The sequence below is a fragment of the Artemia sp. Qi Xiang Cuo genome, chromosome 10 (assembly GCF_049724085.1).
Source record: "Artemia sp. Qi Xiang Cuo chromosome 10, ASM4972408v1, whole genome shotgun sequence".
Lineage (NCBI taxonomy): Eukaryota > Metazoa > Arthropoda > Branchiopoda > Anostraca > Artemiidae > Artemia > Artemia sp. Qi Xiang Cuo.
Genome location: NC_142803.1, coordinates 10,905,776 through 10,977,864, shown reverse-complemented (window position 1 = coordinate 10,977,864; position 72,089 = coordinate 10,905,776). Strand labels below are relative to the sequence as shown.

The 72,089-nt window shown below is 33.3% G+C and overlaps 2 protein-coding genes across 2 annotated transcripts in view; both read right to left on the bottom strand.

The window, feature by feature from the left end:
• Nucleotides 1-12,127, bottom strand: part of LOC148947460 (putative 26S proteasome non-ATPase regulatory subunit 3) — a 21,384-nt gene extending 9,257 nt beyond the window's left edge. Inside the window, exon 1 of the mRNA XM_089095891.1 lies at nucleotides 12,089-12,127. Within this exon, the coding sequence (XP_088952017.1) occupies nucleotides 12,089-12,127 (39 nt within the window). The remainder of the gene's footprint in view (nucleotides 1-12,088) is intronic.
• An 8,625-nt stretch (nucleotides 12,128-20,752) lies between these two features.
• LOC148947459 (26S proteasome non-ATPase regulatory subunit 3-like) lies at nucleotides 20,753-71,085 on the bottom strand. Its single transcript, XM_089095271.1, has 9 exons — nucleotides 70,900-71,085; nucleotides 57,834-58,024; nucleotides 49,626-49,776; nucleotides 48,930-49,050; nucleotides 45,466-45,577; nucleotides 37,101-37,398; nucleotides 29,449-29,672; nucleotides 26,494-26,700; nucleotides 20,753-20,899 (listed from the first exon to the last, which is right to left on the bottom strand). Exons 1-9 carry the CDS (start codon nucleotides 70,997-70,999, stop codon nucleotides 20,822-20,824), a joined length of 1,482 nt encoding a protein of 493 aa, XP_088951397.1. The 5' UTR covers nucleotides 71,000-71,085; the 3' UTR covers nucleotides 20,753-20,821.
• Nucleotides 71,086-72,089: the final 1,004 nt, after the last annotated feature.

Below are 72,089 nucleotides of genomic sequence, written 5' to 3'. Positions count from 1 at the left end.
AAAATGCAAAATTCGAATCATTTCAGTAGTGTTTTGTCTTGGTTTACCATGTCACAGTTACATTCTCTTGATTTTCAAAGTTCATTGTGGATTTCTTTCATTGAAGTGCTAGGGTTGGAATATTTCAGTAGTGTTTTGTTGTGGTTTACCTTGTCACAGTTACAGTTTCTTGATTTTTCAAAGTTCATTTTGATTTTCTTTCGTGAGATGCAAGAGTTTAAATATTTCAGTAGTGTTTTGTCATGGCTTACCTTGTCACAGTTACATTCTCTTAATTTTTCAAAGTTCATTTTGAATTTATATCGTTGAAATGCAAGAGCTGGTTTATTTCAGTAGCGCTTTTTTGTGGCTTACCTTTTCACAGTTACATTTTCTTGATTTTTCAAATTTAATTTTGAACTTCTTTCGTTGAAAAGCAGGATTTGTAATATTACAGTAGTGTTTTTTCATAGGTTGCCTTGTTTTTGTCATATTCTCTTGATTTTTCAAAGTTCCTTTTGTTTTTCTTTCATTGAAATGCAAGAGTTGGAATATTTCAGTAGTGTTGTATCATGGTTTATCATGACACAATTACATTCTCTTGTTTTTTCAAAGTTCCTTTTGAATTTCTTTCGTTGAAATGAAAGAGTTGGAATATTTCAGTAGTGTCTTGTCATGGTTTATCTTGTCACAGTTATATTCACTCTATTTATCAAAGTTCATTTTGAATTTCTTTCGTTGAAATGCAAAATTTGGAATATTTCAGTAGTGTTTTTTCGTGGTTTTCCTTGTCACACTTAGATTCTCTTGATTTTTCAAAGTTCATTTTCGATTTCTATCGTGAAATGCAAGAGTTGGCATATATCAGTAGTGTTTTGTCATGGTTTACTTTGTCACAGTTACATTCTATTGTTTTTTCAAAGTTCATTTTGAATTTCTTTCGTTGAAATGCAAGAGTTGGAATATTTCGGTATTGTCTTGTCATGGTTTACCTTGTCACACTTGTATTCACTTGATTTTTCAAAGTTCAATTTGAATTTCTTTCGTCAGATGCAAGAGTTTGAATATTTCAGTAGTGTTTTGTCATGACTTACCTTGTCACAGTTACAGTCTCTTAATTTTTCAAAGTTTATTTTGAATTTCTATCGTTGAAATGCAAGAGCTGGAATATTTTAGTAGTGTTTTGTTGTGGTTTACCTTGCCACAGTTATATTTTCTTGATTTTCCAAAGTTCATTTTGAATTTCTTTCATTGAAATGCAAGAGGTGGATTATTTCACTAGTGTTTTGTCATGGCTTACCTGTTCACAGTTACATTCTATTAATTTTTCAAAGTTCCTTTTGAATTTTTTTCGTAGACATTCAAGACATGGAATGTTTAAGTAGTTTTTTGTCACGATTTACCTTGTCACACTTACATTATCTTAATTTTTAGAAGATCATTTTGATTTTCTTTCGTTGAAATGAAAGAGTTGGATTATTTCAGTAGTGTTTTATCGTGGTTTACCCTGTCACACTTTCATTCTCTTGATTTTTCAAAGTTCATTTGAATTTCTTTCATTGAAATGCAAGAGTTGGAATATTTCAGTAGTGTTTTGTTGTGGTTTACCATGTCACAGTTACAATCTCTTGATTTTCAAAGTTCATTGTGGATTTCTTTCATTGAAATGCAAGAGTTTGAATATTTCACTAGTGTTATGTCGTAGCTTACCTTGTCACAGTTACATTCTCCTGATTTTTAAGAGTTTATTTTGAATTTCTTTCGTGAGATGCAAGAGTTTGAATATTTCAGTAGTGTTTTTTTATGAATTACCTTGTCACAGTTACATTCTCTTAATTTTTTAAAAGTTCATTTTGAATTTCTATCGTTGAAATGCAAGAGATTGTTTATTTCAGTAGGGTTTTTTGTTGTGGTTTACCTTGTCACAGTTACATTTTCTTGATTTTTGAAAGTTCATTTTGAATTTCTTTCATTGAAATGCAGGAGTTGGATTATTTCAGTAGTGTTTTGTCATGGCTTACATTGTTACAGTTATATTCTCTTGATTTTTCAAAGTTAATTTTGGATTTCTTTCATTGAAATGCAAGAGTTGGAATATTTCAGTTGTGTTGTATCATGGTTTACCATGTCACAATTACAGTCTCTTGATTTTTCAAATTTAATTTTGAATTTCTTTCGTGGAAATGAAAGAGTTGGAATATTTAAGTAGTGTCTTGTCGTGGTTTATCTTGTCACAGTTATATTCACTTGATTTTTCAAAGTTCATTTTGAATTTATTTCGGTGAAATGCAAAAGTTTGAATATTTCAGTAGTGTTTTTTCGTAGTTTACATTGTCACACTTAGATACTCTTGATTTTTAAAAGTTCATTTTGGATTTCTTTATTGAAATGCAAGAGTTGGAATATTTCAGTAGTGTTTTGTCATGGTTTACCATGTCACAGTTACATTCTCTTGTTTTTTCAAAGTTCCTTTTGAATTTCTTTCGTTGAAATGCAAAAGTTGGAATATTTCAGTAGTGTTTTGTCATGGTTTACCATGTCACAGTTACATTCTCTTGATTTTAAAACTTTAGTGTGCATTTCTATCATTGAATTGCAATAGTTGTAATATTTCAGTAGTGTTATTTCTTTGTTTACTATGTCACAGTTATAGTTTTTTGAATTTAAAAGTCTAGTTTTGAATTTATTTTGTTAGATGCAAGAGTTTGAAAATTTCAGTATTGTTATTTCAAGACTTACATTGTTATATTTACGTTCTGTTAATTTTTTAAAAGTTCATTCTGAATTTCTTTAACTGAAATGCAAGGGTTTGAATAGTTCAGTAGGGTTTTGTGGTGGTTTACCTTGTACAGTTACATTTTCTAGATTTTTCAAAGTTTATTTTGAATTTCTTTCATTGAAATGCAAGAGTTGGGTTTCAGTAGTGTTTTGTCATGGCTTACCTATTTTCAGTTACATTCTCTTAGTTTTTCAAAGTTCATTTTGAATTTATATCGTTGAAGTGCAAGAGCTGGTTTATTTCAGTAGTGTTTTGTTGTGGCTTACCTTTTCACAGTTACAGTTTCTTGATTTTTCTAAGTTTATTTTGAACTTCTTTAATTTAAATGTAGGATGTGTAATACTTCAGTAGTGTTTTTTCATAGGTTGCCTTGGTTCTGTTATGTTCTCTTGATTTTTCAAAGCTCCTTTTGGTTTTCCTTCATTGAAATGAAAGAGCTGAAATATTTCAGTAGTGTTGTATCATGGTTTATCATGTCACAATTAAATTCTCTTGATTTTTCAAAGTTCCTTTTGAATTTCTTTCGTTGAAATTAAAGAGTTGGAATATTTAAGTAGTGTATTGTCATGGTTTACCTTGTCACAGTCATATTCACTTGATTTTTCAAAGTTCATTTTGAATTTTTTTCATTGAAATGCAAGAGTTGGAATATTTCAGTAGTGTTTTGTCATGGTTTACCTTGTCACAGTTACGGTTTCTTGAATTTTCAAAGCTAATTTTGAATTTATTTCGTGATATGCAAGAGTTTGAAAATTTTAACAGTGTTTTTTCATGACTTAACTTGTCACAGTTACATTCTGTTAATTTTTCAAAGTTCATTTTGAATTTCTATCGTTGAATACAAGAGCTGGAATATTTCAGTAGTGTTTTGTTGTGGCTTACCTTGTCACAGTTACATTTTCTTGATTTTTTTAAGTTTATTTTGAATTTTTTTCATTGAAATGCAAGAGTTGGAATATTTCAGTAGTGTTTTGTCATGACTTACCTTGTCGCAGTTACATTCTATTGATTTTTCAAAGTTCATTTTGGATTTCTTTCGTGAAAAGCAAGATTTGGAATGTTTCAGTATTGTTTTATTGTGTTTTACCTTGTCACAGTTACAATCTCATTTTTTTTAAAATTTCCTTTTGGAATTTATTGCAGTGAAATGCAAGAACTGGAATATTTCAGTAGTTTTTTGTCGTGGTTTACCATTTCACAGTTATATTCTCTTGATTTTCAATGTTCATTTTGGATTTCATTCATTGAGATACAAGAGTTGGAATATTTCAGTAGTTTTTTATCATGACTTACTTTGTTACAGTTACATTCTGTTAATTTTTCAAAGTTCATTTCGAATATCCATCTTTGAAATGCAAGAGATAGATTATTTCAGTAGTGTTTAGTTGTGGTTTATCATTTAGGAGTTACATTTTCTTGATTTTTCAAAGTTTATTTTGAATTTCTATTATTGAAATGCACGAGTTTGACTATTTCAGTTGTGTTTTGTAATGGATTACCTTGTCTCAGTTACATTCTCTTTATTTTTCAAATTTCATTTTGGATTTCTATCGTTGAGATACAAGAGTTTGAATATTTCAGTAATGTTTTGTCATGGTTTACCATGTCACAGTTCTAGTCTATTGTTTTGTCAAAGTTCATTGTGCCTTTCATTCGTTGAAATGAAGGAGTTGGAATATTTCAGTAGTATCTTGACATAGTTTACCTTGTCACAGTTATATTCACTTGATTTTTCAAAGTTCATTTTGAATTTCTTTCGTTGAAATGCAAAAGTTAGAATATTTCAGTAGTGTTTTGTCGTGGTTTACCTTGTCACACTTACATTCTCTTGATTTTTCAAAGTTCATTTTGGATTTCTTTCGTGAAATGCAAGAGTTGGCATATATCAGTAGTGTTTTGTCATGGTTTACCATGTAACAGTTACATTCTCTTGTTTTTTCAAAGTTCATTGTGAATTTCTATCGTGAAATGCAATAGCTTGAATATATCAGTTGTGTCTTGTCGTCGTTTACATAGTCACAGTTATACTATCTTGATTTTTCAAAGGTAATTTTTAATTTCTTTAGTGATATTAAATAGCTGTAATATCAAAACCTACCTTGTCCCCCTAAAATTATCTTGATATTTCAATTTTAATTTTGGATTTCTATCGTTGAAATAACGGAGCTTGATTATTTCAGTAGTGTTTTGTTATGGCTTACCTTGTCACAGTTTCATTTTCTTGATTTTTCAAAGTTCCTTTTGAATTTTTTTCATTGAAATGCAAGAGTTGGAATATTTCAGTAGTGTTTTGTCTTGGATTACCTTGTCTCCGTTACATTCTAATGATTTTTCAAAGTTAATTTTGAATAACCCTCGTTTAAATGAAAGAGTTGGTTAATTTCAATAGTGTTTTGTCGTTGTTTACCTTGTCACATGTACATTTTACTTATTTGTCAAAGTTCATTTTTTAGTTTACTTAATTTAAATGTGAGTGTAGTATTATTTCACTAGTGTTTTGTATTGATTTAAATTGTCACAGTTACAGTTTCTTGATCTTAAAACTTAATTTTGCATTTTTTTAGCTGAATTGCAAGAGTTGGAATATTTCAGTAGTGTTTTGTTGTGGTTTACCTTGTCACAGTTACATTTTCCTGATTTTTTAAAGTTCATTGTGAATTTCTTTCGTGAGATACAAGAGTTTGAATATTTCAGTAGTGTTTTGTTATGACCTACCTTTTTACAGTTACATTCTCTTAATTTTTCAATGTTCATTTTGAATTTCTATCGTTGAAATACAAGAGCTTGAATATTTCAGTAGTGTTTTGTTGTGGCTTACCTTGTCACAGTTACATTTTCTTTTTTTTTTTAAATTTATTTTGAATTTCTTTCATTGAAATGCAAGAGTTTGATTATTTCTGTAGTGTATTTTCATGACTTACATTGTCTCAGTTACATTCTATTGATTTTTCAAAGTTTATTTTGTATTTCTTTCGTTGAAATGCAAGAGTGGGAATAATTCAGTAGCGTTTTGTTATGTTTTACCCTGTCAAACTTTCAGTCTCTTTATTTTTCAAAGTTCATTTGAATTTCTTTCGTTAGATGCAAGTGTTAGAATATTTCAATAGTGTTTCGTCATGACTTTATTTGTCACAGCAATATTCTGTTTGTTTTTCAAAGTTATTTTTGTATTTCTATTTTTTAAATGCAAGAGTTGGATTATCTCACTAGCGTTTATTTTGTTATTACCGTTTCACATATTCATTTTCTTGATTTTTCAAAGTTCATTTTGAGTTTCTTTCTTGAGATGCAAGAGTTAGAATATTTAAGCAGTGTTTTTTCATGACTTAAATTGTCACAGTTACATTCTCTTTATTTTTCAAAGTTCATTTTGAATTTTTATCGTTGAAATGCAAGAGCTGGAATATTTCAGTAGTGTTTTGTTGTGGTTTACCTTGTCACAGTTTCATTTTCATGATTTTTCAAAGTTCATTTTGGATTTATTTCATTGAAATGCAAGAAGTAGATTATTTCACTAGTGTTTTGTCATGGCTTACCTGTTCGCAGTTACATTCTCTTGATTTTTCAAAGTTCATTTTGGATTTCTTTCATGGAAATGCAAGAGTTGGAATATTTCAGTAGTGTTTTGTCATGGTTTACCTTGTCACAGTTACATTCTCTTGATTTTTCGAAGTTCATTTTGGATTTCTTTCGTGAAAAGAAAGAGTTGGATTATTTCAGTAGTGTTTTATCGTGGTTTACCTTGTCACAACTACATTTTCTTGATTTTTCAAAGTTCATTTTGGATTTCTTTCGTTGAAATGCAAGGGTTGGAATATTTCAGTAGTGTTTTGTCGTGGTTTACCCTGTCACACTTTCATTCTGTTGATTTTTCAAAGTTCATTTGAATTTCTTTCATTGAAATGCAAGAGTTGGATTATTTCAGTAGTGTTATGTCGTGGTTTATCTTGTCACAGTTACATTATATTGATTTTTCAAAGTTTATTTTTAATTTCTTTCATTGAAATGCAAGAGTTGGATTATTTCAGTAGTATTTTGTTATGGTTTACCATGTCAGAGTTAAAGTCTCTTGATTTTCAAAGTTAATTGTGCATTTCTTTCATTGAAATGCAAGAGTTGGAATATTTCAGTAGTGTTTTGTTGTGGTTTACTTTGTCACAGTTACATTTTCTTAATTTTTCAAAGTTAATTTTGAATTTATTTCTTGATATGCAAGAGTTAGAATACTTCAGCAGTGTTTCTTCCTGACTTTCCTTGTCGCAGCAACATTTTCTTAATTTTTTAAAGTTCTTTTTGAATTTCTATCTTTGAAATGCAAGAGCTGGAATGCCTCAGTAGTGTTTTGTTGGTGTTTACCTTGTCACAGTTTCATTGTCTTGATTTTTCAAAGTTCATTTTGAATTTCTTTCGTGAGATGCAAGAGTTTGAATATTTCAGCAGTGTTTTGTCATGACTTACCTTGTCACAGTTACATTCTCTTAATTTTTCAAAGTTCATTTTGAATTTCTATCGTTGAAATGCAAGAGCTGGAATATTTCAGTAGTGTTTTGTTGTTGTTTAACTTGTCACAGTTTCATTTTCTTGATTTTTCAAAGTTCATTTTGAATTTCTTTCATTGAAATGCAAGAAGTAGATTATTTCACTAGTGTTTTGTCATGGCTTACCTGTTCGCAGTTACATTCTCTTGATGTTTCAAAGTTCATTTTGAATTTATTTCATGGACATGCAAGAGTTGGAATATTTCAGTAGTGTTTTGTCATGGTTTACCTTGTCACAGTTACATTATCTTGATTTTTAAAAGTTCATTTTGGATTTCTTTCGTGAAAAGAAAGAGTTGGATTATTTCAGTAGTGTTTTATCGTGGTTTACCTTGTCACAACTACATTCTCTTGATTTTTCAAAGTTCATTTTGGATTTCTTTCTTTGAAATGTAAGGGTTGGAATAATTCAGTAGTGTTTTGTCGTGGTTTACCCTGTCACGCTTTCATTCTCTTCATTTTTCAAAGTTCATTTGAATTTCTTTCATTGAAATGCAAGAGTTGGATTATTTCAGTACTGTTTTTTCGTGGTTTACCTTGTCACAGTTACATTTTCTTGATTTTTCTATGTTTATTTTGATTTTCTTTCACTGAAATGCAAGAGTTGGATTATTTCAGTAGTATTTTGTTATGGTTTACCATGTCAGAGTTACATTCTCTTGATTTTAAAAGTTCATTGTGCAATTCTTTAATTGAAATGCAAGAGTTGGATTATTTCAGTAGTGTTTTATCGTGGTTTACCTTGTCACAGTTACATTTTCTTGATTTTTCAAAGTTTATTTTGAATTTCTTTCGTGAGATGCAAGAGTTTGAATATTTCAGTAGTGTTTTGTCAAGACTTACCTTGTCACAGTTACATTCTGTTAATTTTTCAAAGTTCATTTTGAATTTCTATTGTTGAAATGCAAGAGCTGGAATATTTCAGTAGTGTTTTGTTGTGGTTTACCTTGTCACAGTTACATTTTCTTGATTTTTCAAAGTTTATTTTGAATTTTTTTCATTGAAATGCAAGAGTTGAATTATTTATTTCAGTAGTGTTTTGTCATGGCTTACCTTGTCACAGTTATATTCACTTGATTTTTCAAAGTTCATTTTGGATTCTTTTCGTGAAATAAGAGAGTCTAAACGTTTAAGTGGGGTTTTGTCGTGATTGACATTGTCTCAGCTACATTTACTGGATTTTTAAAAGTCCATTGTGGAATTTCTTGCGTTGAAATGTAAGGTCGGGAATATTTGTATACTGTTATGTCGTAGTTTACCTTGTCACAGTTATATTCTCTTGATTTTTCAAAGTTACTTTTGAATTTCTTTCATTGAAATGCAAGAGTTGGAATATTTCAGTAGTGTTTTGTCGTGATTTACCATGTCACAGTTACATTCTCTTGATTGTTCAAAGTTCATTGTGGATTTCTTTCATTGAAATGCAAGAGTTGGAATATTTCAGTAGTGTTATGTTTTGGTTTACCTTGTCACAGTTAAATTTTCTTGATCTTTCAAAGTTCATTTTGAATTTCTTTCATGAGTTGCAAGAGTTTGAATATTTCAGTAGTGTTTTTTTCATGACTTACCTTGTCACAGTTACATTCTCTTAATTTTTCAAAGTTCATTTTGAATTTCTTTCGTTGAAATGCAAGAGCTGGAATATTTCAGTAGTGTCTTGTCGTGGTTTTACCTTGTCACAGTTACATTTTCTTGATTTTTCAAATTTCATTTTGAATTTCTTTCATTGAAATGCAGGAGTTGTATTATTTCAGTAGTGTTTTTTCATGGCTTACCTTGTCACAGTTATATTCACTTGATTTTTCAAAGTTCATTTTGAATTTCTTTCGTTGAAATGCAAAAGTTAGAATATTTCAGTAGTGTTTTGTCGTGGTTTACCTTGTAACAGTTACATTCTCTTTTTTATTCAAAGTTAATTTTTAATTTATTTCGTTGAAATGAAAGAGTTGGAATGTTTTAGTTATGTTTTGTTAAACTTTACCGTGTCACTGCAACATTCTCTTTATTTTTTAAAATTAATTTTGAATTTCTTTCGTTGACATGCAATTTTTGGAAGATTTCATCAGTCTTTTATTGTACTTTACAATGTCATACTTACATTCTTTTGATTTTTCAAAGTTCTTTTTTGATTTATTTCATTGAAATGCAATAGTTTGATTATTTCAGTATTGTTTTGTTGTAGTTTACCTTGTCACACTTACATTTTCCTTATTTGTCGAAGTTCATTTTGAATTTCTATCATTGAGATGCAAGAGCTTAAACATTTCACTAGTATTTTGTCGGTGCTTCCTTTATCACAGTCGCATTCTCTTAATTTTCATTGTTATTTGTGCATTTTATTCATTTCAATTATATATCTGGATTATGTCAGTAGTGTCATTTCGTTACTTACTATGTCACAGTTATGTTAGCTTGAATTTTCAAAGCAAATTTTGAATTTATTTTCTGAGATGCAAGGGTTTGAAAGCTTCATTATTGTTATGTCAAGACTTAAATTTTTATAGTTACGTTCTGTTAATTTTTTAAAAGTTTATTCTGAATATATTTCATTGAAATGCAGGGGTTAGATTATTTAAGTAGTGTTCTGTCTTGATTTACCATGTAGAGGTACATTTTATTGATTTTTCAAAGTTCATTTATAATTTCTTTCATTAAAATGCAAGAGGTGAATTATTTATTTCAGTAGTATTTTGTCGTGGTTTACCTTATCACAGTTACACGCCCTTGAATTTTCAAAATTTGTCTTGGATTTATTTAATTGAAATGCAAGAGTTGGAATTTTTCAGTAGTGTTTTATCGTGGTTTACCATGTAACAGTTAAATTCCATTAATTTTTGTAAGCTAATTTTGTGTATCTTTCGTTGAAATGCAAGAGTTTGATTTTTTCAGTAGTGTTCCATTGTTGTTTACCCTGCTACAGTTATATTCTCTTGATTTTTCAAAGTACTTTTTGAATTTATTTCGTTGAAATGAATGAGTTTGATTATTTAGCAAGTATTTTTTCGTAGTTTAACTAGTTAAAGTTAAATTATCTTGATGCTGTGAACTTCATTTTGAATTTCTTTCATGAAATGCAAGAGTTGGAAAATTTCAGTAGTGTTTTGTTATGGTTTACCATCTAACAGTTACATTCTCATTATTTTTAAAAGTTTATTTTGAATTTCTTTCGTTGAAACGCAAGAGTTGTTATATTTCAGTGGTGTTTTGTCGTGGTTTACCATGTCACAGTTATATTCTCTTGATTTTTCAAAGTTCATTTTGAATTTCTTTCATTGAGATGCAAGAGTTGGATTATTTCAGTAGTGTTTTGTCATGACTTACCTTGTCACAGTTACATTCTCTTGATTTTTCAAATTTCATTTTGGATCTTTTCGTTTTAATGCAGGAGCTGGAATATTTCAGTAGTGTTTTGTTATGGTTTACCATATCACAGTCAGTAGTGTTTTTGTGTGCTTTATCTTGTCACAGTTACATTCTCTTGATTTTTCAAATTTCATTTTGAATTTCTTTCATTGAAATACGGGAGTTGGAATATTTCTGTAGTGTTTTGTCATGCATTATCTTGTCGCCGGTACATTCTCTCGATTTTTTAAAGTTCATTTTGAATTTCTTTCATTGAAATGCAAGAGTTAGAATATTTTAGTAGTGTCTTGTAATGATTTATGATGTCAAAATTACAGGCTCTCGATTTTTCTAAGCTAGTTTTGGATTTCTATCGTTGAAATGCTAGAGTTGGAATATTTCAGTAGTGTTAGATCTTTGTTTACCTTCTCACACTTTCAGTTTCTTTATTTTTCAAGGTACATTTGAATTTATTTCGTGATGTGCAAGGGTTAGAATACTTCAAGGGTGTTTTTTCCTGACTTAAATTGTCGTAGCTAGAGTTCCTTTAATTTACAAAGATCTTTTTGAATTTTAATTTTTGAAATGAACGAGCTGGATTACCTTAGTACCGTTTTTTTGTGGTTTAAATTGTCACAGTTACATTTTCTTGAATTTTTCAAAGTTCATTTTGAATTTCTTTCATTGAAATGCAAGAAGTAGATTATTTCACTAGTGTTTTGTCATGGCTTACCTGTTCGCAGTTACATTCTCTTGATTTTTCAAAGTTCATTTTGATTTCTTTAATGGACATGCAAGAGTTGGAATATTTCAGTAGTGTTTTGTCATGGTTTACCTTGTCACAGTTACATTCTCTTCATTTTTCAAAGTTCATTTTTTATTTCTTTCGTGAAAAGAAAGAGTTGCATTATTTCAGTAGTGTTTTATCGTGGTTTAACTTGTCTCAACTACCTTTTCTTTATTATTCAAAGTTCATTTTGGATTTCTTTCGTTGAAAAACAAGGGTTGGAATAATTCAGTAGTGTTTTGTCGTGGTTTACCCTGTCACACTTTCATTCTCTTGATTTTTCAAATTTCATTTGAATTTCTTTCATTGAAATGCAAGAGTTGGATTATTTCAGTAGTGTTTTGTCGTGGTTTACCTTGTCACAGTTACATTTTCTTGATTTTTCAAAGTTTATTTTGAATTTCTTTCATTGAAATGCAAGAGTTGGAATATTTCAGTAGTATTTTGTTGTGGTTTACCTTGTCACAGTTACATTTTCTTGATTTTTCAAAGTTCATTGTACATTTCTTTCATTGAAATGCAAGAGTTGGAATATTTCAGTAGTGTTTTGTCGTAGTTTATCTTGTCGAAGGTATAATCTTCTAATTTTTCAGTGCTCATTGTTAATTTATGTAGATAGATACAAGATTGTAATAACTTAATTATATATTTGTTATGACTTACCTTTATACAGTGCCGTTCTCCTTGTGTTTCAAAGATCATTTTTTATTTCTTTTGCTGAATAAATTGACCGTAAAATACACTGAGTGTTTTGTTGTGTTTTACCGAGTCACAGTACAGTGTCTTGATATTTCTGTATTTGTTTTTAGATTATTTAATTGAAATGAAAGAGTTGAATTATTTATTTAAGTAGTGTTTTGTCATGGCTTACCTTGTCACAATTATATTCATTTAATTTTTCAAAGTTCATTTTGGATTTCTTTCGTGAAAAGCAAGAGTTGGATTATTTCAGTAGTGTTTTATCGTGGTTTACCTTGTCTCAACGACATTCACTTGATTTTTCCAAGTTCATTTTGGATTTCTTTCGTTGAAATGCAAGAGTTGGAATAATTGAGTAGTGTTTTGTCATGGTTTACCCTGTCACACTTATATTCTCTTGATTTTTCAAAGTTACTTTTGGATTTATTTCATTGAAATTAAAGAGTTGGAATATATCAGTAGTGTTTAGTCGTGATTTACCATGTCACAGTTACATTCTCTTGATTTTCAAAGTTCATTGTGGATTTCTTTCATTGAAATGCAAGAGTTGGAATATTTCAGTAGTGTTCTGTTGTGGTTTAACTTATCACAGTTAAATTTTCTTGATTTTTCAAAGTTCATTTTGAATTTCTTTCGTGAGATGCAAGAGTTTGAATATTTCAGTAGTGTTTTTTTCATGACTTACCTTGTCACAGTTACATTCTCTTAATTTTTCAAAGTTTATTTTGAATTTCTATCGTTGAAATGCAAGAGCTGGAATATTTCAGTAGTGTTTTGTTGTGGTTTTACCTTGTCACAGTTACATTTTCTTGATTTTTCAAAGTTCATTTTGAATTTCTTTCATTGAAATGCAGGAGTTGGATTATTTCAGTAGTCTTTTGTCATGGGTTACCTTGTTACAGTTACATTCTCTTGATTTTTCAAAGTTAATTTTGGATATCTTTCGTTGAAATGCAAGAGTTGGAATATTTCAGTAGTGTTTTGTCATGGTTTACCATGTCACAGTTACATTCTCTTGTTTTTTCAAAGTTCCTTTTGGATTTCAGTCGTTTAAATGCAAGAGTGGGAATATTTCAAAAGTATCTTGACGTAACTTATATTGACACTCTTACAGTCTATTGAGTTGTCAAAGATTCTTTTGAATTTAGTACGTTGTGATGAAAAATCTAAAATTTTTTAGTTGCCATTTGTCTTGGTACTCCATTTCAAACTTACTTTCTCTTGAATATTCACAGATCATTTATGAATTCTTTCGTTGATATGCAAGACCTAGCCTATTTCGATCGTGTTTTGTAATGGTTTACCATGTAACAGTTATATTCTCTTACTTTTTCAAAGTTCATTTTGAATTTCTTTCGTTGAAATGCAAGAGTTGGAATATTTCAGTAGTGTCTTGTCATGGTTTAGCTGATCATACTTGTATTCACTTGATTTTTCAAAGTTGAATTTGAATTTCTATCGTCAGATGCAAGAGTTTTAATATTTCAATAGTGTTTTGTGATGGCTTTCCTTGTCACAGCAACATTCTCTTAATTTTTCAAAGTTCATTTTTAATTTCTATCGTTGAAATGCAAGAGCTGGAATATTTCAGTAGTGTTTTGTTGTGGTTTACCTTGTTACAGTTACATTTTCTTGATTTTTCAAAGTTCATTTTGAATTTCTTTCATTAAAATGCAAGAGTTGAAATATTTCAGTAGTGTTTTGTCGTGGCTTACCATGTCACAGTTACATTCTCTTGATTTTCAAAGTTCATTGTGGATTTCTTTCATTGAAATGCAAGAGTTGGAATATTTCAGTAGTGTTTTGTTGTGGTTTACCTTGTCACAGTTACATTTGCTTGATTTTTAAAATTTCATTTTGAATTTCTTTCATTAGATGCAAGAGTTTGAATATTTCAGTAGAGTTTTGTCATGACTTACCTTGTCACAGTTACATTCTGTTAATTTTTCAAAGTTCATTTTGAATTTCTATCGCTGAATACAAGAGCTTGAATATTTCAGTAGTGTTTTGTTGTGGTTTACCTTGTCAGAGTTGCATTCTCTCGATATTTTAAAGTTCATTCTGAATTTCTTTTATTGAAATGCAAGAGTTGGGTTTCAGTAGTGTTTTGTCATGGCTTACCTTGTCGCCGTTATATTCTTATGATTTTTCAAAGTTCATTTTGGATTTATTTCATTGAAATGCAAGAGTTTGCATCTATCAGTTGTGTTTTGTCATGGTTTACAATGTAACAGTTCCATTCTCTTCTTTTTTCAAAGTTCCTTTTGACTTTCTTTCGTTGAAATGAAAAAGTTGGAATATTTCAGATGTGTCTTGACGTGGTTTAAATAGTCACACTTATACTCACTTGATTTTTCAAAGTTCATTTTTGATTTCTTTCGTGAAATGCAAGAGTTGGAATATATCAGTAGTGTTTTGTCATGGTTTACCATGTCACAGTTACATTCTCTTGTTTTTTCAAAGTTAGTTTTGAATTTCATTCGTTGAAATGCAAGAGTTGGAATATTTCAGTAGTGTCTTGTCGTGTAATATTTTAAGGTGAAAAGTAACAAAACAGAGTTTCATTTTAGAGTTATTTTTTATTTCGAAGTTCTGGACAATTGTCTCACAAGTTCTGAGTGAATTTATAGAAATCATAAGAATTGCATAGATATCCACACAATTTCATGAAAATCAGCGTTAACACTGGAAATCCGGACCACACCAAAGTTGTTTTTTTCAGTGTTGTGTTTTTTTACGTTTCACCTTTTTTCAGTTTTTTTTTTGTTTTTTTCAGTGTTGTGTTTTTTTACGTTTCACCGTTTTTTTCAAAGTGTTCTGTTTTGTTAGGTTTCACATTAAAAGTTTTTTTTAGGTCTTCTTTTTTTGTTACATTTTACCCTACATGTTTGTTTCGAAAGTGTTCTGTTTTGTTAGGTTTCACCATAAAAGTTTTATTTCACCTTAAATATTTTTTCTTCCAAAGTGTACTGTTCTGTTAGGTTTCACCTTAAAAGTTTTATTTTCAAAGTGTCTTCTGTTTTGTTACGTTTTACCTTAAAAAGATTTTCATAGTGTCTTCTGTTTTGTTAGGTTTCACCTAATTTTTGTCAGTGTCTTAACCTTTGTTGGGTTTCATCTTAAATGTTTTGTTTTCAAAGTATATTTAATTATGTTAGCTTTCACGTTTATTTTTGCATTATATTAAGTGTTTTTATTAATATTCTGTTTCTCTAGGTTTCATCTAAAGTTTTTTTTTTCAATGTGTCTTCTGTTTTGTTACGTTTCACTTTAAGAGATGTTGATTTTAGGGTCTCTTCTGTTTGTTAAGTTTCACCTTATTTTTTTCAAAGTGTCTTCTGTTTTGTTGGGTTCCACCTTAAATGTATTGTTTTGAAAGTGTATTCTCTTATCTTATGTTTCAATTTAAAAAAAAATTCAAAGTGTTCTGTTTTGTTACGTTTCACCATAAAAGTTTTTTTCATAAGTACCTTCTTTTTTGTTGGTTTTCACCTTAGAGTTGTTTTTTTTCAAAATTCTGGACAAGTGTTTTAAAAGTTATGGATGTATTATTAGAACTCATAATTATTTCATTTAAATACAGACAAAATCATGAAAATAAGGATTAACCCTGAAAATCCGTTCCACGCAAATGACATCAATACAAAACTATAGAAATCATGAGCAATACATAGAATTCCTGATTAATTCATATAGATTAAGATCAAACTGTAGAAATTAAAGCCATCCTATTAAGATGCGGATATATTTATAAAAATAATGACCAAACTGTATAAATCAGGACCAACCCTAGAAATCAAGGCCATACCATAGAAATCAATACCCAACTGTAGAAACTATGGCCAACTTCTAAAAAATCATGACTTCGAAGATATCACCCTAAAAGCTCTCTAAGAGTTTATTCCTAAGTTTTTATGTGGGTAAAACTTCCTGCTTTTCAACTTGGAAAGGGGAATGCTGTTCAAATAAATCGATAGACAATCTGCATAATTGTTGGCCTTCTGTAAGGCTGAGGCCATCAACGTTGTCAATTCGCAAAAATTTACGAGGAGGGAGGAAAGGGGATGAAATGTGTTTTTCAAATCCTAGAGGAGTTGGAGTAAGTTTGTCGTTGTTTCAACTTTTTGAATGAAAATACACAAACATAGGAATACAAATGCTATTGCCAATTAATGCAATAAAACTTCATCTTACTGCATTATCTTTTAGGTAAACGTTATTTGTTCATTTGCTATGTTAGGAGAAAGTACTAAACTGTATAAAGTAAATTAAAACAACGCAGAGTGAATTTTGCCATAATAGGGACCCATTGGCGCTATCTGTGGACAGTGCTTCTGTCTGCACTGGTGGACAGGGATCCAAATATGCCTATGGGACAATTTTTTTTCTAAGATGAATAGGGGTTATGAATTTAGACTCAGTAATTTTTTGCGATAACACCAGACCTTTTTCGAATGACAAGCAAAATTCAACAATACATAGACCTATGAACATCTACATGAGTTTTAAGCCGGATTAAATTTAGAATAAATTTCAATGTATTGCAGTGACCGTCAGTTTAACAATAAGTGAAATGATAAATTAATATTTATGATAATATTTATTATTAAGTATATTATAATATTTATTATTAAGAAATAATAATAAATTAATATAAATAAATTAATATTTATGGACTATTTTACCATTGGATACTTTTACTCACTCATATAAGGTGCAGTATTACCGTACTGCCTTTTTAACTAGATTTAATAATCTGAATATAATTCAATTTTACTAATATGCGAGCAGAAGAGGGGATTTTCTTGTCGCATGGGCCATTGTACCTGCCGTGAGTGTGACTCCCTTAAACTGCAGGGAGTAGGTAGCAAGAAACTACGCTTCCTTCGCTTATTGGTATTAAATGAAAAAAAAATAAGTCTTTTTAACTGAAAGTAAGGAGCGACATTAAAACGAATAGAAACTAATCCGTATATGAAATGGGCTGTCCCCTCCTTAACGCCTCGCTCTTTATGGTGAAGTTTTGGTCTTTTAAAAATTAAAATTGTGAGACAGAGTCAAGTGGTTTCATTTTCATTTCTGATGGAATTGATGTATCGTATCTCGCTTATACGGACGATGTTCTCCTTGTCAGTCTTTCTAGGACTGAGCTCTCGCATTCTCTCAGCTGGATCTCAGACCAGTTCAGACGGATTGGGCTTATGCTGAACGTTGATAAGTGCGAATATATTTCGTTCAATTCGAATGCGAGTCTCCCCCTTAACTGTGGTTTTCCTCTATTCCCTGTCTCTTCTTTTCGGTGCCTTGGTCTTCATATTACTAATAATCTCAAAACACTTCGGGCACTGACAGTTTCTAATCCTAAGAAAAAAAAAATTCAGATTGGATATTCAAGAACTGTTGCAAATTGAGAGAGGGATAACAGAAATGCGCTTGGGAAATTATATTCTTCATTTTGTGACCATTCTATTATTTTTTCATCTGGTTTTCTTCCAATTCTGAAGCCTAAAGAAAAGTATTTTTTAGGCACTGTTTTTCAATTATTACCTGGAGGGGCAGAGTAGACCCCGAACCAATGATTTCGACTCCACCATTGTAAAACCCAAACTGTAATCAAGATGCTGGACTAAGGTGAAACTTAAAACAAAAAGATTAGACAAACCACAAAAATCTTGACATTTTAGTAGCAGTCTGAAAAAAAACCTGTTTATGGAATTTCTTGTCAGGTAATAAAACTTTTTTGTTTGATCGATGTGCTTAAAACCTATTGGGAAAGTACCTTGGGCTACGGGGGCAGTTAGGACGAATTTTCAGAAGCGGAAGCCACTTCTGAGCATTACTTACCTTCTACCCATCCTCGGCTTGAAATTTGTTTGGCATCTTCTTCTTCTTCTTCTATTTAACAGCAAGCGGCATCTAACTAACGTCGTATAAAATTTTTTACGAGCGATTTCTGACCGTCGGGTGTCATGGTCCAAGTACTAGAATATTTAAAGTCTTCAAAGGTTGGGGATTCCCCTAATTGTGAAACTTTGAAGCTGACCAGTTTTTTTCAGCTGTACACGGCAGCGATCTACAATTTCTTGTGGAAATTCTCCTTGGCTGTAAGCACCTGTCTATCAATAATTTTAATTAATTTTAATTGTGTATCTTTTAATTCCTTGGGGATCTTTTACCTTTACTTGACATTAGAGCTATGTTTCTTGTCCACTTTCCAATTGAAACAAGTCTACAGCCAAGGTAACCACACTCCTTCACTACTTTTATATAACGTGATAATGCTTGGCGTTAAAAAAAAAAAAAAAAAAAAAAAATCTGAAATTTCAAAAATAATCCCGGTGGTGTTCCCGAATTGTTTGGTTTCATGTTTTATTGGAAAATATTTTAAATTTTTAGAAATACCAATTAATTGAAATTTAAAACAGTTGGCATTAAAGAAAATATAATTTAGAAATAAAAAAGTCTAGTTTTTTCTTTGTTTTGCTAACCTATGTGTTGTTGAATTTTGCTTGCCATAGGAAAAAGGTCCGGTGTTATCGCAAGAAATTACTCAGTCTAAATTAATAACTTTTATTCATCTTAGAAAATATTAGAAAAATAGAAAATTAGAAAAATAGCGGAAATTTTGACTCACATAAAGAGCAGAAGAAAAGAGAGATTTTACTTTTATCTTTGCAAATTATTTGAATTAATACTTTAATTTTAATTGTGTATCTTTTAATTTCTAAGGATTGAAATTTAATTATTTTGAATATATTGAAATTTAATTACCAATTAATTGAAATTTAAAACAGTTGGCATTAAAGAAAATATAATTTAGAAATAAAAAAGTCTAGTTTTTTCTTTGTTTTGCTAACCTATGTGTTGTTGAATTTTGCTTGCCATAGGAAAAAGGTCCGGTGTTATCGCAAGAAATTACTCAGTCTAAATTAATAACTTTTATTCATCTTAGAAAAATAGCGGAAATTTTGACTCACATAAAGAGCAGAAGAAAAGAGAGATTTTACTTTTATCTTTGCAAATTATTTGAATTAATACTTTAATTTTAATTGTGTATCTTTTAATTTCTAAGGAATCTTTTTAAACGGCAAATAATACGCAAAAAACATAAACTAGTAAAGAAACTAGAGAAAAAAATATGAAAATAGAGAAAAATAACTATTGAGGAAGCACAACCAAGACTCAACAGCAGCAAGACAGCAGCAGCAAGACTGCTGTTGAAGCAAGACTTCAACAGTATGCGACAAAACCAAGCAAAAGAGAAAAAATTGAACAGACTCTTCCCTTTTGAACAGGGAAAAAACCAAACATTTCGATATTTAGGAACACTACCAAGACTGTTTGAACAGCGAGTAAAGTTAACACAATAAATAAATAAATAAAATCAAAAAATAGCTGGGAATTTTGTGCTTGCCTTTGCTTTGTTTATCTCTACTAGTTCTTTTATACAGTTTTTTCAATATAATGAGTAAAATAAAACAAAGAAATAAAAATAAATAAGATAAAAACAAAGAAACAAGTTTGGAATTTTGTGCTTACCTTTGTTTTGTTTATTTCTACTAGTTCTTTTATACAGTTTTTTCAATAAAATAAGTAAAATAAAACAAAGAAATAAAAATAAATAAGATAAAAACAAAGAAACAAGTTGGGAATTTTGTGCTTGCCTTTGCTTTGTTTATTTCTACTAGTTCTTTTATACAATTTTTTCAATAAAATAAGTAAAATAAAACAAAGAAATAAAAATAAATAAGATAAAAACAAAGAAACAAGTTGGGAATTTTGTGCTTACCTTTGTTTTGTTTATTTCTACTAGTTCTTTTATACAGTTTTTTCAATAAAATAAGTAAAATAAAACAAAGAAATAAAAATAAATAAGATAAAAACAAAGAAATTAGTTGGGAATTTTGTTCTTGCCATTGTTTTGTTTATTTCCACTAGTTCTTTTATACAGTTTTTTCAATAAAATAATTAAAATAAAACAAAGAATTAAAATAAATAAGATAAAAACAAAAAAATAAGTTAGGAATTTTGTGCTTATCTTCGCTTTGTTTATTTGTACCAGTTTTTTTTTTCTAGTTTATCGACTTTTTTTTCTTCTTTAAACAAGTAAAAAAAAATAATGATAAAGAAATAAAAGAAAACTAAAAAAAAATAAATAAGATAAAAATAAAGTAACAAGCTGGGGATTTTGTGCTTACCTTCGTTTTATTTTTTCTAATAGTTCTTTTCTATTTTTTCAAATTCTTTTTTCTACTAAATAAATTAAAGCAAAATAAAATAAAGAAATAACCTGAGGATTTTGTAATTGAATTTTTTTTTTTCCTACTAGTTCCTGCATTAACATTTAAACCAGTTTTGAAGTTCAAAAGCGGAAAAAACCCCTTTAAAGCAATTAGATGTTTCAATAACAACTAAGGGAAACTTTTAGACAGCGAACCACGTTCAAAATTTAATAAATTAGATAATTTTGATTTTAAATTTCTTCTTATTAATGTGCTTTAAATATTACGCAAAGGGTTGGGGTGGAGAGGGTCAGCCCCCCCCCTTGAAAAAAAAATATTTCCACAGATAGTAGCCTACTGTGCTTACCTAACCAGTACTGAAACCAAATAGCCGTATACAATAACATTCATAGTAGCGACTTTTCCTATTTTATTAAGAATAATTGAACATTGTGAAAAAAGAGAAACCAAAAACTCAGGGATAGCCTTCGTCTTCTTCTTCGGCCATTTCACTTGCCAGCTCCATGTCCTGCTGTTCCCGTTCTCGACGCTCCTGAAAAATAGACTTTTAAACGCTGTTCACATTGGAATTAAATTCTGGCTACAGCCTTGTATACACCTTTTGGACAAAAAAATAACATTTCAAATTGGCACTGAGGGAACTTGATACGGTAATCCTACTTTGACATAATTCATGAGGATGAATTTGGTATTCTGTAAAACAGCATAGCGTGGTAAAGGGGTTGGGGCATTCTGTAAAGGAACAATTAGAAACGGTAAGGTTTAGAAAAATAAGAAGCATTCAAAATGAATTCCAACCGTAAAGGCGTAGATACCTACAACCTTCTACAAGCTCTTTATAAATTGTCCCTATTTCCACAAAACAACATAAATTGATTGCTGCACATATGTTCGATCAAACAAAAACCACGCCATCTATTTAAGAGTTCCACTTCATCCCAAAAATTCATCCCCTTAATTTTATCAAATCCTCACAAGCAAATAACCAACAATACCATTATTACGTTATCTTATTATTGTTATGGTTGAATAATAATTGTTATTACGATTTGTTATACAGGAAGCAACCCACGAGCACTACATACAAGCTCTACCCCCCCCCCCCCAATAATCTGCTATATTATATGAATACTCACAGAGAGTCTGGCAATCTGGGCATTGAAATGCTCTCTGTTAGGCTTTTCCCTCCCAGCAAACATGCGTAAATTAATTGCTGCAGAATTCACACTTAAAATTTTCTTCATTTCTGGGTACTTCTTATTAAATTATCGATTTTTTTCTGTTACTATTGTCATTCCCCCACAAACATTCCTCCCAAAAATGCACCCTCCCTTCCCCCTGAAATTCCAAATTTTCTCCAGTTCCTGGGCACTTCTTATTCAAATTACCGAGTTTATTTTTACTATTATCCCTCCCTACAAAAACTTCCTTCCAAAAAAGCACCCCCCTTCCCCCTGAAATTCCAAATTTTCTCAATTTCCTGGGTACTTCTCATTCAATTTATCGAGTTTTTTTACTGTTATCCCTCCCCCACAAAAACTTACTCCCAAAACAGCACCATCCCCTCCCCCTGAAATTCAAAATTTCTCCAATTACTGGGCACTTCTTATTCAAATTATAGAGTTTATTTTTACTATTGTCCCTCCCCCACAAAAACTTCCTCCCAAAAGGCACCCTTCCCTCCCCCTAAAATTCAAAATTTTCTCCAATTCCTGGGCACTTCTCATTCAATATCAAGTTTTTTTTTACTGTTGTCCCCCCCACAAAAAATCACTCTAAAAAAAGCACCCTCCCCCTAAAACTACAAATTTTCTTCCCTTCCTGGACACTTCTTAGTCAAAGTATCGAATGACTTTTTTTAGTTTTCATTATTATCCCACCCCCACCAAATCGTGTTTGTGAAATGACCACTCTTCCTCCCAAAAATCGTCCCCTAATTCAGTCAACTGCTCACAAACAAGCAATCGACAGGATATCTTTTTTACCCTAAATTTTTACTTGAATAAAGCAATGATGAAAAAAGAAAAGGTAGGCATGAGCGCAATTGTAAGATTCGTGAAATCAAGAGCATGGTACTGGGGTTACTAAAGTTGATTACAGTTTCACTCTTCTTCTCAAAATATTTATCCCTAACGGCCCAAAAAAAAATTTATCGCTACCAAAAATGTTCACAGTTAAAGTATTTTTTTTTTCTTCACATTTAAAAAAAGTTTGGAAGAACAGGAAGACTAGACTGCAAACCAAGATTAGAATATTGGAAGCTACAGTGATGACAGTGGTCAAATATGGCTCTGAAGCATGGACGCTCCGAAAAGCGAATGAGGATTTGCTAGATATTTTCCAGAGAAATTGCCTATAGATTGTTCTGGGTACCCGGCTGACTGACCGTACTTCGAACAGTAGGCTGTACAAAAAGTGTGGTTCAATGCAGCTTTCTTGGGTTATAAGCAAAGAAAGGTTGAGATGGCTAGGGCACGTTCTGCGGATGACAGATTACCGAAGATTTTCCTTTTCGGCCAACGGTCTAGGTCTAAACGGAAAGCAGGTCGTCTGTGGCGGGGGTGGGAGGATGTCATAAAGAAAGATTGGTAAAGAAGGGAAATGGGAAGTTCCTGGGAGTGTGGAAAGAGGGAGGCTTTGAATAGATTGGGATAGAGGAGTGTGCGTAGCTGTGTTGGCATGGTGCTGGTGTGTTAGTGCAGGCGGCATGGTGCTGCGGTGAGTTGTTAGTAGTAGTAGTAGTAAAAATGTTTGTTCGGGTGACACAACATACCACCATGTAATACTTTAAGGCTAAGTTTACGCCTTTCTTTAGAAAACAATTTTCTTGCATTAACTTGACGGATTGATAACTTACAGTTGGTCATATGATTAGCAAAAATAATTCGTAGTTACAAACTACTTGAATCTGCTATTTCTTTATCTGAGTAAAAAAGCTTTAATGTGTTTCGTAATAGAAAATAAATATAATGGGATAAAATTGAAAAAAAAATTCAGTGGTCCAATAAGAACATAAATGAAAACAAACTAGAAAAGCTTCTTTTTTAGTAAGTTACAGTTTTTGGAATAGGCTGCCGCAGTAATTTTAAAAAAGAGACAAAAAAAAACAACATGCAATCAAACATTTGAACTAACTGCAGTTAAAAAATAAATTGGGTTTTGTTTAATTAACCCCCTTCTTGTCAAGAAGACTACAATATAGAAATATTTATTAAACTTAAACTGAACAGCATGTAAATAATAAATTGAATGAATAATAAATTAAACTAAGGAGCTGTGTAATTTTCCTTGGCTCAAGATTTAAAATATGACTTAAAATTAATATTTATGACTATGGTTTATGTTCCATGTACAAGTTTTTGGTATCTTTCTTTTAGTCCTGTTTCTTATACTATTTCATTCTTCTTATACTATTTCTATATTCTCTATTCCATTTCTTATACATTCTGGGAAAAATTACTAGTGACTACTTTGATCCTAATCTAAAGCCCTAAACTAAAAACTAAAGCCCTAAGTAAAGTAAACTAAAGCCCTTTACAATATCCACATTTCAACACAGGACGACAAATTTGGTATCATTTTGCTTATCTAAAAAAGAAAAAAAAAGAAAACATAGAATCAAATATTTAGACAATAGCGGCACAGACAATAGACAATAGCGGCACAGTGTAAAAGACAATATTTTGCTTTATTGTGAGGCAGACTAGAATATAAAATATTTCTAACCTAACTTAAATTAAACTGCAAGTAAATAATACATTTAATGAATAATAAATGAAATTAAGGAACAAAGTAATTTTCCTTTGCTCGAGATCCGAAATATGACAAAAAACTGATATTTATGGTAAGGTATACTTTTTATACTTTATGGTAAGGTATGGTAAGGTATACTTTTTTTGCTTAGTTTTGCCCAGTCCTGCGCTGTAAATTTTTCATCGGAAGACGACACTTCTGGTATCATACGGTAGCTGAGATTCAGCTTTAGCCATATGCCAAATTAAATTTTTGAAATAGGCTGGCCATTTCTTTTCAGATTGAAAAATGTCTTGAGAATAATGCGGAAATAGGAAATATATTATACTTTTGATGTGTTTAAATCTTTCTCTAAAAAAAAAAAAATCAAAAAAATGTCGTCTGAATGGATGGACAGGTGTGAAACTACTAACCCAAAGATTTATGTATATTGTCCTTTCAATACATGTTACAGCTGAAATCTTGCCATAAAACCGCATGTTTTGCTGAGAGCACAAAGCCTAAATGAAAATTTCAATCAGATTTTCCATCATACAATGTTTTTGTAAATTATTTTTTCTAAGTTTGTTTTTTCGTAAATTTTGACGTTTCAGATTAAATTCCTTTGCATTATTTCATGCATTCCTCAGAAATGCATGAAATAAAATTAGTGCCAATGCCCTCTATCTAAAAAATAACAAACTATTCTCTAATTTCTCACTCTACAGTCATAAATATTGAAAATTTCCAATTGATTTTTTAAAATCTGTGATTATAATTTTATAGCCCTTTTTTTGCTCAGAGAATCTATGAAAATTAAATTTGTTTTTAGGCTCAAAATACAGCCGAAATTTGGAGGCAAGTTCTGGTTCTTAAAGATAATTAAATAAATAAAAAACAAGTTTTTTTTTTTTTACTTAAAGCAAGGAGCAACATTAACACTTAACACGTAAAACAGAAATTACTCCGTATATGAGGAGACTGCCCCCTTCTCAATACCCCACTCTTCACTCTAAAGTTTTTTAAGAGCTTTCAAAAAGATTCTGATTCTAATGACACAGCCTATGTGTTTCAGAAATCATTCTTAAAGAATTGAGACAAATTGAGATCGAACTTTAGCGTTTATTTGCCTACAAGAAGTGTAAATAGCAATACCGTATCCAGGGGGTTCTGGGTTTGAACCCCCTCCCCCCGAAAATTTTCTCTGAATCATCAAGACGGTACAAAAAATGCATAAAATGCGAATTTTTGATGCGTTTTTAAAGTTTTGTTTTCTAAAACTTCTCCAAAAAATACCCCCCCCCCCCCGGTATAAAAATTCTGGGTACGCCCTTGGCACGTAGCAAGCACGGTAATTAAATAAAATTTTAAAGGGCGGTAAGGTAACCCATTTAGAGAACATTCCGACCAGACCTATAGAAACAAACAGATAAGGAGTATTAAAAAGAAAGCTTAAAGCTGATTTTGGTATTAATTCCCTCTGGTGCATTGACACCGTTCTCTGGTGGTAAAATGTCCTGGCATTTGGTAGTTTCCACATTTTCTTTATAGAGAGTGGTCTTGACAAACCAGACCTAAGAAATTATTAGGTGCTGAGTACAAGCAAAAGTTGTTTTCATTAATTTTTTGGTTTTAACCTTGAATTTAAGGAATATTCTTGTAAATTTACAAAGATGAAGTACCAAGGACAGTGAGAACTATAACTCAAAATTTGAATTAGCTGAGTGGAAACTTACACAGCCATATATGTTTTAAACAAAAAAAAAAAAAAAAAAACTAGGAAAAAATCAGGAATTCACTTTTTAATAAAAAGAATCTTCATCTGCAGTTATGGTGTTTTAGTAGCAACGAAATCAAGATAAAAAGAAAAAGAAACGTGTGCAAAAACTCAGCTAAAACCCATGACACCAAACAGCTTAAGTAGGACTAATTTTCCTTTGACGATAAACATAGTTATCTTATGGAATCGACATACTTTTATTGTTTGATTATATATGAACGAAAAACATCGTCAACCTCGACTAATTAGTTTCTCTAAATTATTTTCAAGGTTCAACGTAGCAACACTCACAATAATATGTAATGGCCAAATATCTTGTTAATTTTGAAACAATTAAAGAAAAATCTTAGAAAATTGCAGTTTAAAGATTTGAAAAGACCTAAGATGGGTCCAGGGGTCAAAAAATACCTTTAGTTTAATGTCCTTAGTACGTCAATGCCGAAAAAATTAAACGAGATTTAATAATACTGGCTTGTGAAAAGCTTACAGTAGCTCACTTTACTTCCAACGACTTAATAAATCATTTGGGTGGGAATCGCATAGCTACGATAACCTGATTGTGTTGAAAGCAATTTTATTCAAAACGGCCTCTGAAATATTGAAATGCTACTTACTTCAGCAGACTCTAAATCTTTATTATACGATTTAGGAGGGAATCGCATAGCTTTGATACTCTGATTATGGACGTCCAAACAAAATTTCACTCTCTGATGAAAATTAATCTGCGGCTCGCGGGTACTGTAAACATCAGAAATTTCCCGACTTTGCATAAACTTGCCATCCTCATCAATAAAAGCCTCAATAACACCATCTCGAATTGCCTGCCAAAATCAATTATTACAGTACAAGGAATAAGGGGGGGGGAATCAAATCTTGCTAACAGAATTTAAGCGAAAACAACATAATAATTATGAAGGCTTCAATACATATCTATCGTAAATATTAGGAGTAAAGCCATTAAAACCTAAACGTCTAATCATCTTAGCAGAGTAGCAAATATACTCCAACAGTCTCATTCACAGAGCACATAAGCCTCACCGTTTTGCACCATAAGTCTCAAAAAAGGTGATAGAACTACCACTTTTAGGAACTGGACCGGAGGGTCTCAAATTAAACCCCCTTAAGAAGTAATTTTCTAATCATCTTAGTCCAGTGGCGAGGCAGTCAACCAACGGTCTTATTTGTACAACACGCGAGTCTCACTTGTTTGCACCACGATTGTAAAAAATAGTAACCAACCCAAAAGTTTCAGAAACCGGACCACCATATCGCAAATTTGAACGATACGTTTCAAGGAATTTTTACTTTTTGGGTTGACTTAAAATATGTTTTATAACTTTTATCTCCCAGTTTTTATATTTTTCAACGTCGGCTCCTTTTTTAAAAAGAGTAAAAGTTTGGCTTTTTATTAATATGCCAGTTTGGCAATAAGACTTAATTTTTAGGAACGTGAAATTCCTAAATAGAGAGGCCGGCGTGTATGCAATCAGAAGACGGAAGATCCAGAAAGAAGTGTTTGATTTGATAGACCGAATCATTCCAGAGGTAGTATTTAATTCAGTGTGGGTTATGTCAGGTTGGATGAAAATTATAGTAGGTAGTACATAGAAAGGTAAATTGTAGTACATAAAAAGGTAAATAATCGATATTCGAATAAACCTAGAGACCGATTTCCCTCATTCCAATAACGGATAAATTTTTGGTAGGTAATTACAGAATAGTTTAGGGTAAACAATTGCTTTCTAGATCAACCTTCTTAATATTTAAAAGAAATTTGTAGCTGAGCTACGTAAATGATACTCTTAGGAATCAACCCAGAATCAACTCCTGAAGCTCTCGTAAAGTTTTAATCATCAGAAAAGTACTTTTTTCTCAAATATTAATGACAATTTGTCTGGGAATTGGTTGTCTACCCTGCGTAGCCTAAAGACCCTTAGGTTGGGATGCACGCAGCAGACGGACCTCGGGTCCGGGCTCCCCAAAAATCCTAAATTTTCTTCAATTACCGAGCAATTCTTATTCAAATTATAAAATAAAATGAGTTTGGCGTTGGCCCCCCACCCCCCCCCCCCCGAAAAAAAAAAAAACTGGCTTTTCGCCTGCCCTTAGGTAAGGGCATATGTACCTTACTGAAGCCCTTGACTTACTTGAGTTTTGTTTAACAGGCAACTAAAGTTTTCCAGCTACTTACTGATTCACCTTTTTGGCTCTACAAATGTGACCGGTGTTTATTAGAGGTAAAGAGCAACTCACTAAAAAAAAGAAAAAAATGCGAGTTTCACCATTTTGTAATCAATACAACATTATATCTGCAAATCTTGGTAAAGAAAAGTTCCGTTGATTCAAATTTGGATCTAAACACAAAATTTTACCATTAGTTTATAAAACTGGAAAAACTAAAAAACAGCTATTGTTTTATCGAAAACTGAATTTTCTAGTCAACATTCATTTAAAAAGTAAAAATTTTACTTTATGGGTTTTGTCTCTATTGATGATGACGAAAATATGGTGAAACGTTTACAAAATAATCCGCAAGCAACGCCAATATCACTTAATGGCAGTTAATTAGCTTTTTGTGTTTTGCAACTATTAATGATGACGAGAATATGGCGGAAAATTTCCCAACCAATCCGCAGACACCACCAACATCGTTTAGTGGCAATTTATTCACTTTTTGTACTATTAGACGCCATCAAAAATTTTTGCAAACTGAGATCTAGGAAAAAGATTAAAACTTTTACCTTAATTATGAACATTATAATAAATAATCATAATAATTAAAAAAAATATAAAATTCATAATATAAAATTTCAAATTTATAATGTATCAAATAAATATTAAATTTATAAAGCAATTCAAATATATTCATCAGAAAATTAACAATATAAAATAAATGAAGATTTTTAATTGAGACTCCTTTAAGAAGCTCCTTGTACTTTTGTGACTTTTTCTTTCATGCCACCACCAAAGTTCTTTCAGGGTTCCTTTCAGGGTATCTGCCAGCAGCTGAGAACAGGTAAACACATTGCTTAGGTCTGCGCATCATTTCCACCATTCTTTTTAGATCAAACAGGTCTAATTACCTTCTCACGGATTCCAATGCTATTGTGTGTTTATCTGCTCACATTTCAATATTTTTGTCTATATTACACGATTTCATTAAGTATCGATTCAGGTGTTTGCCAGTATCTGAAAATCGGGCAAACACAGTGTTTAATTTTTTTAAATGATCGGGGCCTGCTTACCACAATTTTGATTGATTGCGACTATTCTTGTTAAATGATCGGGGCCTCCTTACCACAATTTTGATTGATTGCGACTATTCTTGTTAAATGATCGGGGCATCCTTACCCCAATTTTGATTGATTGCCACTATTCTTGTTAAATGATCGGGGCTTGCTTACCACAATTTTGATTGATTGCCACTATTCTTGTTAAATGATCGGGGCCTGCTTACCACAATTTTGATTGATTGCCACTATTCTTGTTAAATGATCGGGGCTTGCTTACCCCAACACTTTTGCTTATATTCTCTAGTACTTATTCAAATAATAAATCAAAGAGCTTACCTTGGCCACAACAAACTCTGCATCTTCAATACTATCCAGCATAAGCTTCTGAGCGATATCTTTCAACGATATTTTGATGTAGGCCAGACTAATATAACGAATTGCAGTTTTGATTACATTGTGACGTAAGCGAAGAATTAAAGTATATGTATGATCAGCTCGGAACTTCTCAGCAAATAAGGTGACTACTTCTTCAAATTTCTGTACATCTCCAAATCGAACAGCTGAAAAGAAAATCATGTCGTTTTTATGTGTTTAAACAGAAAAAAAGAAGAAAAATGGCAGTCGATCACTTCAAACGGTTAATCAGACGACCACATCAAGAGGGCAGAATTAACAGATCCACCCCCCCCCATAAAATACAAGAGCTTAAAAATACTTAACCCTCCTTTTATAAAAACAATACTAGGCTTATGAAATTGTCTAAGTACAGATATACCACATATTTTTTTATCCGAAGGCTCTGTGCATATTGTTCAAATCTTCGGGAGTGGGGGATATCAGATAGAAAAGAAATTACTTTTTCTTAACCACTATTGGTCCTTTTTTAGTAGATTGCCAGCATGTCTGCACATATTTTAAGCCTATAAGAAAGCAGACGATTCTTGATTGGTGGATGTATATGAGATGAAGGCGGGAGGGTTGGGGACGGTGGTGGTTAAAAAAGGTTGTTATCTGGTTTTTTGGAACAAAAATAATAATGAAGAATTATCGAGGTTACAGATTCATTTAAGAATTCAAAAACTTTCAGAGTTACTGAAAAGCTTAAGTTCTGAACTCTTAATAATCAAAAGTTCTAATAAAATATGATCAAGCTCATCAAGCTAGAACACATAGGCGACGTCACTGAGCGAACTGAAATCAACATTCTCTCTACGCTGATTGTAAGCAAGATTCTCTAAAGTTGACTCTTTTAGACCTAAACAGGAGAACAAATAGACAGTTTTACCAGAACAAAAACAGGATGTTTTGATTCATTTTAAACATAATTTTGCCCATTGGAGAAACTAATTTTTTCAGCTCTGATCCAAAACAAAATCGAATCCAATAAGACCCTTTAACATTCGGGGACCGAAGCAAAATTCGGTTCCTCTCAGAGCTCATTACCGCTTCAACTCCCTAAAATCTATATTCCCTGTGCATGGTTTTGCTATATTATTTTTCCGCAATCCTGCTGTTTAATAAGCGAAAGATATTAACTGGTAAGCAAAAGGTAAGTCATCTTGCCCCTAATCAGTCTAGAAATTGACCAGTCTCTTATTATCTGCTGTTTTGGATTGAAGAATTAACTTAAGTTGCAGATTCCTGATAGCTGCATTCAAGTGATTCAACGACTTACAGAGGTAAAGAAGAGCTACGGTCATTTTTCCAGTACATAAAAAATTGTCGTTATTTTTTGGTATTTATTAAAAACATGTTTGCTTTTATTTTAAACATTTAACCAGATGGAGAAATGAATTTCTTTTTCAACTCCGATGTAAAGCAAAAGCGAACCGAGCTCATACTAAAATCTATTTCCCATTGGGAGATGTAAAATCTAGCTGGGAAAACCAAATTTGGGTCCTCTTAGAAATCAGTCTTGCTCCGTTTTGCTCCTTAAGGAGTGAAACTTCTATAAATTATTTGAAACGGTTCCTTAGTATGTAATACATTACTAGTTTAAAACTTTAGATTCTTATATAAAGGAGTCGATTTGAGAGACATGCAGAAAAGGTCAGTCAATAATAGGATCTTTTTTATGACAACTGGAAGTTGCGCAGCTGCTAAAGCTTCTCTGTTTCCGTTATTCTTGGGTATCTGCGAGTTAAGGCTTAACCGTTGAAGCTTATGGTGTATTACACTTCTGCAGTCCTTACTATACTTTTAGTGTTCATTGCTTTTTATTCGTTATTTTTTATTATCCCCCCAAGCAATGCAAATGTTTTCACTTTTTTATCAAGTCTACACGCAGCCCAAGTGTTTTCTCCGTTTTTAGAATTTTTATAAATACTTACTCCCCCTTTTCCTCAAAAATAGGGGCTTACGGATGTGCATAATCCAGGCCTGTTGACAAATTGTTTCAATTGTTAAGCTAAAGAATATGTCGCGAAGAAATGTAGCTAGGGCGAAGAAACAAGTCTCAGAATGGCCACCTAGAAAGATAGTCGAGAAAGCTGATAATCCAGAATGTAGGTAGGAAAAAAAAAACTTGTCGGAGCAGAAAAACAACTAAGCTGCTTTAAGATATAAATTGACATGATATCCAGGAAAGACAAGAGAGGGGGGACATTGAAAGGAAATGAGCAGAAGAATATTCAAAACAAAAAGTAAACCATTGGAATTGCCATGTCGAATACCCTATACAGAAAACTTACTGTTCTTCCCATTAAACAACAATGAAAATCATTTTTTTTTTACATGTGCTGCACTAATGTGCCATCTCTTTTCTATTTTTTTCTTCGTCACTAGCGAGGTACATGAACATCACAGAGCTATTTGCTCATTTAAAAGAAAATTTATGAAAACTGGAAGTTACGCAGCTGCTTCTCTGATTCATCATTAGTGATAGTCTGCGAGATAAGGCTTAAGTTCACTGTGAAAGCTTATGGTATATTACATTTCTAGTCCTTACTACACTTTAAGTGTTTACTGCTTTTTATTACTTATTACTTTTTTTTTACTGTTCTGTATTTTAAAAAGTTGATGTTTCCTCTAGTAATTACTACACTTTTAAACCTAATTACTTTTAATAATTATTATTAATTTTTTTGAAAGTTTATAACTGTCCTACAGTTCTTTCTACACTTTCAATGTTTATAAATTTTATGGATTTTTTTTTAATTTGGAAGTTTATTACTTTTCAACTGTCCTTAACACACTTTTAGCGTTTTTTACTTAGTATTAATTATTTTTTACTTGAAATGTTTGTTACTGCCGCACAGTCCTTTCTACACTTTTTATGTTTATTACCTTTTATAGATTTTTTTTTATTTTGAAAGTTTACTACTTTTCTACAGTCCTTAATACAGTTTTAGTGTTTGTTACTTTTTATTAATAATAATAATAATCTTATTAGTATCATTTGTACATTCGAGGTGATAACAAGTCGTTGGATTATTTGGATAATTAGATCTACCTGCTGAACCAGTTTTTTTTAGTATTGACTCATGACCTAAGCTTGTTTTTGAACTTCTCTAATTGAATCACTCTAAAATCCCCGATTGTTTACTGGAAAAATTATTACGTTTAAGGTATAAGATTGAAAACAAAAGCTTATATAGGACTGTGGTATATGTATTGAGAACTGTGTTTCTGCTATTACAATAATGAGTGACGACAATCTTATATGGAATCCTATTCTAAATTACATTTGTCGGGCAACTAAAGCCGGGAATCGCTCTGACGATATAGCCCAAAAAGCAGTGGAATTTTTTTCAGAGGATTCGATTGTTAATGCCAAAATATTGTTGTGGCCTCTGGCAGGAACTTCTACTCGTCTTACTGTGCGAACAAAAATTATAGACAACGTTTTGGATATAATAAAAGTATTTCATGCGTGTGAAGATAAAAAGACTTGTTTGCCACGTTTAGTAATTTTCGAGCCCGACGAAGTTCCAATAATCACAGGCGAGATCACGGCTACTCTTACCAGAAAAGTAAACGAATTGTGCGTCAAGTTTAACAACTTTGTTGAGTCTATTCCCTCTTCTCATGTTCCTGTTCCTCCTGTGTGTGTTGCTGAGTCTCATTTTACTGCAGCGAAATCGTCATATGCTGTAGTCTTAAAGAATCCCCCCAAAGATCTACTAAACCCTAAAGCGCGAAAAGCATATTTAGACAGTATATGTGGAGATAATAGTTCAAATATTGTCGAATTAAAAGCAAGAAAAACTAAATGGAAACTTTTTTTTAACAACAAAAGTGCAGCGGAATCACTCGCTGAAACAGTGAGTGTAAAAGATACAACAGTAAATGCAAAAGTAAAAAGCCCTTCGTTGTTTGGAATTATTCGTCATGTTCCAAATGGAATTTCAGCTGAAGATGTTTGTGCAATAATGCCAAATTGTGTTAAGGCAATAAAGATGGGCAATACTCGATCCTTTAAGATACAGTTCGATAACAAGCTTCAGTTAAGTTCTTTAATGGATTCTCCGCCAATTTTGGGTTACGAAAGGTTGTCAGTAAAGGAATTCAAATTTAAGCCTATGCAATGCTATAATTGTCAATCATTCGGTCGTCCAGCTAAATCGTGTACCAGTCCTCCAATCTGCTCCAGGTGCGGTGGAAGTCATTCAAATTCTCGGGCTAATCCTTGCCAAAATGCTCAAAAATGTGCTTTGTGTGGATCTGATAGGCATCCATGCTACAGTAATGCCAGAAGCCCAGAAAGTCCTATCTAAGCAATGAATTTCGATACATTACGCGTAGCCTCATGGAACTTAAATGGTGGTGTGATGAAAAAACTACCATTACTGGAGAGATTGTTGTGTTTTAATGATATAGTCTATTTACAGGAACATTTCCTTTCAATAGAAGCCACCAGTATCCTTAAGTTAAACAAAGGAGTGAAAGCTTTTGCGGTTCCTGCAAAGTCATCTGTAAACGGTAGACCATCTGGTGGGATGGCCATCTTAGTTAGTGGCGCATTAAACCCTGTGTTATATAAGACATCTGACTTTTTCATTGCTGTTAAGATCCATAAGACAATCGTCTTCTCTGTGTATATGCCTACTGACTATAGAAACAGTAAATCTGAAGTGAAATTTAGTGGAGCATGCAGTAAGCTTCCTAATTCTATTAGCTGTCTTAGTCAAGGTTTCAAATGTATTCTAGCCGGAGATATGAATTGTGATTTAACAAATAATAATAGTGCAAGAACCCAATTATTGTTAACCTCCTGTGATGATCTGTGACTGACCATCAATGATTCTGACTTTACTTATATACATAATTCTAGCTCTACCTCTTCTCTTGATTCTATGTTAAGTTCATCGATGATTGAGACGCATGGCAACTCCCATGTAGATCTGAGTGTTTGCGCATCAGATGATTTTCCAATTATAAACAGTTTTAAAATAATTAAAGCAGCTAATGCTGGTTACGCCAAAAAGTGGATTACTAGAGAAGATTGGAATAAGATTGATCCTATCCTCTATCAAGCTATGTTAGATAATATTCTAGATAAGATCAAAGTGCCTTTTCAGTTGCTTCAACAGAGTGATAAGGATAGACAAATGCTACTTAATATTTACTGCAGTGAAATAACTCATGTTTTATTATGTGCTGAAACGGCTGCTGTCCCAACACGCAAGGTCAAAGTTGGTACTGAAATTCTTAAGTAGTCTAAGCAGAACCCAGTTTTGAGTAAAGCTTGTTGTTGAGTAAAATTTTGGCTTGGGATATGGAATGGATATAATCGGCCTAGATATGATGTTGTTAACCAGATTCGTCTTTACAGTAAACGTGAATTTGGAAAGCTTTTATCTAAGCATCAATGTGACGTTATTCATAAGCATAGTGAGAAGATTAGTCAGGAGCCAAATATGGTATGGAAACCACTTAAACGAAAAAGTAGTATTATAAAGTCTGAAACTACTCCTCCAAATGAACATGATTGGTTATCTCACTTTACGGCTGAATTCTCACCCCCTGATCCTGTGCTCGAGGATAAGTTTAAAGGGGATCTTGACAAGAGTTTTATGATGTGTAGGTCTAGGTACAGTTTTGTTGTAGGTATTTCTAATCTTGTTTGTTCTATTTTAAAGCTGAAAAAGAAGAAATATAGAGGTTTTGATAAGCTATGTGGTTTAGATTTAGTTCATGTCAGTGATAAACTACTTTGTCATCTGCAGCTACTGTTACAGATGGTCTTTAACTCCGGTCTTGTTCCACATTTATTTTATAGGGGGATAATTACATCGATACTAAAAAAGTGGAAAAACCATCTGAATATTTATCGTACCGTCCTATAACCGTGTCACCAGTTTTATGCAAATTAATGAAACTACTTATAGTGGATATGCTCATAGATAAGTGTTCTACTCCCGACTCCCAGTTTGGTTTTAAAAAAGGGGCTAGCCGCGAGCATGAGCATTATATTCTTGCTAATGTAATGGCAGAAGTACATGATTTAAATGAAAGGTTTATACTCGCAAGTCACGAGGTGCGCCGGGCTTTTGATTCGGGGATTCACTCCCAGCTACTCTTGCCGGATCTTAAGCGCGGGGTTAACCAGTCTGTGATATTAGCATTTAGAAATATGCATAAAAATCTTTAAGTACAGATTAATATACCGTCAAATGAGAGCCCAGTTTTATCTTCCCAAATAGTCCAAGTAAAGAAGGGTATTAAGGCAGGGTACAATATCATCGCCTCTACTTTATAATAACAGCATTATAGAAGCGCAAAAGTATGTTAAACCAAGTTTTATATTTCGTGGTGTAGATATTACGTTATTAAATTATGCAGACGATATTCTTAATATAAGTAGATCTTTAACTCCTGTTGAAGAGAATTTTGATATTCTTAATGAAATATATGGACGGATTGGCCTGTCATTTAATTCTAGTCAAAGCGAGTTTATTGTTTTTAATGGTGATTGCTCTGGTGCTGTTTGTAAATTTGGAAATAGGCAATTTATGGGATCTAGTTCCATCATGTATTTAGGACTGCCAATAAGCTAAGATATGATGTCTACTCGCGCTGGCCTACTTTGTAATTTTTCAGAAAAAGCCAGGAAAGCGAATTATATGACTGCCCCTAGTAATGCCCCATGTTTTAGCACTGGCTCCGTTTTGGAATATTTTTCCTTTAACGGATAAGAGAAAACTTCGGTCTACATTCTACAAATGCTTAAAGTTTCTATGGAATGTTCCTCTATGGGCCAAAAATTCATTTTTAACTAATAAGTATGGTGGCGGAGCCAGTTGCGACCATTTTGAAACACCGAGCCAAGTTTCTGAGGTCCTTAGATCCATCTAATAGCCTAAATTTGGCAATTAGCCCTTGAGTTACTCTTTATTTTAATAGCTTTTTGTTGTTAATTGATTGTTTCCATGTGTTGTGTGAGTTTGTTGCATTAGTGTCTTTTTTTTTCTTTTTTCTATTATTTCTCTTTTGCTCCATTCATGCATTTTGTATGTACTTAATTAACTACTTTTTATTTTAAAAGTTTACTACTGTCCTACTGTCCTTCTACAATTTTAATGTTTATTACTTTTTATAATTTGCTTTTTTATTTTGAAAGTTTACTACTTTTCTATAATGCTCAATAAAATTTTAGTGCTTGTTACTTTTTATTAATTACTTTTTATTTTACAAGTTTATTACTGTCCTGCAGTCCTTTTTTCACTTTTAAGTTTATTACTTTCTATAGATTTTTTTTTATTTGGAAGTTTTACAGTCCTTAATACAGTTTTTGTGTGTTACTTTTTATTAATTAAAAAAAGCTTCCCGAAAAATAAGTTTTTCAAAGAAAAGTAAAGGCCATTTTAAACTTAAGCTCAGCAGATACAAATACCTTTTAAAATTCAAACTCAAAATGACCAGAAATTACTATTAAAGAATAAATGAAACCCAAAACGAACAGAAATTAAGTAAACAATCATAGCAAAAACATACAACAAGTAATAATATACCTTAAGCAACCTTAAAAGATACAAACTTAGTGATACCTTGAGTCAGTTGAAAATACGGTGCCAGCGATCTTCTCATATTCTTTTGCCTAAATACACTCCTTTCCGGTATCTTCCCCATTAACAGTTCTACAACAACAATCATCTTCTGAACAATTTGCTTAAAACCCAGTGCCGTGCTTTGTGGTGCCTTTTGAATAGCCTGCTGAAGGTTCTTGTAAGCCTGAGAGTATTGTAGCTGAATGGCTTTAACTCGGCCTATATAGTATAAGTAGCGAGACCATTCATTGTTGTTGGCTGATTCAGGGAAGGTCGCTTTGGATGCAAGCTTGTCTGCCTGTAATGTAAACTTGATAAATCACATATTCAAGCAACGCTGACTGCCTATTAACGCATGCTATCATAGGATAAATATAACGAATATATGTATAAGAATATATTAGATGATAAATGTAAATACAATATAGATAAACATATGATAAATGGGTAAATAAAAAACATTCCAAAACCGATCTACTATTTTGAAATAAAAAACATTGCCCTCCATCCCTAAGATTTTCTCTGCCAAAGAAATATATATAGCAATAATACATATATATATATATATATATATATATATATATATATATATATATATATATATATATATATATATATATATATATATATATATATATATATATATATATATATATATATATATATATATATATATATATATATATATATATATATATATATATATATATATATATATATTTATATATATATGATTATTTTCTTTTTTAACACTAAGAACAGACCGTGAACGTTGGTCAGACACAAGTAAAGATAAATTATTTACATCAGATATTAAAGGGGTAATCCAATCTCAATCAAACTTTGCGTGAAATAGGAATAAGTTTCCTATTTGGGCCTTTTAGGTACCCGAGCTTAATCCGTCATCAGTCGGGAGAGTGGGCGCTAAATTTATGTTATCAGGACATCTGATAGACAAAATAACCTCAACCAAAACTTCGGGGCTGAGAAAAAGGAAAAGAATCTCTACATTCAGGACATGATGACATCAAGCCGAGGGGGTTACCAGATCTGAGCGTGTTGTTTCTTCCGTAAAGAATAACACAGTTTTTAATTTGGTCTTGATTAAATATTAACAAAAAAAATTCTGTTACATTAAAGGAACTAAAACTTTTTATAGCCAAAAATAAAAGTATGGGGCCGCCATGACATATATTTGTAGGTATTCAAGGGCAATTTTCTTCTTGTCATTTTTACGCTACCATGTTTGGTCTTAAAGCATTTCAATTTTTCTGGGAAGCAGGAAGTTTTTTTTGTTACTTTTTTTTGCATTCGGAGATGAAAGCGATTTTAAAGAAGAAGTGTTTCAAGTTTTTTTTACTCTTTTGAGTATTCAGAAACTTTTTCAGGGCAGAAAAGTAAATCATCTCACCCTGAAATTTTTTTTTTTTTTTTGTTTAGATATAGGTTTATTCCAAAAACAACACAACACAAAAAAAAACAAATGACCTTACATAAGCTAACGCTTGTTCGGAAGTATTTACCCTCTTAAAATTAACACTATAATAACATACTAGAGAGAAAAAAAAGGGAAAAAGAAGAAAGAAAGAAAAAGAAAGAAAAGAAGAAAAAAATGAAAATCCTACACTCACCAGGCTCCTGGTCGCAATAACCAATTGATGATTGATGATTAAACACGTTTCAGGCTCAAACACTGAGATTTTCACTAACGTAAAAAAAGGTAAAAAACTTATAAAGATTCTGGGTCTGTTTTAGGTAAACACCCTACCTTTCATCGATGCAACCAGTGTAGTATCTTGTCTATTACATAATTGCTTTAGGAATTATTTCCATGTATCCAACCTGGATTCGATTTTTGCATTCACAAACAACCTGGTTTCAGAATGATTTAATATTATTTCTAACACCAAGTCAAATAGAAAAAAAAATGAAATATATCAAGCCGAAAGAAAACTTTTGAAGAGATCCGAGGTGCTGCTTTTCCTTGAAGAAGAAGAAGATGCGTATCTTCATTTTGATATTACTCCGTTGTCTATCTTATCAATTTGGCATCAAAACAATTCAGCTTGCAAATGCGTCGAATGTTCTTTACGTATATAACTCAAGCGATTTCGCGATTCAAGCGATAACTCGGGATTTCGCTCAAGCGATTTTTAAAGGGGCGTAACGATGGAAAACCGTATTTAACGCTTATTCTAAAATAAGAAGACACAAATGACAAGTCGGACTTATGTTAGAATCAAGACAGCGGGGTAGAATTCGGAATTGAATCGGAATCAACTAGAAATAGCGATCTTCTCTTCTTTTTTGTGTTTCTTCGTTGTTTATTTTTATCAATTAAGCTCTACAATCAATTGGGGTTCAGAAGGAGCTATAATTTTACCCAAAAATCAATCCATAGAAGGTAGGCGGATCCTTTTGTTCTTAAATTTTCCTTCTAGTAAGTAAAGGTAATATCTGGAAAAATCGTTGCAAGCGCGGGAGTTGAGCCCAGGATTCCTTTATGAATAGTCAAGGCCACCAACGGGGACATCTAACGATGTTCCGCTAGCTTTATCCTACCGTATAACAGTACACAATCCATCCTGTGTTTAATTATCATTTCGAGCTATTAAACTTTTTTTCTGGATTACAAAACAGTTAGGGACAGGATTTAAGAGCTAGTTAGGCTGGATTAAAAAATAAACACAAATGAGCATATTAATTTATTTTGCTAAGAACGAATCATTAACCTCCAATCAATGTAAGAAGATTAAGACTAAAAACGAACACTGAAATTAGAGTAGAGGTTGCAGAAAAAAAGAATAAATAACATACCTAATAAACAGGGCTCGGAATGATTCCTGCTCATTAGAAAAAGGACTTGAGGACCTGTCAAGGGACATTTAGGGGCGAAAAAAGGGACCAAAGTGGGAAGTGATTTTGATTGTCATTCAAGGTTATAACATTCCTTTCCTCATGAATCACGAGTCACCCTAAGAATTATCATATTCATGAGCCTCAGAAGGAACTCATTATCTTTGGAGATGGGCAGTTGTCTTTGTTTTTCCACTTTCTTTTTGTTCAAACTTTCAGTTAAATTAATTTTAAAAAAAAAGAATAGCAACTTCAGGACTAGTAACAAGTAAAACAATCCATAAGACTTGAGCTTGCAAGCTAACACATTCACTTCTTTGACTTCTTTGAGAGATTGATGATGTTGCTTATCAGGTCCAACTTCCTCTTTTGTGCGTCCTTTTCAGGCCGCTCTTTTTCATCTGTTTCGTTTTTTTCATCTTCTCGCATTTTCATGGCATTCTCTAGTAGGGAATTGAACAAGGCGATGTCCACTGAGCTATTTGAAGCCATCACTCTCTGTAAGCGATCGGTGGCCTCTTTCAAGAGGGCATCAGCAATTGCTCGTTTCGTTTCAGAGGCCTGCTTTTCTTGCAATGATTCCTTAAGTCTATCTATCTCTTTTTTGCTAGAGATGTCAACTAAGTTCACCTCCCTTTCTTTCGCTTGGTCTTGGATTCTTCGCTCAGCAGCTTGTTATTTTGCCTTGCTTTCCATGTTGTCTTGGTATTTTGACCAGGACGACCTAGCCAAAGCCAAAAATTCTTTGGGAATAGGAAACCTTTCGGGTTTGAGTCAACATGTTTTTAATTCGTCAATCACACACAGCTTCGCATTCAGGACTCTTTCTGACATGGGGGCTCTGTCCGATGGAAGAAGTCTTACCGAGAGCAAAAAACACCTCTCTACGTCAGCACTGCCGTGCAATAATGTCAACGCACCTTTTAGGAGATTTGACAAAAGCATACAATTTTGCCCACTAAAAGCATCCATCATAGAGAAGATTTGATGCCAGTAATGTTCGACGTGTGATGGTGTTGATTCTACTAAGTACTAGGCTCCCAGCAATACCCACTCACTTCTAACATCGTGAAAACTTACTCTTGCTGGTATTTCTCGAGCAAGCACGGCCATATATGATAGACTTCTAGCTCTATTTCTTTCCATTGTATCCAGGCACCTAAGCACTTCGAGAAGGCTATTAGAAGAGATGGGGCACTTCTTGATCAAGTGTTTGGCAGCTGCTTTGAAATGCTTTCGCGCCCTTCGATGGAATCCTAGTTTTTCTGCCAAAGTGAGTTTCTAAGTATTTAGCGCACGATTAACCTGATCACCTACAATTGTGTCCTGCAAATAGGTGGTCAAGTTCTCGAGCAAACTGGTAGAAATTTCATCAGCAGACATGAGAATGTGGGTTTCAGAAGCCTTGCAAAAACAGTGACAAAGTTTTCAGCTTGCATGAAGACATGCACACGGGGTCCGTTCTTCTGAAGCGTTGCTGTGAATTTCGATAAAAAGCTCAGACGATGAAGACACAAATTCAAGTTTTGCAAGTATGTCCTTCCTTTTAAGGTAGCTTACAATTTTGAGGTACTTCGATGATGACGTGACATTCTTCAAATGCTTTTCGATGGCACATAATTTAAAAAATACTCCAAGAGTGCCGGCCACTGATCAGTCTTTCGGCGAACAGCAGGACCCAACGTCAGCCAGCTTGTTGGGACGCGCTGAATGAAACTATTGTATGGGACGCTTTTCTTTTTCTAGCATCCTAAAAATTCCTCATATCCTACAAGCCAGCTAAGGAAAACAAATGCCTCAAGATGACAACAAAGTCGGATAACTATTCGCCAAATTCCCGTGGCCCTTTCATGAATGCGTTGTTGCGCAACATGGATGTTACACGTTCCAATGTTCACAAGCTCTTTTGAAGACTGTTTCATCTTCAATGCATTCATTTGTGACCATACCTTTTTATTCATATTCGGCCAATGGTTACCTGTCTTTACTAATCTTTCAAGAGGTAAGTTCTCGCTCCAAATACATGACATCAGCTTTTTTACAATTTTCTCATCAGCTCATCAGTTGTATGTCCCATGAATTACGTTACAAGATGGCGGCTTACAACTTGATCTCTTAAAGAAGACCAATAGAACACTCTAATCTGTAGCTCTTTTTCCCTTCACTGTTTAGTTTTGTCGTATTCAAGAACAAAATAAGTTTCACCTATGTCCTTCATAAGATTCTGTTTACAGTGTGGGCAAAGTGCATCAGTTATCATGTACATAGCTTTCTTTGTACTCATCAACACTCCAGATGGTAGCTTACCAGGGAGCATGGCTTCAAAGACATCAATGATTCTGTCATATGAAGCTCCAAATATAGAAGTTTGAATGGACTTGAGTACCCAGAGGATTTCTGTTTTGTATGCAGCATCTTTGTCGCAAAACATCTCAAGAGTTTTACTTCCATTACCTGGTGATGGCTCTTCTCATTAGGACTGTTGCTTAACATATCCACAAAATCGTAACTGTAACGGATTTAGATGGACCACAACCTGTTTCTTGTGCTCGTCCAACGAAGCATCCTGATTCAAGGTGTAAAAGCCTTTGCGACAGCTAAGATTATTCCAGCATATTTTGCAGAAAAAAAAACTCATCATCACCGATCCCACACCAATTGCTTATCTCTCTGCCACTCCTGTCTTCTTCAGTCAACCAGAAGCAACAAAATTTGCAGTTGCCCATTGTCTCTCCTAAATACACTAGACCTGGAAGACAAGTAGGTGCAAACACAGCAGGAAAAACAACAACATTTTTCCATTTGAATATTCCACTCATGATGCTCTTCTCACTCAACCTGCTATTAGCTTTTTAACTAGCCTCAGGGAAATAATAAATAACTTGAACCATTGAAATACAAGTTAATTCAAACGAATTCACACTGATATTGGTCAAATCCATGCCACCCACCCTATAGGTCAATGTTCCTCTCTATTCTTGAACAGTACTACAATGTGACCCATCAATACCACCTACCATATAGGCCTATTTTGGATAAATTTTTACCAAATCTTATTATTGACTTACGAATTAAGTGAATACACCACTCGATGCCATTTGCTACCTGAGATCAAAATTATGAGATCAATTTGCTACCTGAGAAAAAGGCTGAGTTAGGTGAATACAACTTTGAGGAATGTATTTTTAGATGGTGCCTAATGTTAGCAATGCCATTGCGAAGCATGCTGATTTCTATGATATCACTTAGATTCTCATAATATTGCATTGTCTAAAGATGGTCTTTCAAATATATCACGCTTCAGTTTTCAAATGTAGCCTACCATGCTCCCAAATGGGAATTTTAGAAAAGTTAAGAAAATTTCTGCATAAATAGGGATTTTGAAAGGACTTCAGCCCAAGAAAAGGACTTTAGGGACTTTTGTTGAGTAATTCCGAGGCCTGAAAAAACAACTTAAAATAACTATTATTATCTAGGAGTTATTTCTAGAAGAAAAAATATGAGCCATGTATGCCAATTAAAAGAGTGAAGCTGACTCGTAAACGACTTATATAGCTCAATCAAATAGCGTGTATACTAGCTTGCAGTAACCACTTATTTTGGACTATCTTTTTCCGATTTTGGTTTTTAAAAATGAAAAAGAAAAAAGATTAATGATTAGCCAAATAAATTGGAGATAAATAAAGAGAGAGGGGCCTTTGGGAGGCCCTTACCCTCACTTCACAGAAATCTCAGTATTTTAACCCCCAGTGTTTTCTGAATAACAGTGGAGACCACTGGTATAAATATTTCCTCCGAAATGAACTTGAGTTTTCTGCATTAGATTCCTCATATTTCATCACTAAGAGCCACCCAAAAAGAATTAGGAAAAATGACAGCCATATGATGCAGGTAAATAAGCAGGGGGGGGGGGGGAGGATTTGGACAATCTTACCCCCCCCCCCCCCAAAGAAATTTCAGTTTTTCAACACCATCTATGTTCCTTTATTAATTTTGCCACCAATTTAAACAAACAAACAAAATAATATTTTTGTCTAATTTATATAATTGACTTCATTATTTTTTTTGGCTAACACAGGGTGGCAAACACGGTCCACAAGAGTTACGGTTATTTTAAAAATGGAACACAGAACTACCTGTATTTTGGATATGTGATATTGCGAGCTGTCAATGCGCGTGTACAAGTTTGGTTGGTATTATAAACTGTTCAAGAAGTGCCAAATTCAAACCAGAGGATAGTGACTAGTCTTTGACTGGATGAAAGTGATCAAATGACACCACTTTCAACTAATCAGATGCCTTTTAAACTAACGTATAAAAGGGAAAGTGGTATTCCATGCCTCTAGTCAAAGCATCACTGACATTCAATAGAAACACTTTTAGTTAGAAGTAAAATTAGAAGTTTACAATCCTTCTAGTTCGGATATTTTCCGGCCAATTTTATTTCTCTTAAATTTTCCATCGGTTAAAAAGTGAAGTTTAAGAACTTTATGTGTTTTCGAAGGGTAACATAAGGTGGTGTTTTTATTTTTTTTTTAGATAAATCTTTGTTTCCTTCCTCAACACTTTCCAGCACTCTAAGTAATTATAAAAAAAAAACCAACCGAAAGAAAACGACATCCCTAAAGTGCTTCATATACAGAAGGGAAGGGACCTTCGGGCAGCCCTTGCTCCCTAGACCCTCCTCCAAAGGAGTATTAATAATAATACATTAATTTTTGTTTCTTTTCAATCTTCTATCGATTAAAACTACATCAAATGATTTTTGTTTTTTTTATTATTATCCGTATGTTTTGCTCAGCAATGCAAGATGGCATTAATATTTTGTTTCTTGGAGACAAACTCATGTCTCCTCAAATCAATTTCCCATAGTCTTTAACTTAGCTAGTGACATTGGTCAACAAGAAGGTAAGAGAATGGATTCAGCTCCAATGGCCCAAGAGGCACGGAGTGTCAAAAACAATACTCTTGGGTCATTAATATAATAAACACCAATATTGAAGGACTGGAGGACATGGGTTCTTAGAAAGTATCCAGAGCCGGGACACTTTTGGACTAAACATACCGATCTGAAAGGAGACGATAAGAAAAAATAAATTAACTATGAATCCAATCAAAGTTTTCCCCCTTGTGTTATTTTATTAAAATACCCACATTGACTAAAAAAATAAATAGATTGTATTGCACTTTACCCATTATGTTGAAAATGGCGATGGTTGATAAGGCATTTTTTTCTCAACTTTCATGTATTTTAACAGCCTTCGTAAAAAATAAATTATACAAAAAAGTTTTCTATTACAATTTTCATATTATGCTGGTTAGTCATTAATTTCATTTCATTTTCCCTCTTGATTTCCTATTATATCTCAATTATAGCTTCCTATATGTATACTGTACGAATCTCAGATGCAGTTTTTTTTTATATATTTTAGGCTTATATCAAACTGGAAAAATATAAACAAATTTTTAGAATTTCTAATATAGGATTAAAAGGATATTACTACAATACCTGATCATACAGATTGTAATGCAAGTAGTTCCTGAGAAGGCAATTGGTCAAAGTAGCCTGGCCATCGAAATCATTTCGAAGGGTAGAAGTACGAAGCCTCGTCAGTAAGAAGCTAAAATTAAAAAAAAAATATATATACAAATATACATAAGCAAATCAGGAGATGAATAAATATTTCACTAGTGAAGAAAATATTGCCTTTTGATACCTATTAAGGGCAGCACTGTAGTAGTATATGAATAAAGAGTCTTCAGTGTATTATTTATCTCTTTCTTCCTTCCTATTCCCCCCCCCCCAGCTACTACTTATAGCGAACGAGATATAGAAGCGAGGTTATAGAACCTTCGAAAGTGACTCATTCATTTGGAGATTGGAAATTTTAGTGCTCTTTTAAAGGATCAAAAGTGATCGAAGGGCAACTCACCCCCCCCCGCCCGGGCCATTTTTGCTACCCAGCCCCCTTAACTCCATGATATTGGACCAAAACTTTGACAATTCCTCATGTTCAGAATAGTTAAAATGTCCAACAAATATACTTTCAAGGAGGGCATTGCCGTCTAAAACCCTGGGGCAAGGATCATAAATAGTATAAATTGCTTACTGTTTACGCATAGGTTTTAAAATAGAAAAAAGTGGGCTTGTTTGACCTTGGGCAGGTGATTAGCTCAAAACTTACTGGGCACTTGGTCAACAGGATCACATACTTGCTGTGGATAGCCAATTGGAGGGAAGAAGCAATTTTCCCTTAGATTTGAAAAAAAAAAATTCGTAGCTTCATGAAATAAATAGAAGTCCCCCCTCCCCCAAAATTTGAACCAAAAAATATGTATAATCATATTTTTTTAAATCAAAAGAGAAAAAATTGCCCCCCCCTTTACATTTTCTTGAATTGGCTCCATTGGTTTTGATTGAGAAACAAAGTCCAAGTTTCTTATTGGATTCCAGATTATGTTTTTTGAAGAAAAGCATATTCAGATGTTTTTAAAATGTTACTATTTTTTCGTATTTATTAAATAGGTTCGAACTAGTTTCAATGTAGAACCCCGGCTACCTAAAAAATGTAGATACATGCCTGTTATGTAGGGGGAAGTTTTTTTGCTTTTATCTTCCTCCCAGTGTCATTCAAGAGTAAAAAGGAGATAATAATACAAGTAATATTTTCAAATAGGTTTATATACTTAAATACGACTTTAATGAACAAAACTAGACGGCGTTGGTGGTTTTTCCAAAGAAGAACTTGGGTATCTTCTCCAAACAGTTTCTAATTCTCTTTATCTAGAGTTTAGGCAGGCCAAGTTTAGAATTCGAGCAGGCAAAGTTCAGAGTTCGAGCTGACAAAGTTCCCGAGTTCAATTTGGCAAAGCTAAAAGTTAAAACAGGCAAATTCCAGAGTTCGAGCAGGCAACACTCAAGAGTTCGAGCAACCGAAGTTCAGACTTCAAGCAGACAGAGCTCAGAATTCGAGCAGGCAAAGTCCAGAGTTCAAGCACAGAATATTTGAAAGTTCAGGCAGGTCAAGTGCAGAGTTTGAACATGAAACCTCCAAAAAAGTGTAAGACATACGATATCATCTGTCTAAAGTCAGTAGTCTCACTTACCCAGAAAAAAAGCTTCAATGGTGACAGCTACTGCTTTACTACTACTAACAACTCACCGCAGCACCAAGCCGCCTGAGGCCAACACAGCTACGCACGCTCCTCCTCCATTCCAATCTATTCAAAGCCTCCCTTTTTACACCCTCCCACGAAGTTCCCATTTCCTTTAAATCTTTCTTTATGACGTCCTCCCACCCCAGACGAGGACGACCTGTTTTCCGTTCAGCCCTAGACGATTTGCCGAAAAGGACAATCTTCGGCAAACTGTCATCCTTCATCCGCACAACGTGCCCTAGCCACCTCAAGCTTACTTTCATAATAGCCCTAGAGAGCGGTATTGAACCACATTTTTCGTATATCCTATTGTTTGATATACGGTCAGTCAACCGGGTACCCAGAACAATCCGTAAGAAATTTCTCTGGTAAACATCTAGCAAATTTTCATCTGCTTTTCGGAGTGCCCATGCTTCAGAGCCATATTCGACCACTGTCATCACTGTAGCTTCTAATATTCTAATTCTGGTTTGCAGACTTATTTTCCTATTCTTCCAAACTTTTTTTTAACTGTGAAAAAACACCCTGAGCATTGGCTATTCTATTTTTAACATCTTCACTGCTCCCACCATCTTTACTAATAATACTACCAAGGTACTAATTGAATTATAATACTACTGCTTTAACTGAATTTTAATTATTTTAATAGAGAAAATTGGGAATTTGGAAACATAGGAAATTGATAACCAAATCTTTGGCTCTTTATACAAGCACAGCAAAAATAAAGCGTTATTCCCTTGAACTAGAAAAAAAAAAAAAAAAAAAAAAAAAATGCAGGGCTGGCAGTTGAATTGAAAAACAGTGAAAGTAGAGCAGCTTATTATATCTGAATTACAAAAACTAACCATACATTAAAGGGATGTATGGATAATTGTTTATAAACACAAAATCACAGAATCCTAAATAGGACAAGCAGGGTTGTGAAATCGGCAGTTTCTTAGAACCCTGCAGTCAAGTTCGGTACTTTCTGTGCAAGTGAATCAGCTAAATTACGAATTACAAGAATTGACAACACCTTGAACAATTTTCAAAGGGGTTTTATTAAATTCTCTTGTAGAAACTTATCCCATATAACACGAATTACGATTTCATCTATTTTTTTTTATTTCAAATTACACATGAAGTGATTTTAATTTTAAATGCGAAACGGAAGTAATTTGTACTTTGGCTCATTCAATGTCGGAATCAAACAATTACATTCACGAAATAAATAAATTTCAATTACGTTTTGCAAAATAAAGAACAGCATTCAAGTAGGTAATTATTAAGACTTATACAGGATAAAACGAATGCAATCACAATCAAAATGGCTGATGATCATTTAAGTCTGATGATTATTATTGTTAGTATTAATTAATATTATTATATTGATTAATATTATAAGCATAATATCAAACTACAAAGGACAACGACATATTAGAAAAAAGAGCTTATAAAAAGTTCAAATTAAAAGTAGAAAGAAGGCAAAAGATTGAACATATAATTGATTTACTCATGTGTTAATCTAGATCCGGACTAAAATATAACTTAGATTTAATAAGACAAAGAAACCTTCTGGAAATCTGACCATAAAGTCCCATTTCTAAGTTTTTTATATGTTCTTTTTTATGTAAATGCCAATTCTGGAATCAGAAAAAAATAAAACAAGACTTGTATAAGTTCATCAAACTTAGCCAATCGATACATCAGGATCAGTAGCAATATATGCTAAATCCAGCTAAAAAAATATACGAGAACGTACATAATGTTTCGGATTTTGACAGAATTTCACACTATAAGAAATGAAGTTACTAGGATAAAAAATGAAACAACCACCTTCTAACTTTATCCATTCGACCAATCAACTCAAAGCTTCTTTGATAATAGAAATAACATCTAGCAGCCAATGTGTCTAAGCTTCTTCTGTTTTGAGAAATGACCTTTTGCATTAAGGCATCTAAAAAATAAAAGGGAAAAAAATTTATCTAAAAATTTAAACATGGGCTTCAAAGAAGGATGAGCCAAAGAGTGTTGAAAGCGACAAGAGAGTAAAGTAAAAAAAAAATAGCACCATCTATATTTCAATTATCAAGGACAACAAAAATGAGATATGAAGAAATCGATTTTAGTAATTTGTTTAAGGCCCAATATTAAGTAAAATTCTAAAATCGACCAATTAACTTAATAAAAACAGTATTTTTATTTAGGGGTGGAAAACTAGCCTTAGAAATTTGTTGGGTAGTGCTAGGTGGTACCCATCTTGTCGCAGTTGCGCAACTTGAGCTACCCTTCTTGTCAATTTTTTGAACACTTTAGTATTGTCTTAGGGCCAAGAGAAAGACGCAGTCAATAAAAAAGAATAGAAAGTATCCAATAGAAAAAGAAGAAGAATATAAAAAGCATGATAAAAAAAAACAAGCATCCAAACTATTTCAAGTAATTATTCAACAAATTTTCATTATAATGTTTAAAATATTCCTTTAAATAACTATTCAGTCTTGCAATATTTGAAAAGACAAACAAAAAGCCTACCAGATAAATCTGCCGCCTCCTTATGCTTCCCAGTGTCCAAAAGCCTAAGCAGAAGAAGAAGGTGAAAATAGACATCCACTTCAGGTAAAAGGGGCGACGTGGACGACTTGATGCTTCGCATCCTCTGTTGAACCAAATCATCTCCAGGTACCTACAAAAGAAATAGAACATTTTACAGGGAAATTACTGAGTCAAAGAAGCAGGGTTTCACCCTCCCCTGACATTGGTCCAAAGGAGATCCCCCCCTCCAAAAAAGTGGTAGAAAATAAACTTTTTTTTTCTTTTTGCCTCCCCCTCCCCACCTGACTTGGACCAGTTAGCATCTATAAAAGACTATTGTCAACTGTAATAAAAATCAAGAGCGGAATTTTCGTTACACAAGAGAGGAGTCAACAAACGAAAAAAAAAACTTTTAAGGCCCCCATTTTCAGAGTTTCCATGGAGCGTATTACATTTTTTTAAGTCCAGTTTTGCTCAAACTGTGCATTTAAATTTTCTAAAATTCAATTCTCATTACTTATTTTAAACATTTGTTACCAAATAGTTTTACAACAAAATTTTCTTCATCGTTATTTGTAATATTATATATCTTCCTTTGGTTAGGAGGGCTGACATTAAAATCTTAATAGAGAAGGATCCAAAAATTATCCCCTTTTCGTCTGTGCAAACCTATGATTATGCTATGATTAATCAAGCAAAGTATTTTATTTGGGGTTAAGTTTGTGGGCAGGAAAATACTGAGCAAAAAGCTATTGAATAGGACTCCCTCTCTGAAGAAAAAATTGGCATAGTTTAGTCTACGCTTTCAACATAGACTTCCTTTCTAAGCTCATCAAAGTTGTGGTCAACGACCAGAGCTGGTCTTGTACCTTCTTTTAGTGTTCAACAGTTGATTTTGCATCAGGTGAAATGATTTTCTGAAGCATGAAAATCATTTCTAATTCTAGATTGTTGACAAGACAGCTTGTTTTTACATGAAATTTCAAAATTTCAAGTAAAATTTCAAAATTTCAATTTGAATAATCAACTTATCCAAACTCTACGCATCTAACCCTAGAAGACCTCGCCAAAAACGAAGCTCAACCCATAAGGCCCAGCACCCCCGGGGCAACTGTTTAAAGACAACGGTTGGAAACTAGTCTCATCTGCAACTGGGTTATGACCCGTTTACAACCAAAGTGAAACGTGTGTCCGCCAACGGACGCAAGTGGTTGTGGATCAGTTGCGTTTATCTAATTGAACAGTGCAGTGTGGTTAACTATGTTGAGTTCCGACGAGGAAGACTTAATTGATTATGAGTGCTGCAGGTTTCGTAGGGTTCAGAGGGAGTATTGGGTCCATCCCTAGTTGGAAAACAATGTAGTCTCGTTTGTCCTTAGCAGCAATTGAACTGTTTTTCTCTGTCACGTCTTTCCTTGAGTACGCTGGAAGTTTGTAGTTGTACAGCTCTTCGTGCTACTCCACTTCTCCCACGAATTTCACGTTTAATTCCCGGTCTGACATGTTGAGAGCCAAGATAATTCGAAAATATCAACGCGATAGCTCCCGAAAGTGTGTGGGACAACACTCTGCAACGCAACTGTGACCACGGCTGGAGGCTCATACGGAATCGGTTTTAGACTGATTGGAAACCAGTCTCATCTGGATTGCCTCGTGAGTGGGCCACCACTCTACTTCAAGGCCATGGTCACAAAACAGTTGTGTGCGCAATCGGTTAGCAATTCTAGCCTCAAAACAGTTGCACCGTGGGCGCTGGGCCTGACAGTTCGAGCCACAGATATTCAGCGCGATGTAAAACAAAATTCAACCCAAAAAATCGATCCAAAATATCATATTTCAACCACAAAATTCTAGATGCAAACAACCAGTACTCAACTCTTCTGGGGTCAACCTTAGCAGAACTCAACCTAAATAAAGACGACCTTAATTCACTTCACTTATCAGAGATGCTTCATTCTCACTTCATAATAAACACACAAACTGTAGTCAATAGATTTTCTGTGTTGCTTCCAGTTTCATTCATATTTTCTCCACTTTTTCTTATAAATATATAATTAATAAAACTATAAATACAGGACATGATTTTTGTTTCTTTTATAGCATGCAAGTATATTTAAAAAATTATCGATAAATACACTATTTTTTATGCTTTTATTTCTCTAACATTCGACAGATCTTTCATCTATAGCTGTCAAATAAAATCCTAAAAATTCTTAAATTACCCTTTTAATGGCATGAAAATATAGATGGCACTTGATCACCAATATTTGAAATATATATGCTTGAGATAAAACACACAGAAAAGGTTTTCCTGTGGCGGCGCAGTTGGTTTGACCTGAGCTTGGTAATACAGGACCCAGAATCGAATCCGACTGTAGCAATACATTACAAGTCCAACAAAAAGACCTTAGTAGTCAAAAAGCCTCATTAATCCCATACAATACAATAGGCTACAATACACTCAAGGAAGATTGCAGTGTTGCAGCGCATGACACAGAAATATAGATAATGTCTCATCGTAAACTATTAAAATACAAATGCTTGAGATTAAAACACAAGGAAAATTATTCTGCGGTGGGGCAGTCAGTTTGATCTCAGTTTGGTAATATGGGACCCAGAGTTCAAATTTTGATGTAGAAACACGTTACAGGGCTGATGCCCTGTAACGTGAGTTTTTTCTTTCCAATTTTCAGGTTTTCTAAGAACAATTAATTTGAAGGGCCTAAAATATGGCCACGAAAGTGTTTCTCTTACTTTTCTTATTTATCCCTACCTGTCTCTACCTTTTCCTTCTTTTAGAGCTTAGAAGATTGTATAGATGACAGGTCTATACCTGTTTTTGAAAATGCAATTCCTGTTACTTCAGAGAGATTTTAAACCATTTCAAGACTTTTTTTCTTAATTGAAGAAGTAGACTTTCAAATGTTTAAAACATTATAAATCAGTATAAAGCAAAGACATGAGGCTCAAAACACTATCCTGACGAATCAGTTGAGCAATACATTACACAGTAAAGGACCTGTTTAAAATGGGATAACTAATTACACTGCATGCATAATACACCCCTTGACACTGTACCAAAACAAACAGCCTATTTTTGTTAGCTCTCAGAATTTAAACAGCTAAGCTAAATTAATTTAGCTTTCTCTACTTTCGGTTTTCAGCAAAATTTTGGAAAAACTTTGCAAATAGTCAATTACAAAAATATTTATTTGATAGTAAGATTTTACACACGTCTCAATATGGTTTTATAAAAGGAAAGTCAACTGAACTGGCAATTCATGAGCTTTTACTAAATATTAATGATTCACTAGATGATGGTCAACACGCGCTGGCGATTTTTCTTGATGTCGCCAAGGCGCTTGACACCGTAAATCATTCGTTGCTTCTTTTTAAACTCAAGTCTTATGGGTTTTCAACACAAGCTGTTAAATTTTTTGCATTTTACCTTTCTAGGAGACAACTAGATTGTGTTGATAAATCTCGAGATCTCCATTCCGAAACTTTTCCGATTAATTACGGAGTGCCTCAGGGCTCTGTCCTTGGGCCTATTCTATTCCTTCCTTTTATAAATGATTTGCCAGAAGTTTTGCCTCTTTGTAAAATTATAATGTTTGCTGATGATGTAGTAATTTTTGCTCCTCACTGGGACCTATCAGTTCTTTTCCAGAACCTCGAAAGTACGTTACTAACTGTATCTGATTGGTATTCACGGAATTTACTAGCTCTAAATGAAAAAAAAAATCCAATATATGTTATTTTCGCGAACTGGATCTGTAGTGTCAGAAAGCTTCTCTCTTTTCTTGAATGGTCTTGCATTAAAACGGGTAGATCAGTTCAAATATCTTGGGATTATTTCAGATGAAAATTTGTCGTTTCAAAAATATGTAAAAACACTGTCGTTAAAGACTTCCCGAAATATTGGCTTACTAACTCGTCTTCGTCATTTCTTTCCTAAAGCTATTCTAAAATCTATTTATTATTCTTTCGTCCACCCATATTTTCTCTATTGCATTTCGGTTTGGGCATCTACCTTTTCGTCTGTTTTCAAATCTCTCCAAATACTTCAGAATAAAGCAATGAGGATTCTTTTTAATGTTGATTGCAGATCTTCAGTTAGACACCTATATGGGACTTCAGGAATTTTCCCTTTGGACCAACTTCATTTAATTTCTATCTCTAGTATTTGTCACGATTATCAATGTAGTAATTTACCTGTAAATTTCTCCGGCATTTTTCCAACTAATTCTCAATTTCAGGCATGTGCGCTGTTTTGTGACATTTATTTATGTATGTGTTATAAATAAAAATATTCTACTCTACTCTAAATTCCATGTGGATTAGTGAGGGCTTAAGAGAGCAAAGGTCAATTGTGTTCCATTTGATGCATTTTGCCCCAAAGTACTATCCTAGGCCCCCTCCTTTTTTTGGTCATCATTAACAGCCTGGTTAAAGATTTTTGATGATGACCATAAATAAAAAAAAATCTAAATTTTTTTTAATGACCAAAATGACCTTTCAAAAAAAATCCAAATTCAAAAAATCCAAAAAAATCCAAATTTGTTTCTAATGACCAAAATGACCTTTCAACAACTCAAAGTTTCATTTTATAACACAAAGACTGTAAAAGATCATCTAAGACCAATTCCCTTGTAAGGAGGAGGACTGGAGATAGGTTGACTACTTCAAAATACCTTCCCAGTGGATCTTTGACGCTTTGGATTCATTCCTGAGAATTTCAATCACCCTCCTCAGCTATTTTCCAAGAGAGATAAAAGCCCCGAATCTACAATTTTAATGGGCTATGTTGTGATGCAAGTATTATTTCCCTCTTTTACTATTAAAGTTTTAGTCGAATCTTGACAATCACACTTTTAAGCAAGAGAATATACAATATAAAATGTGGTTTGATCCTAATGTCCTTAATTTGCACTTTGGAGTAAATTAAGATCCATCTCGATCTGGTAATTTCTCCATACTTGATGATGTGAATGATTAAACATCAAACGCATCCCACTGGTTCTTCCAGGGAATCCCATTCCATTCGACATCCAATAGCTTCTTGAAAACTCTATAATTGGGTGCTGAGACTGTTGTATTTGAGAGACTATTCCAGTGGTTTACTACACGGCAGAAGAAAAACTGTTGTCGGTGTCGAGTTTTAATATATGGCTTGAACAGCTTCTTCAAATGTCCCCTCCTTTCAGTGTCAATATTTTGAGAAATTGACAAATAAATTGGGGGGGTTTCTTGTGAAGTAAGCTTATATGTCATAAGCATTTCAGCTCTTTGTCGTCAGTAAGCCAGTGCAGATAATTTCAGCTCCTTTAAACGTTCATCTTAAGGCTTGTCTCTCATCTTAGATGCTGCCTTTGTGGTTCTCCTTTGTACCCCTTCCAGAAGCTGTATGTCACCCGAATATCCTGGTGATGCTATGCACATTCCAAAATCAAGCACTGGTCTGACAAGGGCCTTGCACAACCTCACAAAAATACAGGGAGATCTACTGGATATAGTTATCTTAAAGAGTGCTAGGACAAAGTTTGCATGAGACACAGTCTTCTTGCAGTTCGAATGGAATTTATAGAGGTTGTCGATGATGATTCCAAGATCCCTTTCTTCATCCACACTTTGCAGCTCTTGAATGTTGTTTACAGCTGGATTGACCATAGTATCCTAGAAACCTGGGTTGGACTTGTCAAAATGAATATCATCACTTTTGTCAGTATTGAAGTCAATGTGCCATGTTGTTTCTCGGTTTCGAATATCGTCGAAATCTACTTGTAGTGACTCATGGTTGACTGGACCAAACAACTTTGAGTCGTCATAATAGAGAGTGAGCAAATTTTTAGTTAATTCAGCTGAAAACATCATTTATATAGATATTGAATAGGGTGGTTCCTCAGACACTACCCTGCAAGACACCACTGGTGACTCTACATCTCTCAGCGAGGATTGATTCTCCTTCGTTAGTAAAAAGCCTCACTCTTTGTGATCTATCTGTAAGAAAAGCTGAGATCCAGCCCACAAGATCTCCATTAATTCCACATGAGATAAGTCGTTTGTTCAAGTGTGGATGTGGAACTTTGTCAATAGCTTTTGCAAGGTCAAGCAACAAGACATCCAGAGGTCAGCCCTAATCATTCAGGTCTGTTATAACATCGTAAGTCTCCAGCAAATTGGTTTCTACAGACTTTCCTGGTTGAAAACCATGTTGGCTGGGCGATAGTATCCCATTAAGTTTGAGCTGCTTCATGACTGAGTCGTTTAGCATTCTGTCAAGGATTTTAGCAACAGTAGAAGTTATACTTCTGGGACGACAGTTTCCTGCACTGGCTTTATTTCCCTTTTTGAACAAAGCGGTGACAAATACTGTTTCCCAATCTGCTGGCACTTCCTTGGTACATTAGGAGGCTTGAATGATTGGGAAAGTGGCTTGGCGATGTCTTTTAGAAGACGTCGATGTAACCTATCTGGCCCAACTGATTTGTTAACATCTAGCAGCTTAAGTTATTTGAGGATATTTGAACTATCAATCTCAATGGGCTCCATGTGTAATGGTGGATTTGTGTAGGTTCAACAATAGGTAGGTCTGTATCTGATGTACTACTAAAAACAGACAGAAACTGGCGGTTCAATTTATCTGCAATTTGTTTTACATCTGTTAGTTCGGCTCCTGAAGAAGTTAATTTAGATATTGATAGCCGACCAGGACTTTTACATGACACATATTGCCAAAATTTCTTTTAGTTATCCTTGCATTCTTTAGCTAGTGTGGCTTCATGGTTCTGGTAAAGTTTTCTGGTTAAATTTCTCAACTTATCTCTTGCTCTTTTGAACTTGCTTTGTATTTTTTCAAGGATCTCTTTTTATTGAGCTGCTGCTTAATTACCTTGGTATGTATAGAGGAGTCTTGGATTCTACGTAAAGTTAGCTTGAAATTTTCCCATTGCTCCTCTACTGATCCCTGTAAAATTTCACTTCAGTTCACCCTTTTCAGTTCTTTCCTGATAGAATTATAATCTGCGAAGACCCTTTTAATAAATCTATTAGTCACAATCTGTACACAGAGCTGTATTTCAACAGCTATGTGGTCACTCTTAACAATGGGGGGCAAGTGCTCAATATATTCCAAAAGGTCTTGTTATTAAGGAAAATAAGGTCTAATAGGGTTGGGTTCTGGAAGATTCTATATCTATTTGGTTGATCAACAGCGTGATGTAGGGAGAGGTCATATATACAACCAAGGAACGGTTGTTGTGTTGCACCATCTTCAAGATAACCAGATCCCTCTTTCCAATTAATGAAAATTATAAAGTCCCCAGCGATTAGCAAATTACCTTTATGTGATGCACTGATTGTTCGAAAATGATCTGTTTTGGCTTGTTCTGTAACAGTTTTAGATGGGGCTGAGGGCTTCTATAAGTACAAGCAATTGTATTTATAAGCACCTGGAAATACCAGGGTCAAGTGGAACCTTTAGATCAAAGCAGACCAACTCAACATAATCATTAATAGGGGGAGTATCTACCACTTTAACATCATATTCTGCTCTAGATATTGCCAATACACTGCTTCTGCAATTACTTGAACTCAAGTTTGATATTACCTGGTATCCAGGAATAGAGATATGACTATCCTCCAATCGAACATTACTATTCTTGAGACTCACCCTTGTTAACATAACCAAATCGTATCCCTTATTTGTTACAAGGCTTTTTACTTCCTCAATCTTATTGAACTTTTTACTTTCCTCAATATATAGAAACAAAAGGTTAGGATATTTCCTACTGCAGATGAAGTAGGATATCCTGCAATGAATTGCAGGAGGCAGAAAAAAGGTTTACCTTTTTTGGCAAACCAGCTAGGGTAAAAACAGAACAGAAGATTATCCCCAAAATGAATGGGAAGAGGTTAAAGAAAAGATTAAAAGAAGCAAGAATTTCCTTGGGGGAAAAATATTTGAGTTCTAAATATTGGGCTGTAGGGGTCATATTTCAGGCATAAATAGCAAGACTGCATCCAAGATTTTGTTTGGAGGGGGGGGGGTGAGGGGGGACAAAAAAACTTGAAAAAACGCATCAAAAACTTGTTTATATATCTTTTTCATATTTTTTCATGATTTGGGCAAAATTTTGGGGGTGGTGGAATTAAACTTACTAGCCCTCTTGGATACAGTCTTGATGAATAAGCAATAAAACCACAAACCTGTTCTAGGTAAGATAGTAGAAAATCCCTGTCTTTGACTGAATGTGTATAAAAGCCATGGATAATCCTTTTCAGAATGGTGTTTGTCAAAATTTTTCTAGTTGTCGGGAGGCTTCTAAGAACGCGGTGGAGGAATCGAGGTTCTTTAGCCTGTATTGACTTCTCAATCTGTCTAGCATGTTCTCTAATCTCTAGAAAAAATTAATTATGGTGTTACAAAGGTAATACCTCTCATGGCCCTTATGAGACGCAATCTAGTATTTTTTAATTCAACTAAGTTCAAAACCCCTTCATCTAAAACTTAAGCTAATAAATATTAATCTTAAAAAATAAAGTTTTGACTACAAAAATTACTACTACAATACCTATAAACTTAACCAATACGTCTTCCTAAAAACACTTGGATAGATCCTTTAAACCAAATACCAAGCGCCTTTTAATTTAAGCCAAGGATCTTAAACCAAAGATCTTATTTTAATAAATAGCAAATGTTAGAAAAAATCACATTTGAAAAGCATAGGTAAAATAAATTTCCTGAAAACAGAAAGTACAATAATGGAAACGTTAATAACTTTGAGTTATATCACACACAATTTGACTACACAGTTGACTACACAATCATCAAAAATACTGGACATTTTTGATAGGAAAGACACATGAAGATTCCTCAAAACAATTCTTTTTAGAAGTGTAACATTAGAAATTAGCCTCCTTCTGTTCCTTCAAGCGTTCTGATTGATAGTGAAATTGTAAAGGGTGAGCTAAGAGCTCAAGGTTACTTCTTATCTTGTTGTTATCAGCAAAACTACAGCCTCTTCTGTAAGTCCTTCTTCTTCCTCAAACGATTTCAGATCGTATCTTGGACCACCTTGTCTTAAACTAATGGCTTTGGCACCTATCTCTGTAGTTGGAATAGTCAGAACTGTCATGGGTTTGAGGGGCTGTTCATCTTCTGGCCCAGACTATATTTCTACTAAGATTGATAAGTTCATTCTTGCTGTCATAATTTCTGCTCTTGCAAGACTTTTCAATCTTTCCTATGAAAATGGTGTCTTCGCAAGTGCTTTAAGCGTGTTTGTTATTAAAGCAGTTCATTATCCTTTTTAAACTTTAACAGAATGATCCTGCAAGTTATAGTCCTATCTTATCAGTGTTTAGTAACATTTTTGAAAAGGCTTTACTTTCATTTATATGGACTTTGTCTTAAGGAGCAAAGCAAAGGGAACAGGGGACCATGGAATCAAATGGGGAAGTAAAACTTTCCTGGACTTCGGTTATGCTTATAATTTAAGCATCCTAGATGAAGTGTGAGCAGCAAAATGAATGAACTTTTAGACCTTTTGTGAGTTCAAGGTGCAAGATTAGGTTTGAAAATTATTGTTCAGAAGGCTAATTCACAAAGACTAGGAATAAATGAAGATGAAAAGGCAGTATATAGAACCATAATATTTATGCATTTGTATGATCTGTTTTAGTTAGTGCCCCAAAGAAGAGGGTCATAAATCTGCCCCTTTGTGCATTCTGATGTATTTGCTTATTTCCATAATGTATTTAGCCTATGGAATTTATTTGTTATTTATGCTACCAGCCAATACCCAGGGATCCAATTCTTGTTTATTGTCTTTTTGCATATTGTTGTTTATTGTTTACTTCTAACAAGACAAGCCTATAGCTTGCTCTGTTTTTGCTTAAAATACAAAATGAATAAAATAAAATGTGACATTTTGGTAATAAAAAGATCAATCAAGTGGACAGCTTCACTTACCTAGGTAGTATTATTAGAAAAGATCGTGGATGCAGTGAAGATATTAAAAGAAGAAAAGCCAAAGCCCAGGATATTTTTTTACAGTTGAAAAAAGTTTAGAAGAATAGGAAGATAGCCTAAGTCTGCAAACCAAGATTAAAACATTGGAAGCTACAATGATGACAGTGGTCAAGTATGGTTCTGAAGCATGGGTGCTCTGAAAAACGGAGGAAGATTTGCAAGATGCTTTCCAGAGAAAATACCTATGGATTGTTTTGGGTACCCAGCTGACAGACTGTATTTCAAATGTGTGGTTCAATCCTGATTTTTATGGCTATAATGAGACAAAGGTTGAGATGTCTAGGGCAAATTCTGTTGATGAAGAATGACATATTACAAAAGATTGTCCTTTTTGTCCAACCATCAAGGTCTTAATGAAAAGCAGGCTGTCCTTGGTTGGGATGGGAAATGGGAACATCCTGGGAGGGTGTAAAAAGCAAGGCTTTTAACAGATTAGGATGGAGGAGGAGTGAGCAAAGCTGTGTTGGCCTCAGGTGGCTTGGTGCTGTGGCAAGTTGTTAAGAGTATAAATAATAGTATGCTTTCTTGACTCCTTGATTTTCTTGATTCTAAAAATCTTTTTCATGATTTTCAGTTTGCTTTTAAGGTAAGACACTCAACTGAGCATGCATGTGCAACTTTTTTGAATTATTCACATACAGCTCATGACTCTGGTCTGATACATGCTGTTCAAAAACACACAAGATTCTTCTTTGAATACTATCCCATATTGTCATACAAGGAAGTAATTATTCTTGGTTTCTATCATATTTATCTGGTCAAGTCATTTTGTTTGATCTGCTTTTTTCTAACCCATTTGAAGTAGAACGTGGCATTCCACAAGGATCTGTAATGGGCTGATTTTCTTTTTAATGTATGCTAATGACCTCATAAATGCAGTTAAAAGTCTAAAACCTACCACTTGCTGTTGTCTCCAACATCTGTCACTAATTGTGGAGGAGCTTGTCCTTCTCAGATACACTTATTACTTTTGCTGATGACAGTATTCTTGGCACAGCTAGTAAAGATGAGTCTGATCTCTGTTGAAAGATGATTGCCCTTTTTGAAAGAATTATTCAGTGGTTTGATACTAATCACCTTGTCTTAAATGTTGGAAACTTGTGTATTCTCATTTTCTCAAGAGTCCTAGGTATCTTGCTTGATGAAAATCATTCCTTCAAGCATCATATTGACCTGATGAAAATGAAAATCCAGAAGTCTTGGGATCCTTAGAAAAATCAAACAAATATTTCCAGGGTCAAAACTTAGTATCCTGTTCTATAGCCTGGTTCAGTCTCGTGTTTCACACTGTTTAATTATTTGGATGTCAACTTTTCCCTTGTCACTGAGGCCATTTTAAAAATTTTATGATGAAGCAAGGACAAATTTATTGATAAAATAAATGAACACAAGGAACTACTTATATTTCAATATTATGTTTCCTGTAGATGAGGTTGACCACAACAGATTTACCCAAGTTTCATTTGCCTAATTCAGCTACTTCCAAGATAGCAAGAAGCCCGTTAACTAGAACTACACAGCAAGATTTTTCATAGGATTTTCAATGCTCAACACCACCTTATCTTCCCTGATATGAAATTAAAGGTAATGTTTGTGTACAGCAAAGGTCTAAATATTTAGAGGTTGGCCATTTCTGAAGGAAAAATTCAAAACAGGTAAGACTGGTCCTATTAGATTTATACTCACATAGTCACTTTCCTTGTGACCCCCCCCCCCCTCCCTGATGTTCCCAGTTATAGCCCAAGCACTTTATAAAGACTATTTATAAAAAATAAAGGAAAGGCAACACTAAAAGAAACTTTTATTTTACAAATGCAGCAAATTTCTTGTAATTAGATTACATATTTTAATGTTATTGTTAGCCTATATATTTTTATAAATAATTCCAGATGTTTTTTACCCAATAAGTAATATTCTAGTTGAAAAGCTTCTTCTCATTTTGGAAAATAGCTGAGTTATTACCTTAAATTACCTTACATCACGCTTGCTAGCGATAGGATGAATCCTATGTCTAGGATTCACACAGGTTAAAGCAGTCCTTTTAGATTTATACTCACATAGTCACTTTCCTTGTGATCCCCCCCTTACTTTCCCAGTTATAGCCCAAGCAGTTTATAAAAACTAAAAGGGAACACTAAAAGAAAGAAACTCTTATTTTACAAATACAGCAAATTTCTTTTAATTAGATTACATATTTTGTGCTATTGTTATAAATTTTAAAAATAATTCCAGACGTTTTTTACCTAATAAGTAATATTCTAGGTAAGGGGTTGCTGATCTTTTAGAACTTGGTGACTCAATGGTTTGTTCAGGTATACCACTAGCCTATTAAACTTTTGTACGCCTCCCCATTAGATTTTTCAGATTGAGCGCTGCAAAAACTGTTGTGCAGCTCCCTGCACAACAGAGAAACTGCACAAAATGCACAAGAAGTGAAACTATGTACAAGTTTTGACTGCCAAATTAAAGTTCCATCTGAATTGGAGAGACAGGAGCTTTTTTATACTATTTTGCCACTCTGAATCATAAGATCTGTCTCACCATTTACTAGCCAAGCTTGAATCGCTTCATAAAGTTTTGTCCTTTTAGGTCTGCTTTGGATGTCATTTCTGAACAGAATTCTTTCAGTTTCTCTTGTTTCATCTGACTTATGGAGAATTGTTTCTTTGTTGCAAGCTTCACAACAGAGAAAATGATGGGTGAGTTATGTGAAAAAAATTTCAGGAATGAATGAATCTAGGGGCTAAAATAATCCCTAGGAAGGTGTTTTCAAGCTACCGTCTCCACTCTTTCCTTATTTCTATAGCATTCTGAATTGTAAGGGAGATCATTTTTTACAGAATTATGAGTAGCTTTTTAGTCAAACTTAGTCTAACCTACAAACTAAAAAAGCCAACACTCTTCCAGCATTGTTTCCTGTTGTTAGTAATAGTATAAGAACCAGGGATCAGTGACTCAAACTTATAAAAAAAAAGTCTATTTTAACCAGAGTCTGCATTCAATTCTTTTCCTGTAGAGTTGTAGGCTAAACAATTCTCTGAAGACATAAAATGCATTCAAACTGCTTAAGCTCCCAGGGTGAAATCCATAAAAGATAAAAACAAATATTTATTTGGTAATTTGTCAACTGAAACACTATAGGCAACTAGGCAAATAACAACAATAATCACATGTACTCCACTGTAAACATGGCTTAGTTACAAACGCTGAAGATGTTTCACATTTTACAATTACTGTCTCTTTTTGTTCTCTGCATCTAACTTCACACGTTTTTTTTTCCATTTTTGAAAATATTGAATTTTTTCCTTATATGCAACACTGCTTCGCCACAGTAATCCTGCATTTTCCAGGGTTGGCTTATCCAACAACTAATCCAGACCATTTCAAGTAGCAATCCTACTTACTTCTGAAATCCTTTATGTCTTATAAAATGCTAAGGACAATTAACTGAGATTGTCAGATAAGAAATGATAGATTTCTCAAACATGCTAATAGTTACTGTTGACATTTTTGAACTAAGATTGGATGTTCAGTGGTCCCTGGCGGAGTGAAAACTAAACTGGAAAGCTGTTGATCAACACAACTGAATCTGGTCACTACAGTACTGAAAAAACTGATCAATTATTAGTATAACAAGCTAACTTGGGATGCTGCCTAACGTTGATGAAGATTAGACCCCAAGCAAGATTCTCTAAAGGAGGTTCAACACCACCTTATCTTGCTGGTCAATGCAACTTAAGGTAATTATCAACTCTAAAGCTTCACAACAACAAAATCCTTAAATTGCTTCAAGCTGTAATTAATTAATTACAGCTCGATTAATTCAGGATCAATTAGAAGATCACAGGGATATGATCAAAATTTTACCTCTTTTTAGTCTTTTTCTCATTAATCCAGCTTTCAAAATACATTTCCTATTATTTCACCAGGATTTAAAGCCAAATAACTGTTTTTACTTCATTTACAAAATAGGCTAAGCATAGACTTTTCAAATCCTTAAAAAACTATTAATCAGGATTGAGCAAAGGTATGAACACAGTACAGATATCTAGAAAGCAAAATCATCTCCTATCTCAGCCCTTAGACAAAGCCAGATCACAATGCAGCTTCTCTGGAGAACATCTAAACCAAGAGAATAATAAGCAACATTAGATTTTTTCATGGGTAGGCATGCATGTGGCATCAGTATTCACAGCCTGGAAAACAGGAAAAGAAAAAAGCCAAATTGAGCATCAAAGGGATAAGGAAGAATGCTATATGTTGAAGAGATAAACAAGAAAAAGGAAAATAATTGGTATGGCTGTAATAATGCAACATTGATTTGAGAATGGAAAGGAAAACAAAAAATAAATTTATAAGGATAATCAAGGTAAAATTAAGTTTTATTTTAACAATGCCATATGTGATGACATTTGATTAGGAAGTTTTGCACTTTACATTGATATTTCAGTTCCATAGTTTTATCAATTTTTTCTCAAAAGGGAGTTATGTGTTTGGCATGAATGCAGACTTGCAGCTAAATTAAATTTAGTCACTTCCTTTATTTACTTGTGTTTATTGATATTGGTTTAATTTTTATTGTCTGTAGTACTAACAAGCTTATTAAGGAGATCAATTTAAAAAACTTTTCCCACAAAATAAATTTTTCAAAGAAAAGTAAAGAACTCCATTAAACAAAAAATTAGTAAAAATAAAATCAAATAATCTACCAAGCGTGAAACTACCAAAAATCAGCATCAATAAATAAATGAAAACCAAAGATAACAGAAATTACAATAAATAACCAAGTCAAACTCAAAACGAGAAGAAATTAAAATAATTTGGGTGCAAAACCCCTATACCTTCCCAAGGCCAGAACAAAATTTGCACTTTACTGAAAAAATATGAATGTTTTTACTTTTATAACTTTAATAAATCAAAATACATAAACATTTTGATTACTAAATATCAGTATATGTATATTAAAATGACAATGCACATTAATTTGTATCTTTTCAGTAAAGTGAAAATTTTGTTCTGGCGTTGGGGGGGGGGGCTAGTTTCCCTCCAATCAGTTTCAAATATTAAAAAGGGCACTAGCCCTTTGAATTTCCAATCGAATGAGCCTTTTTTGAAGTTTCTATGACAACACCTTCTATAAAAACCCTATATGTCCCCGAGGCATAACTTAAAACCCTTGCCCTGAGGGTTGTGGGGGAGTGTCCTTCTCAAAAACATATTGCCTGTCTGGAAATCAACTATGCTGAACAAAATGGCTATACCCCTTCCATATGAAGTGCCCTGCTCTAAAGGAAAATAATAATACAGGGTACATTGTGCCAACATTGTTCTTATATGCCCTCAGGGCATAACTTAAAACCCTTACCCTGAGGGTCGTGGGGGAGTGTCCTCCTCAAAAATATATTTTCTATCTGGAAATCAACTATGCTGAAAAAAATGGCTATCTCAAAATTTTCAGTGGATGTGTTTGGAGGACTGTTGGGCATGGGGGGGACTAGTTGCCCTCCAATCACTTTCGACTATTAAAAAGGGCACTAGTCACTTCAATTTCCAAGTGAATGAGCCCTTTTTTAAGTTTCTACGACAACTCCTTTGATACGAAGTGCCCGGGTATGGAGAAAAAAAAAAAAAACACTTAGTGCCAACATTATTCTTTACTTAGGCAGCCCTAGCACGCTGCCTATGATAATCAAACACTAGTTTTTAAAAATTTAGCCTCTTTGCTGAAAAAAAGAGATAATCAAATATTGAAACTTCTAAAACTAAAATAATTACTTGCTAGTTTATTTTCCTTGGTTGGGATTTCTATTGATTTCACAATTCTAAAAATTCACTACATAATATGCACATGTGCACAAAAAAATCAAATAAATTGTTCAAGGGAGAAGTTGAAATGCAAAATGACAGTGCTGGCTCTACAGGTGGATAAGACAAAGATATTCAAAAGTAGAAAGAGGGGCATTATAAAATTATGTAACTACTACTCAAAGTCTAAATGAGGACAATTTTCTTAGAAGGCAGCTAAAACAAGAACTGAATGTAAAGAACCAAAAAAAGAGGAAAAAACTCAACCTCCTCCCTTTCTCCAAAAGAGAAAATCCTAGTAATGTGCATGACTCAAATTGTTGGTTTTGGCATATGCAAAACTCTTTTTACTTGATATTAAAGCTAAATAGTTAAGCTACAGCTTAATTATTAATTAAGCTATGGCAAATTATGCTGTAGTGTGCAAATATACAAGCAAGGCCATTGGTGGATCTAGTGAGGGGTGATACCTCCCCCCTCCCTCTTGCTCCAAGCATGCCCTGGAACAATTTTAAATAATATTACATAATTCTGAAACATTCCAAGTTTTATACCAAACTTGCACATAACCTAAAACTGGAAAGATGATGAAAAGAATTGTGAGGGTTAACTTAATGAGTAAAAAAATTTTCTCTGAGGAGAAGTTTTACGTAATTTGCAAGTTTGTGGTGGAATATTTACAACAATAATAACAACAAGCAGTACTTTATATTCTTCTTATAATACAAATACAATTCTTTTGATGTCCTTCAATTTTCCAAAAACTCACTAAGAATTTCCCAACAAACAGTTCTTAACAAATATTTGGTGTTTTCTTGGTTAGGGCTATTCCACCAGTTACTAGAAGAAAAACAAAGGTCCTACATCAAATTTCAGAGGCCATTGTTACAGCCCAATAAAAAAGAGTATAAAAAAGAAAAATTCAAGGAATATTTTTACTTGCCAAGAACAAAACGTTTTGATGCTCCACAGTGCAATATTACTATCTAAAACCACAGATTATTGTGAAACCTAATAGATAATCTGTGCTAAGACTACTAGGCTGTTGCACCTTTTTGGTAAAACATTTTGTGGCAAATTTTGAACAGCCCTGCCACTTTGCAGATCCCTCTCCCACTATTTACGAAATTCTGGCTATTTTCCTGTTGCAGCATTGATCAGAAGTTAGCACTGGAAATTTCTGTATTTGGTAAAATTTAATTCATACCCCCCTTTTAGAGATCCTGGATGGGCCACTCAGTCAAGCCATAAGACATACCTGTGAGATGGGACAATAGCAAACCACTTTGCTGATTCACCCCCTTTCTTTCTGCTTTTGCAATCATAAATAATACAGGTTTGCACCATTTTTCAATTGAGCAACTGAGAAATATACAATGAATTGCTTAAACAGAGGAAATGGGGGAGATTTTATATACATCAAGACTTTTGGTGACAGATATTTTTAGTATCATTTTACTGTCTTGATATCTGTACTGTGGGTATGAGGCTCCAAACCTTTACTTTCTGGTGTATCCAAGAAGTATATCCATTTTTTCAGGGTCTCACTTCTGTATTACACTATAAAGATTGCCATATAAAAGGTCACCAAAGATAAGTACCTTTTAGAGGGGAAAGGGTATTCAGGTGGATGCTTCAAAATACTTTCCTAGGATATAATTGAGGCTCTGAAATCATTTCATGACAATTTCATTCCCCTTTCTGAACTATATTTTTTAAAATTGCAATCAACAAAAGGATTAAATTGCATCAAGTAGAGAATTCTGTTTGGTATAGGTCTAGATTAGCAGCTATTGAGAATGAAGATGTTAAGAAAACAATTCTTACTTCATAAAATACATAGTAATTGTGGCTAACACAACTTGCATGCAGCTGTGTAATACTTTACCCCCTCCCCCTAGTGTACAAATATTTAGCCAAAATTAGATATTTCCTATGTATTCTCCTAATGCATCTCATTTTTTTTCAACCAGTGTATCTGTCAATTGAATCAACTGTGATGAGACAAGAATTGGAGAAATAAGAGTGATGGGTGGCAGAATAAAATGGAAATACATAATTTGGACTATATATTTGCACATTTGGGGGGTCATGGTTAGTGTTGGGAGATATTAGATATTGATAGCAATATATTGATATATTGCACCAAATATCAATATTGAATATCAAAACCTAAATATTGATATCAAAAACAATATTATTCTAGCTTTTTCTGGCATCTACCACTGAATGTCCAGCAGAAAATATCCAACATAGAAAATTTTTCTGCAAATGGCCAAGAAGAAGAATAATCTATTCAATCCACTGACTCATATATGCTGATACAGCATGCACAGCTGTATCCATAAGTTGACAAAGGCCTGTTCTCAAACTACATTTCCTGTGGGTGGACTCTCAATTGTTGGTGAGAACCTACAAAAGCCATGGCTACATAAAATATCTTCTAAAATTATAGGCCTTGCTCAGATCACACTCCAGGTCAGGTCACAATCTTGCCCAGGTCATGATCACCAAATACATAAACTCACATTTCTAGAAACTGTGTATTACCTATGACAAACATCTCCAAGTTGAGAGTAAAATAGCAAGAGACATGAATTGGGCCTTACTGGAATCCATATCAACAGATGCAAATACTTTCATAGTCCTTGTGATTCAGCCACTGCAGAATCAAGCCAGTTTGTGGGAAGCACATGACGGAGTTTCAGCAGTCAATGCAAAGTAAGCTTCACCAGCAGCTGCATCTTTCATGGCTCTCCAGATTTTCAGTAGAGAGTCTTTAGTTCCAAGAAAAACTGATCCACTCAAGTCGTGGAAGTTATGTAATATGGGTCTCAGAAATAGCTACATAAACTTGTATTAAATTAGTGCCCATGCCTGCCACCAATGTCCTTTTTGAAAGTGAATTCCAAGCCCAATCAGTTAATCAAATACTTTGCGTTAACAAAGGAGCAACTTAGCACAAGAAAAACCAAAACTCTAAAACACAAAATTTTGATAATAATAGATACATCAAATGAATTGGTTTTTTATGCCAACTCCAGATACATAAAATTTGTTTTGTAGATACATAAAGTTTCATGTACCCATCAAGGTTTAATTTTAAAATATCTACAAAATAAACATAAATAGAGGGTAAACACCAGAGACACAATGTCAAATGACCTTGTGTCTCCCAGAAAACCCAGAAAAATCAAAAGCTACAAGCCTGATAAAATTTGTATGAAAATTTATATAGAAATTGTTTTTAGACAGAGTGGAAATGCCCCTAAAGAGTCAAAGCATCTCAATAAAAATCACACCATCAGGTCCCTACAGAATGAACTAGGTACTCACATATTTATAGGCTATTTTTAGTGTGTTTTCCTTTCAATTGGTCAAAAACTAAATATTCACCCATGCTGGGGTGTAATTGCAAAAGCAAAAATCTGGCCTGACAGTATTGATTTCTATGTGATTCCTTCCCTAAACCTAAGATAGGCTACAATTAGCCTTAATCTATTTAACAAGGCCTAGTAAATTAATCAAAATACAAAATAATTTACTAATTACTTCTAATTTGGGTAAATTTTTGTTTTTCATATTATAGACTTATGAATAAAGTAAATATACCAATCAATGCCTTTTTTATGCTCTTTCCAAATATAATAATCTTTTTGTCAGAAATGAATTTAACCCCCACCCCTATATATACCAATTCAGGGTATATATTTGCACATTAGAGGGGGAGAGTTTAAAATTACCTCTCATTTAAATCAGAAATAAAATTTCCCCCCACCCCCCCTAATGTGCAAATATATACCCTGAATTGGTATATATAGGGGTGGGGCTAAAATCACTCCCAACAAAATTATTATTATATTTGGAAAGTGCATAAAAAAAGGCATCAAGTGGTATGATTACTTTATTCACAAATCAATAATATGAATAACAAAAAATTTACCCTAATTTGCTTAGGCTAAAACTTGTCAAATTATATAGAAACACTTTAAATTTTGGTAAAATTCTATACAGGCTAGCCTACTTTTTGCTATCTTGGAAAGGGGATAGGTTGGGAAAACAAAACTTTCAGCTATAAATCCAGGGCCAGAAGCATGTTCTGAGAAGTAATTGCCAAGCTACTATTTTAACCCTTTTCTGACTTCTAAGTCTTAGATATTTGCCTAGGCTACTGGAATTTTGAGAAAACAACATTAGGCCCTATAACTTAAATTTTAGATTTCAGTTTCTTTTTCTCTGGTTTTAGTTTTTGAAATACAATTACTGTTTTTTGAGAAAGTATTTTATGCTATATCAATGAGTACTGTTCTATTAGCTGGGAGCCACACAAGATAGATGATAAAAGAAACTAGTCAAACAGGTTGTTTCAACAGAAAATTGAATTGCACAGTGGTTTCTCACTACATTTAGGCTACAATATTTACCCTTTAGTTTTTGGGGTTTAGGGGGAAAAAAAGGTACCTAGCCATGGGTGTAGGGAGGGGGGGGCAGCTTCCCCCTAGACCTTCAAATTTACATTAGATATGGCTGAAAAGGCAGATGGTTTGGAAAAAGCAGTTGATAAAACTACATCACACTATTAACTACCCCCCCCCCTAGGCAATATGCTGCCTACGCCCATGTACCTAGCTTAGGTTAGATTAGGTTACATATTTAATATATGCTATGCTTTACCCCAATCCCCTTAATCTGCAAATATATAGCCAAAATTTGTTTCTAAACTATTATATTTTCATCCTATTTTGTTTTATTTCATTAGGCCTAGCATTAACCAAACTTCACTTCTTGCATGGCACCCAGCTAATACAATTACCAGAAATAAACAATTTATTTCTTGATTTAGTAGCCTAAATGTATTTGCAGATCTTTGAAACTTCATAAAGTGGGATTGAGCAACATTGCAGAGCTGAAAATACTGACCATGTATTTCATTTGAGCAGGTGATCTGTTTTGCAAGTTTTTACAGTTTTTTAAGATAGGCCTAATACAAAGATTTTAAGGTAAATTTTTTGTTACTCATATTATTGACTTATGAATAAATGATTATGATATGAATAGCCTAATGATTATTATATTTGGAAAGAGCATAAAAAGGCACCAAGCAGTAGGCCTATGTTTACTTTATTTGTAAGTCAATAATATGAATAATGAAAAATTTACCAAGTTTAAAAGGTCGTCAAAGTTAATTGTCCTCTAAAGGGAGGAGTGGAGGTAAGAACTTCAAAATAGGCCTACCTTTCAGAGACACCCTGTAGTCTGTTGATTCATCCCTTAAAGATCTTATTTAACTGAGCCCTTTTTCAAGATAGTAAAACTAGCTCGTCTAGAATTTTATCATAAATTTATCACACAGATATACTTTGGCATAAACTAGGGAATGACTAGGCTATGTTATCTGAAATCACTTCAAAAAGAACAGACTAGAAAGGGAAATACCTTCAACATGTATGAGTTCAACATCTTTTTTTATTTCTGCTTGAATTTCATCCCCTTTGCCTTCTGGCATTTCTACATCTGTGCTAACAATTTCAGACATTTTCTAATTTTTGAATGACTGGCAATTTTTTGACAATATCTTCTGTTTCTTTATAAAGTGTGTCCAAACGATTTTGGCTGCTACCTGATCTAACTCAGTAATTGGCTAAATAAGAGGGAAAAGCAATATTTTGGCTTATCTCAATAAGGTAGTGTTTAAACAATTTCTGCATAGTATTTTGGCTCACATAATAAAGTTTAAGGATTTGCTATATGGTACATTGTTGAACTGTACCATATTTGGCACTCCTTCCAGTGCAATCTTTTCTCTCAACGTCACTTGAATTTGCCCGTCTTTTAGTAGTAGATTAATTAATTTCTTTCAAAACGATTGGGTGTATGGTAAAATTAACCGGCTTTTTCAAAGTCTTTAAAACGTTATAAAGACTTCATAGGTACCAACCATATTGTTATATACTTTTTATAAAGTGTGTGATACACTTATTAGTCAATGTAAAATCATTGCCAAGCAAATGGTTGAAAATTTTGTTTGTCTTACCATGGAATAATAGGAGGTTTCTTAATAAAAAAAAAACAAATTGGCAAAAAATTATTAATTCGATCAAAAATTTAGGCAAAGACATTCAAAAAGGATTATTTTTTAATTTTTTTTTTAATTGTTTTTTTTAATTGTTTTTTTTACCTGTTTTTTTTAAATTGAAATTCATACCCCACCACTAAAGGCTAATTGTTTTTAGTACGTAAAATAGTATATACCACACGATCTTGTATTTATGGATGTGTCTCTCGAACTACTGGCAAAATAAAAACAGCAAATCTATTCAGCTTTTGGACAAAGCTGTTTTTTTTTGAATGTTTAGTAGCTCTGAAGAGGAAGACAAAGTAATAAAAAAAAAATGAAGACACCTAGATCATTAATCGAAGTTTTGAAAATGGTTTTACTTGCTGACATGCTTACCTTAACATCATCTACCCTCATAAGAAGTGCAACGTAATCCTGCTGACCAAGGTTGCAGCTAAAGTCTGAGAGGAGACTCCCTCTTTTCCAAATTTTAAAGGTGTTGACGTGCAGTTCTGACACCTTGCAATTTAGCTTATGTTTTAGCTGAATTTAGCTTTTGTATCAGCAT

Excerpts from the sequence above, each read along its gene's own strand:
- LOC148947459 (XM_089095271.1), bottom strand. The coding sequence starts at position 70,999 with ATGTCTGAAATTGTTAGCACAGATGTAGAAATGCCAGAAGGCAAAGGG. Across the intron at positions 58,025-70,899 it reads TGAACTCATACATGTTGAAG|AGATTAGAGAACATGCTAGA; the intron begins GTATTTCCCTTT and ends AATTTTTTCTAG. Across the intron at positions 49,051-49,625 it reads GGAGGCGGCAGATTTATCTG|ATGCCTTAATGCAAAAGGTC; the intron begins GTAGGCTTTTTG and ends TTTATTTTTTAG.